Source organism: Euleptes europaea, chromosome 3, assembly GCF_029931775.1.
Source record: "Euleptes europaea isolate rEulEur1 chromosome 3, rEulEur1.hap1, whole genome shotgun sequence".
NCBI lineage: Eukaryota > Metazoa > Chordata > Lepidosauria > Squamata > Sphaerodactylidae > Euleptes > Euleptes europaea.
In genome coordinates this window covers 39,718,382-39,790,470 of record NC_079314.1, presented here as the reverse complement: position 1 = coordinate 39,790,470, position 72,089 = coordinate 39,718,382, and positions in this window count along the sequence as shown.

Below are 72,089 nucleotides of genomic sequence, written 5' to 3'. Positions count from 1 at the left end.
AAGTTAAGTAGAAAGTAGGGCCTTCATTCGATTGTTTTCTTTGTTCTTCCTTGTGTGTATTAATGCTGGCCTTTGGTACTGAAGATCTCTCTCTCTCTCTCTCTCTCTCTCTCTCTCTCTCTCTCTCTCTCTCTCTCTCTCTCTCTCTCTCTCTCTCTCTCTCTCTCTCTCTCTCTCTGTGTGTGTGTGTGTGTGTACGATGCCATGTGACCTCTTAAGTTCTAGTTCATAAATTTCTTTCGACAAGGTATGATGATAGAATTCCATCCAACTGAATTGTTTTCTTTTAAAAGACACTAAATGTTCAGGCAGTTTCTTCCTACGTACCTTTTTTTCTCTTCACCCACTTGCATATTTTTGTTTTGCATGCATGCCAATTTAGGGAAAAGATCAGCCCGTTCAATAATAAATTTTCTTCGGACCCAAGGGGCACACTATATTCCAGCCGCCCTTAAACTTTTTCAGGCAAAAACTCTAGCACAAATGTTATATGGAACACAACTTGACTCTCCACCCTCATGTCTTATTCCCATGGAACGAGTGCAGTCCAAGTTTCTTAGAGCTGCCCTGCAATTGCCAAGATGTGTATCAAATGCTATGATCCGTTTAGAAACTGGCATGATGAAGGTGGAGGCAAGGGTTGTCTTGTCCTCGCTTTATCTCTGGCTGAAAATTAATTTCAACCCCAAGGGTCTTCTCCCACTGATTCTTTGTGATACCTTTAGGTCAAAGTGGATAATAGCCATTGAAGACAAACTAAATAACCTGGGTTTTACCCCCTAGCACTACTTCAGTTAGGGTGGGATCAAGCTAAGTCAACTATAAACCAAAGAATTAAAGATATTGAGCGACAAGTAGATCTAGCAAGAGTGCCCCTATTTATGGCTCCCCCACACTCCAAATTTATCCTTGCACCGGCAGCCTATCTCCGTTACTTAGAGATAAACAAATATAGGAGGGCTTTTACCTTGGCTAGGTGCGCAGCCTTACCCTCTGCTATGTTAGAGGGGAAATTCAAGAAGATACCCAGGGCAGAGAGGCTATGCCCCTGCAAATCCAGGGATTTAGGAACCACTGAACATGTTCTCCTGAACTGTAACTATTACACTATACCCCGTTCTAAGTTTATTGAGCCCCTCATCCTGAGAATGGGACTTGACAGGGAAAGAGAAAAGATAGAAAAGCTCCTACAAGGAGATAATCCCTCAATCACCTCTCAGCAAAAATTTGTACAGCTGCAATGAAAATTCGTTGCCACAGAGTAGTCTCTTAGTCCAAATGGCAGATGTAACTCGGATGTTATTTATTTTATTTTTTTAAGTGACTTAAGACTCAGACTGTAAACCTTTGTCGGTAAGACCATTTTAGTCCATGTATCTTGTTTTATCTGGCCAAGGGCCGCAAATAAACTATCTGATCTTGTTTTGTATGCAGAAGGAGAGCCAGTGTGGTGTAGTGGTTAAGAGCAGTGGTTTGGAGTGATGGACTCTAATCTGAAGAACCGGGTTTGATTCCCCACTCCTCCACATGAGCAGTGGACTCTAATCTGGTGAACCGGGTTTGTTTCCTCGTTCCTGTACATGAAGCCAGCTGTGTGACCTTGGGCTAGTCACAGTTCTCTTAGAGCTCTCTCAGCCCCACCTACCTCACAGGGTGTCTGTTTTGGGGAGAGGAAGGGAAGGTGATTGTAAGCCAGTTTGAGTCTTCCTTAAGCAGTAGAGAAAATCAGCATATAAAAACCAACTCTTCTTCTTCTTCTTCTTCTTCTCTTCCTCCTCCTCCTCCAATCCCTGGCATCTCCAGTTAAAAGGACCAGACAGCAGGTGATATGAAAGACCTTTGCTTGAGATACACAGCTACTGCCAGTCTGAATAGATAATACTGACCATGCTGGACTGGTCTGATTTATGAAAGTTTCATGCTTGTCTACTATGTGTCCACTGCTCTTCCCTTGCCTGTGGCCTTCTATGCCCCCTTCTTTTCTATGCTGTTCCCTCTCTTCCTGTGGATTGTTTTGCCTGTAAGACCTGGTCTATTAGTTCCCTTTAAAGAGCTACCTATTCTAGCAGGCTAAAAAACACCTAAGACCAGAGGGCTGACTTTTTGCTTCACACATCAGAATACTATAGCACATAGCAGTGTAACAATATCACCAGAATTCAGTCTATAGTAATTATTTTAAACTTTATGCATTATTTCTGAGCCTTGGGCCTGTAGCAAGACTGTGCTGTTTTAGAAAGGACATTAATGCCTTACATTAATTCCATAAGCTGCCTTGAGACACAGTGAAGAATGGAAAAGGCAAGGTATAAATATTAAGGATTTTTTCCACAGAATTGCAGAAGGAACAATCAACATAAAATAATGTTCTAATGGGTGAAGCAAATTATTTCTTTGTAGGAAAGGAAAAATTTGCTTTTCCATTTTTACCCATTAAAGCTGACCCCTTCACAGCTAGGTTTGTGGTCATATTATTTGCCATACAATCTCATGTTTTACTTTTCTGGTTTGGGGCTTTATATTTTTTTATTAAAAAAATCTTGACAATTTATTTTTTAAATAAAACCAGCATGGCCTGAGATGGTGCATATTAAAATGTGATTTGACTCCCTCCAGATTCAGGTGCTTATAAAAACAAATGCGAAGAACAGCCGCCATTCCAAGCCTTCCTGTGCTATGTGAAAAACTTTTAAAATTATGGAAAGACTTCCAACTTTATAAGCAATTTGAAATGGAAAGCGATTGCAGCAGAAGGCATGTTCTCTCTATATGTGTATTTTTCCATCATGGGGCATTCAAAAATAAGATCCATGTGGTCTTATTTACGAGGCTTGATGTATATTTCAATGGAGGTCAGTCTGCTTCTATTTTTTTAAATTCAAAAAGCTGCTTTCATTTAAATTTCCAGCCAATAAAAAAAAAAAAAATCTGCACCTTAAGTGCAGCCTGGTTGCTCAATTTGTCCTAGTTCTTTACATTACATTATTATAGTTTTTTATATTTATTGTTCTTTCCATTTAGGAGTACACATAATACTCCTTTCTCCGTTATCAGAACTGGGAGAATTGCATAAAAAAAGCCACATGCTCTTCAGCTGAAAGGGTTTTTGAAACTGCCTAGAAAAAGTAGGCACAGGGCTTCCATTCATTTCAATGGATTAGCATATCAAAGCTGCAATTTTTTTTTTTTTTGGAAATTTCAGGCTTAAATGAAAGTGTTGAGTTCTGTTCCTTCCTTCAAAAACCAAGTCTGTCTGGTTTTAGTAAAATCTGTCCCACCTTTACCTTTACCTTTTCCATCCCAATCAAGAACTCATCAGGAATTGGTTCTGAATAAGGCTGCCAACCTCCAGGTAGGGCCTAGAGATCTCACAGAACTACCACTGATCTCCAGGTCCACTCCCAAACCTCCAGGAATTTCCAAAACTGGAGTTGGCAGCCCTAGTTGTGAACTGGTGAAAGATAGGGTTGCCAGGTCCCTCTTCACCACCAGTGGGAGATTTCTGGGGCGGAGCCTGAGGAGGGCGGGGTTTGGGGAGGGGAAGGACTTCAATGCCATAGAGTCCAATTTCCAAAGCAGCCATTTTCTCCAGGTGAACTGATCTCTATCAGCTGGAGATCAGCTGTAATAGCAGGAGATCTCCAGCTAGTACCTGATGGTTGGCATATTATAGTCCACCACTCCAAACCACCGCTTTTAACCACTACACCACATTGGGACTCTCTTGAGCAGGTGTCTATTTGGTGCAAGGCGCTGCTACCAGAAGGGAAGCACAACAAACACACACCACCCCCTGGGTTGTGCACAGAAGAGCTTAACAGAAGCAATGGCTTCTCTGGATCCTGGTACTTAAATAATGATGATAATAATGGGATATTTTCTTATCTCTCTTTGATATTTCTTTGCATTTTAGAAAATCATTTAAAAAAACTTTCCTAACATTAAATGGAGAAGCTTGAAGATGAAAAGAGAAATATTGTCTAAATACTTTCACGCACACCCCGTACTCATAACAAAGTAGATTTATGGTTATTTTCAACCCATCTTAGTATGGGTCACTGATGGCTGCTTTAATCACAATGTTTTCTCTAATATTAAAGTGGATTTTTATATCAGGCACTTTATTGAGCTATTTTGTTACTCAGGCAGAAGGTTAAACTTGCACTGTCCTCTGCACAGGTTTCTACATTTCTTAGACTTGATTTGTATCTGGTGACCATTATAATTGAGCTGATTTTCTAATCTGATTAGGAGAAGTATTGACTCAGGTAGTAGACAACTGTGGCCTAATATGTGGAGATTGTGCCTGAACATGATCAGACTCATGCCTGTATGCTTGTATCCACACATGCTTCAGTCTGTGGTGACAGTACAAAAAGAGTCTTGGCCTCTTGCATTGATTCATGAGGCATACTGGCTATTTGCTTGGCCAAGACTCAGCCAATGTTCCAATGTATAGTGCAATCCTAAACGGAGTTACATCCTAAATCCATTGACATCTGATGTTGGTTATTTAAGGGATGCATCCATTTATGAGACTAGTGAAATTTCTCAACGGGCTTCTGCATACTGCTGCTTTGGTTATCAGTTCTGAACGGAATTTTCCCAAATTTTGTAAATTTTCACACACATGATTTAGGCAATTTTGATGATTGTAATGGGGTGAAGGGCTGAGAATTCCTTGTACAATATCATTAGCTCTCTCTCTCTGCTCACAAAGCCGTAATTCCCTGAGAAAGGGAATAATGGCAAAACCAATTTAAGTATGTAGTGTGGTAGTCTAGATTTGTCAAAGATCCAGGTTGGGATTGTAATGCAACGATACAGTAAAATAAGCTTATAATTTCAAACATTTTAAAAGTTAAGTATCAATGTCATGTTTCTTAATTGCTTTTTTGGCCAGCAGCCTTCTGTTGAAAAACATTATGTAACGCTGGCCATTGTCTGGACACTCTACAGGCAAGCTGTACCAGCTGGTCAATTTCCAGTCTTTTAAAATACAGAAGGTAAAATCCAAAAAAATCCCACAGCCATGCCAAAGAGCTGTCACACACATTACCAGGTTGGGTCCAGTTATTCCCTTCCATTCACATGACACTATGTTTTCTGGGGTGGTATTGGATCTCCAGCCGATAGAGATCAGTTCCCCTGGTAGGGTTGCCAAGTGCCCACTGGTGGTGGGCTGGCGGGCAATCGTGCCCGCGTGCGCCGACACGGCACTTCTGGTTTACAACCGGAAGTGCCGCTTTGCAAGGAGCCTTAGACCACTCAAACTAAGAGGGTCGCTGCAGCCCTTTACCACTCAGAGTTAGAGTGGTCTAAGGCTCCTTGTGAGGCAGCACGTGCACACGCGCGCATACAAGATCTGCACAGAAATTTTCCACCAAAGGTGAGTGGGGACCTGGCAACCCTATCCCCTGGAGAAAATGGCCGCTTTGGCAATTGGATTATATGGCACTGAAGTCCCTCCCTTTGCCAAACCCCGCCCTCCTCAGGCTCCACCCCCAAAATCTCCCACCAGTGGTGAAGAGGGACCTGGCAACCCTATTCTTAGAGGTAGCTACTTGGCCACTGTGTGAGCAAAATGCTGGACTAGATGGCCCTTTGTTCTGCTCTAGCATGGCTTTTCTTATGTTCTAAGAATGAGGCTATGTATATGGAGAGGCAGAAACCTCAATGGGACAGGACAGGACAGGAAGCAAGTCTATCCCTATCTCATTGTGGTCCCTGTCTCCACCCCCTTGACTTTCTTTTACGAAAGTTGTCATTAATTCCTACGGAAAAGCTCAAGTGGGTACTTTGGGATGCCATTGAATTGAGAGTGAAACCTGCCTTCCACCTGCGGACTCTAAGTGGTGTGGCTTTAACTGGGGCCCCACAGAGAGTATATTGCTTTTTTGTCCAAAGCAAAAGAAGAGGCGTGCTGCACCGCCCATGAGATTTGGCAATATGCACACCCTCTCCTTGCATACACTGAATCAGAATGAGTGCATTAAACATAGCAATAATAATGAGAGGGGACAATTATATGGTTTTCAAAGATTTGTATAGTTTTCAAACATTACTTGAACTAATCCTTACAAAATACCCATAGTTAATGGACTGATATTCAAGGTAGTAATTTACTTTGGCAAATGGTATTAAAGTATCACCAGGTGAAATTTCACAGGCCACCTACCCATTTCTCAAAAGCAGAGTTTGCTGGCTAGCCAAAGGTTTATTTTAAGAAAACATGAAGACTAGTTAAAACAAGCCCCGTGCAACCTCAGCGCCTCTTGTATATTTTGAAAGACAAATTTCAATTGGAAATATTTACTTTTTCCATTTCTGCTGCCTTGTGCTGCCTTGCCAGAAACATATTCAAAGACGTACTTATTTTCCCCACAGTTCAGTGTAGGCCTGTGAGAACAGAGTGGCATGAAATACAAACCAAACCCCAGTCACACCAGAAAGCACTGCTTTTATTGCATACAGGATTAGCTACATATTTTGGCTTTCTTTCGTTGTAGCTGTTGATTTATAGGTGACGCAAATGTTGGGTCCGGCTTCAGGACAGCAGTCAGCTGTATTTCCAGAGCCCATTCATAATAACTGAAGTCTTTCCACTGTTTTCTGTAGGTTTCAACGGTGCACCCTGGAATCCAAGAAAGAAAAGATTATTTCTTAAATCCTAAAATCGGTCTCCTTGTAAATTGCATAGGACAGATACAAGCAGTTTTATCGCTCATATATCCATGGTACCCAGTTATGATGCCCCCATTCCTTCTTATTATCTCCCAGCTCCCAGTAATCAGTATTTGGTGCTCAAGGAGAGAGAGAGAGGGTCCACTTTACTTCTTGTTCTTTTGCCAGAGTGTATTATGTGGAGATTATTTTTCTCCTTCTCCAGTCCCCACACGATTTTACCTCACAGAGAAATAGGACACAAGAGGCTTCTTAAAGATAACAAAGGAAACAGGGAAAATGTATTAAATAATATTCACAAGATGGATTTTGAGGCAAGGCTGAATTGGAGGGAAAGCACAATTCAAGAAGAGAGGTTCAAGGATGAATCTCCATACTTCTGGGAAAGAGAGGCTGGATAATCTCTACCTTTCCTGATAGCTAGGTGGCAGAGTCTGAATTGTAACATCAATAAGAAGAATGTATAAACTGAAGTGAAGTTGTGAACTGAAACTAAGAACTGTAATTCTGCACCAAGATCTATGCCATCTCTGAAGTAACACTTATAAAATTAGTTCTGAATCTATGCTCTTTCCTACATACAGTTTTCCCTCCAAATCCTTCCTGTGTTCGTTGTTCAATAAATTTCAGTTTCTTTTTGTTTACCTGAAAAAGCCTCTGGTGACTCATTTCATTCTGAGGTAAAATAGGTAAGGGGTCCCTTACTTATTTAATATAAGTAATATTTAAGTAAGCAATATTTAAACCTCGCAAATACACAGTCTGGCAAATGATCAAGCAGTCCCTCTCTCCCTCAGCACCAACAGGGGAGACAGGAGAGGGATCATCACACCATTGTTTCCCCATCTTGTTGTCTTCCCCTCCCTTGCCTACTGTGCTCAACAGAAGAAGTTGAAAAAGGAAGATCTCTGTCTTGGGAATCAACTGATAAAGAGCCCAGGGTATCAATGATCACTAAATAAGTAGACAAAAAAGGCCATGGTTGCCTCATTTCCTCTGGCATTGGATGATTTTAAGGATGCGATTATTGTTCAGATTGCATTGACCATCCTGTAAGTTAACACTCAGTTAGGGGTGACCTGCAGCAAGCCACTGAAATGTTTGTATTATGTTCAAAACAGTCTCTTTTCTCCTAATTGTACTGTTCATGTGGAATATTTTCTCTCTCCCTCTTTCCATTTTTGCTAATATAAGAGACACCAACTCTTGGTTTGGCTTTTAGTCATTTTACCCCTTCATTCTAACACAGTTGCTATCTAGTGATGTGATGGAGTCTGGAAGCCAATGTCTTCATCGTCTTTGCATTAGGGCAAAGATTTTTTTGCTGCCAGTTTAAAATGCTGTATTGGTCTAAGTGAGCCACTGAACAAAACATTCATTGTGTTTGGCTGTGAGCTGCTCAGGGCTTCCTTGTCAGTCTAAAGCATGCTGTGGAACAACTTTCTGACCTTGCACTATTCCCAGATATAAGCTGGATGCTGCCAACAGGCATGTTTGAATTCTTCATTCCTTGATAGCCAGTTCCCAACATGGTATGCATATATATCTGCAAAACGCTGTGATTGACAGTACACTTCTTGGCAAGAGAATCTGACATTTTCAAAAGCTGCACAGGATGGGTTTCTAAAAAATAATAATAATTCAAGGCTGTTCTCTAAGCCAGTGGCAGCCACTTTGGACTGCCCATGTCAATTTAAATAAGCTGTGTGTGCGCGCATGTGTCATCAAATCACAGCTGACTTATGGCCACCCTGTAGGCTTTTCAAGGCAAGAGATGTTCAGAGGTGGTTTGCCATTGCCTGCCTCTGGGTCACTAACCTGGTATTCATTGGAGGTTGCCCATCCAAATACTAACCAGAGCTGACCCTGCTTAGCTTCTGAGATCTGATGAGATCAGGCTAGCCTGGGGTTGCCCAGGTCAGGGACTAACTAAGCTACATAGCATGTATTCCTGATGAGGCTATCAAAGCGAGACTAAAGCATTTGGATGCCGTTTCCTCAGGCACAATCCCATGATCATAGAATCATAGAGTTGGAAGAGACCACCAGGGCCATCAAGTCCAACCCCCTGCACAACGCAGGAAACTCACAACCACCTCCCCCCTCCACACCCCTAGTGACCAGAAGATGGCCAAGATGCCCTCCCTCTCATCATCTGCCTAAGGTCACAGAATCAGCATTGCTGACAGATGGCCATCTAACCTCTTCTTAAAAACCTCCAGGGAAGGAGAGCTTACCACCTCCCGAGGAAGCCTGTTCCACTGAGGAACTGTTAGAAAATTCTTCCTAATGTCTAGACGGAAACTCTTTTGATTTAATTTCAACCCATTGGTTCTGGTCCGACCTTCTTGAGCAACAGAAAACAACTCGGCACCCTCCTCTATATGACAGTCCTTCAAGTACTTGAACATGGTTATCATATCCCCTCTCAGTCTTCTCCTCTTCAGGCTAAACATACCCAGCTCCTTCAACCTTTCCTCATAGGACTTGGTCTCCAGACCCCTCACCATCTTTGTTGCCCTTCTCTGGACACGTTCCAGCTTGTCTACATCTTTCTTAAATTGTGGTGCCCAAAACTGAACACAGTACTCTAGTTGAGGTCTAACCAGAGCGGAGTAAAGCGATACCATCACTTCGCGTGATCTGGACACTATACTTCTGTTGATGCAGCCCAAGACTGCATTTGCCTTTTTAGTTACAGCATCACACTGCTGACTCATGCTCAGTGTTTGGTCTACTAAGACCCGAAGATCCTTTTCACACACACTACTGCTCAAACAAGTCTCCCCCATCCTATAATTATGCATTTGATTTTTCCTACCTAAATGTAGAACTTTATATTTGTCTTTGTTGAATTGCATTTTATTAATTCTAGCCCATTTCTCCAGCCTGTCAAGATCATCCTGCATCTTGGCTCTGTCTTCTACCGTCTTTGATACCCCTCCCAATTTAGTATCATCTACAAATTTAATAAACATCCCCTCTATTCCTTCATCCAAATCATTTATAAAGATGTTGAACGACACAGGGCCCAGCACAGATCCCTGAGGAACTCCACTAGTCACTTCTCTCCAAGTGGACGAGGAACCATTAACTAGCACTCTTTGGGTACGATCTGTCAACCAGTTGCAGATCCATCTAACAATAATAGGATCTAACCCACATTTTCCCAATTTGTCAACTAGAATACTATGTGGAACCTTATCAAAAGCCTTACTGAAATCTAGATAAACTATGTCTACAGCATTCCCCTGATCCAGCAAGGTAGTAACTTTCTCAAAAAAGGAGATAAGACTAGTCTGACATGACTTATTCTTGAGAAACCCATGCTGGCTTTTAGTGATCAGATCCATCCTTTCTAAATGCTCAAGGACAGACTGTTTGATGATTTGTTCGAACACTTTTCCTGGTATAGAAGTCAAGCTGATGGGTTGGTAGTTACCTGGATCCTCCTTTTTCCCCTTCTTGAAGATGGGGACAACATTTGCCTGCCTCCAATCTTCTGGCACCTCACCTGTTTGCCAAGACTTTTCAAAAATAATGGACAGAGGTTCCGAAATTACATCTGCAAGTTCTTTGAGTACCCTTGGGTGCAATTTGTCTGGCCCAGAGGATTTTGTTTCATTTAAAGAAACCAGGTGTTTGTGCACTACCCCAATGCCAATTCTAGGCTGCAAATCCCTTCCCTCATCACATGTTCTGTTTATGCCATGTTGAGCACCACTTCCCTCACAAGAAAAAACTGTGGAAAAGTAGGAATTGAGGAGTTCTGCCCTCTCTTCATCTCCTGTTACAATTTCACTTCCGGTCCACGCAATGGGCTTATCTTGTCCTTGTTCTTACTCTTACTCTGTACATAGGAAAAGAACCCTTTTTTGTTGCGTTTAGCATCTCTCGCTAGCCTAAGTTTAAACTGAGCTTTACCTTTCCTAACACTCTCCCTACAAGCAGTAATTATTTGCTTATATTCCTCTTTGGTTATAAGGCCCTCCTTCCACTTCCTAAATGAGTCTTTTTTATTTCTCAACTCTTTAAAAAGCTGTTTATGGAGCCACCCTGATCTCCTGCTTGAACTACTGATAGGAATAGTAACTGCTCAATGGCATTACAATGCGTTTGTGTAGCACTGATTCATTTCTCTGAGATTTGTGTGAGATGATGACAGTATAACCCATGGATCAGTCTCCACCACCTCTGCTGCCTTTTAAAGTACCTTACTACTGTGGTATGGAATAGCTGCTTCACATTGCTTCATAACTGCCTCACTGTTAATGTATAGTTCCTTATCAATAGTTTGTAGTACCCCACTGATTATTGCTTTCTTTTGCACAGTATGCGATGCAGTTTCAAAGTGCCATAATGGAATCCCCCCCACAAATAAAACCAAGAGCTGGTGGGGTGATGGACTAGGACCTGGGATGACCAGGTTTGAATCCTCACTCTGCCACAGAAGCTTACTGGCTGACCTTAGGCCTATCACAGTCTCTCACCTTAACCTACTCTCACAGTTGTGAGTATTAAGTGGAGGAGGGCAGGAAGCCCACATGAAAAGCTGCATTTGGTCCCAGTTAGAAAAGAAAGTGGGCTTATCAAAGCCTTGTGGGGCTCCTATAGATAGTATGATCCATGATGGACCCTGGTCTGATCCAGAATGGCTTTTCTTATGTTCTTATGAGAGTATGAGGGGGAGGAAGGGAGGGGAGGGGAAGGGAAGGGAGGGGAAGGGAGGGGAAGGAGGGGAAGGGATGAGGAGAGGTCCTTTTTATCCTCAGGCATTTCCAAAGGAGAGATTAACATTCCTTCTTCTACTCTATCACAGGGAGGGGAAACAGGACAGGATAATGCCAGTCTTTTCATACCTCTGGGAAGGAGAGAACACTGGAGACTTGTGATATTCTGTGATTCCTGAGCATTAACTAGACAGTGCTGATCTTTAAGAGTGGATTCCGTTCCCCCACAGTAACAGCCTGCCATCACCACTGCTCAGCCAGCTTCATAACATATTATTTTCTCTTTGGCATTTAAATCCCAACTGACCAGGAGGAAGGAGCTTTTGGCCAGCAACCACCATTGCTCATTCTAGGAACATCTTCTATCCAACTGGGAACACCAACAGATCATCCATGCCCCTTAGCAAGCAATCAGGCTGTGCAAAAGACGTTCTTCACTCAGCTTGACTCAAGTTAGTTCTGTTTCTATTACAGCCTCAGCGACCTCTTGATGGAAATCTTTCTTTACAAAGTTGTATTCCTTTAGGTATTCCATCACATTTTTGCCTATAATAGCCAATGTGGTTTCTAAGACAACCGTACTAGTAAAAAAGTTCTTTTCAAACATGTACTGTTTACATCTGCTTCATGTCTGGGTGCGTTGGTGGTTAATTCACTAGATTTTGCGTGAGCAAGAAACTAATTGTCAAACATGATTAAACATACTAGTTGATATTTACCTTGTGCATTAACATGGGTGGGGGTTGGCAGTCTTCAGGAACTGACACAAAGGGGGTTGTGTAATGTGTTCCTTGGACAACAGCATGAGACATATGTTATCCCAATGGCAACACCAGCATTGCTGTTTGGACTGACATGAGAACTTAAATAAAATTTTAATCGATAAATATTATTTTTAATGAATAACGGAAGATTTTAACCTATTTTCGCTGATGTTTTGGTGTGTTATATCATGTTATGATGCCAGTAAAGGTATTGTATTGTATTGTTGACTGACATATTATACATGAATGACAGCAATGCATTGTTACTCAGCTTTAGGGAAAGGAGCCTAGGACTAAAGGAAGAAGAAAAGTTGGTTTTTATACACAGATTTTCTCTACCTTTTAAGGATAATCAAACTAGCTTACAATCTCCTTCCCTTCCCCTCCCCACAACAGGCACCTTGTGAGGTAGGTGGGGCTGAGATAGCTCTAAGAGAACTGTGACTAGGCCAAGGTCACCCAGCTATCTTCATGTGTAGGAGTGGAGAATCAAACCCTGTTCACCAGATTAGAGTCCGCCACCCACGTGGGGAATCAAACCCCGTTCTCCAGTCCACCACTCTTAACCACTACACCACGCTGGCTCTTCAATTCTATGCGGATTCACTGGTGAGTACGTGGGATCTCTGTGCCTAGTAACATAGGATTAGACTGTAATTAAGCTGGAAGAGCTGATTGGAAAGTACTCCCATGGAAATCAATGGGAAGGTCAAAATGATCCCCCCACATTGATTCATAGGGTTGCCATGAGTCGGAAGTGACGTGATGGTACTTAACGCACACACCTCCTACCAAGGCTATGCAGCATACAATCTCCACTAACTGCATGTGCCATCACAGCACACCAGGGCCATGTCCACACTTACCATTTGCAGCGCCAGCTTCCACGGGCTTTCCTTGCATGTTCCCACTGCAACTCACCCGAAGGATTCCGAGGACATCTCCAGAGAGCAATTTCGCCGCGTTAAGCGCATCCACTTATATGGCGAAGTAAAAAAATAAAATGTCCTCCACACCCAGTGCCTTACAGTGGGAACATGCAATGAGTATTAAATCCACTTCCTGCTGCCAGCCCACTTCCTGATGCCAGCCAATCCCCGCACTCCCCCCGCCTCCCTTAGTAACGCTGACCAATCGCTGTCCTTGCTTGGAGGGCCAACTGGGCATGCGTGGGAGCGTGCCGGTCTGGGGATTATCAAATGCAGCGGAGAAAGGAGGCGCGGTGGGAACAGGAATTTAAAGGCGTTTTGGATACTTACGTATTGGACGCGTGTAACTTGCGAGGTAAGTGGCTAGTGCGTTCATGGGCCAGTAGCAGCATAAAGCCTTGTCAGCAGGATGCCATTCACTTAAGATTCTACTGCACATGGCTTAGAACTATGACACTCTGGCCTCATCTTGTGCACCCTTGAAATACACAAGTGAGGATTTCAGTGGTGGGAACCTGAAGAAAGGGCACTTTGTGCACAATGGAAGCAATGTGCACAGAGTTAGTGTGGTGTAGCGGTAAGACTGTTGGACTTTGAACTGGGACCTACGTTCAAATCCCCACTGTGCTGCATGGCCTTTGGCCAGCCACAGGCTCTTAGCATGCCCTACCTAACAATGTTGGGAGTAGGATTACCAGGTCCCTCTACGCCACCGGCAGGAGGTTTTTGGGGTGGAGCCTGAGGAGAGCAGGTTTTGGGAAGGGGAGGGACTTCAACACCATACAGTCCAATTGCCAAACTGGCCATTTTCTCCAGGTGAACTGATCTCTGTTGGCTGGAGATCCATTGTAATAGCAGGAGATCTCCAGCTAGTACCTGGCGGCTGGCAACCCTAGTTGTGAGGATTAAATGGAGGAGAAGAGAATAACATAATGATGTCACTTCCATCTTTTTGCTGAAAGTGATGACATGTGCTCCTCCAGTTCCGGGCTGTGATTGATGACCTTGTCCCCAGCACTGATCTTCCTCTGCAATGGATAGCCAGGGGAAGGTTTGTGTGTTCTAGAGTGTACTTTCACTTCTCAGTGGGTGAGGGTGGGGTCCTACTGCAGACAGAACGTTCAGCCTAGAATATGCTAAAAGATCTCTGGCAATGAACTCTTTTCCCTTCCTTTGCCCAAGCATTTTAAAAGTGCCATGGGTCACATCTCAGGTTTTTTCCTGTTTTGTGGAAGAGCTTTTCTGCTAGCTTTTCAAAGCTCTAAAAACTGAGCTGCTCAGGGGGACCTTTGTAGTCTTAGTAGTCTTGATGAGTCATTGATTTGTTTCTGATTTTTAGTTTTGTTTGATTATTGCATTTTTTATTTTTCCTGTATGCTGTTTCGGGTCCTGTTGCGGGGGGAAAAAAGATCAGAAATGTTTTAAATAAATAAAATGCAGAGGGGCAGCATGGAAAATGCCTTTGGGATTTTTTGGCAGACAAGTTCATGTGGAAAGCATTACCCAAAGGTAGAAAGTTTGCATATCAACCTGATCCTTTTAACTGGAGATGCCAGGGATTGAGTCTGGGACTTTCTGCATGCCAAGCAGATGCCTTGTCACTGAGCCATGGGTCCTCCCCTATTCATGCTATGAAACTATTCAAATGTACTGCTGAGCAAAAATTGCACAAGATTTTATGTAATCCCATGTTAATGACCCCAGAGCCGGAACCAGAAACAGCCTGGTGGGGCGCATATGCCTTAGTTATTGGCCGGCACATAAAGCCTCTGGAACATCCATGAATTTCCTTTCCAGACTTGCTTGATTGACCAGAGGTCTACTTCTGCTTGCTCCTTTTTGGGCTCCATCATCCACCTTTCTCAGGCTCCAGCTCATGATCTCAGGGAATCTGAGCTAAATTTGGGAGCAGCTTCCCCTAGTCCTGGCCTTATGTTCATATGAAGAGTCCAAAGGGTTGCATTCAAAGAACTGCAAGCAGAGTTCCTTTCTTCTTCAGTAGCACTCTCCTTCCCCAAGCATCAGCAAAAGCACTGCTCTTGGTGGCCAGTGGACCACCTGAGAAACAAGTGGGCTGCAGTGTGGAGATCTGTAGCTCATGTGGAAAATCTTGTGGTATAGTGGTTAACAGCTGTGGTTTGGAGCAGTGGACTCTGATCTGAAGAACTGGGTTTGATTCCCAGAATCCCCACTCCTCCACATGAGCAGTGGAGGCTAATCTGGTGAACTGGATTTGTTTCCCCACTCCTACACAAGAAGCCATCTGGGTGACCTTAGCTAGTCACACTCTCTCAGCCCCACCTACCTCACAGGGTGTCTGTTGTGGGGAGGGGAACGGAAGGTTATTGTAAGCCAGTTTGAGTCTCCCTTAAGTGGTAGAGAAAGTCAGCATATAAAAACCAACTCTTCTCCTTCTTCTTCAAGTGTGGAAACATAAGAACATAACAGTCACTGTGATGGATCCGACAATGTTCCATATAGCCTGTCATCCTGTTTCAGACAGTGGTCAAACAGATGTGCCCTGGAAGGTCTACAAGCAAGGAATAGAGGCAAAAACCTGTCTCAGTGGTTGCCTTTGAACATGGAGTTTCCATTTGATCCTCATAGGTAATATCCATTGCTGGGCATAACTATCACCAGTTTGTATTTTTTTGTTTAAGGAAAGGTTAAAGCAAAATGTTACTTAACAGAAAACAGGACAGAATTCAGGCCTGACAGAAAACAGATTGCAACTCATTAATGAATATATAGTCTTTAGACAAAACCCATGAAGATACAGGCTAATATCCAGATCAATCCACAAATTCAGACTAAATGTTAACTTTGTAATGTTATTTATAGTCAAGCTTTTTCATTGAGATTTAAGGCAGTTTCACCTGCTGAGCAGATGTGAAATAGCAACTGCAAGGCAAAGAACCTCCACCATCACAAGGAAACAAAACTCCGCCTCCTACAGCTGCAGCTACAGTTCAGGTGCAAAACTTTTGACAGCCATTTGAGATGGTTGAAAGATGAACAGATAGGACTTGGGCTCAAAGGTAATCACAGCTGTCAAACAAGGTATGTTCGACTATTGAATGTGTTGCCATGAAAATTCACGATCTCTCTTGTTCTGATCACTGTTTTGAATTGATGCAACAACACTGACATTCCTGCACCAGGTCCTGAGCACCACTCAGTGACAAGTCTGGGGCTGCCTCTAATTGGCTTCATGACTAACTGCTCCCAGAGAAAGGGTACCTTTGGATTCAATCCAAATTGCCCAAAACACTGGTGGTGGATGTTCAGAAAGTGCAGTAAAGAATGCATCCATTTTTTTTCCAGGGGAAAGAGGAAATTGGTTTCCATAGGTGCCACTGTCAAGTTGTGCTACTTGTGTGTGTTATGATTTGGGAAGACTCACATTTCCAGTGCATTCAAGCCATCAAAGCAGAGGAAGATTTGCACATGTTGCACACAGGAGTCTCACTATAATTTTTGTACGTTGGGAGCCAACCCAGTTTGGCCTCCCAATATCACCTATGGTTGTGGCTAATTAGTATGGGACATGCAGGTTCAATCCCAAGAAGCTCCTGGTAGTAGGTACTGGGGAAGGCCCTTTTCTGCCTGAGATACTGGAGAGCAGCTGGAAGTCACAACAGACGGACCTAGTTTACTGAAGGTTTCAACCTATCTGCCAGTTTAAAATTATCTAGTGGGAAGGAGAAGGAGGAGGAGGAGGAGAAGGGAAAGGGAAAGCACAGTTGCAGTGAAATAGATGTTGAAGCATATGCAATATTAGAACAAGGTATATTAAAATAAATTCAGCATATGAAATATGGTCATCTGGACTGGCCAGGTAATGCAGCTGGTGGAAAAGCTCTTTAGGTTCTGGTTCAACAAGTTGTTTACATCTGTTTAGAATTTAACAAAGTACATCTCAGAACACATAACATAAGGGCATCCTTCCACCATACATGCTGGTTATCTATTCCTAAGTTTTTAAAAGAAGGACAAATTAGGTCCATTCAAGAAATGGCTGGTATTTTCAGCAATGCTCTCTCTCTTTCTTTCTGAATGCATAGTGTTTTGAACAAAGGTGTAGAATAGCTACTGGTAACTGATCACAGCTTGACTTCTTTTTTCAGCATTGTAGTATATACTTCTGTGTGCCTTATTGAAAGTCTGATTGATTCTGATTCACTGAGACCACAGGCTGGATAACGGTGGTCTTCTGCTCTAAGAGCAGAAGCCAAGTTGGTGTCATTGGCTGTAACTCTTAATGATGGACATGAATATTTTACACTATTAGGAAAAATAGAGAACCGGCATTGTTTTCCCCCTAAATGTTCAAGGTGTTAATAGACAATTAAAGTACGAGCTGTGCCATAGAATTTTTATAACTCTGATCTGTTTACATTTAGCACAGTAGCACCCTACCCTTAGTGTATTAATTGAAAGTCCAATGTGCAACTTAACACTGACTTCTCCTAGCGCCTGTTGAGTCTGCAAGACAATGTAAGCAGTAAGGAGAGAAAAGACCTCAAAATAGCTGAAATTGCTCCCCTGTCCTTTTTGTGCGTGTTGTTTTTCTTGTTCTTATTTTACATCCAGCCTGATGATGACTTCTGGAAAGCTTGCACACTATTTTGGGTCATTTTGATTGGTCTAAAAAAAAAAAAAAGGTATCACCTGGCTTTTGTTTTAGGGGTTTTCTTTAGATAAGTCTGGCTTCTTGGAACCCTTATTAGCCATATTTGATATAGGGTTGAGGTAACCAATTAACTTGGTTGCTCAAATGCATTTTAACTACATAAATATGCATGATAACTTATGTACAGAAATACAAATGGAGCATTCACTCTGATTAAAGGAACCTCATGTTCATTCTGCTTTTCTCCCCTTCTGCACTGTAATACCAAGTGCAGGAGCAAGTGTGGCTTCTTTAGTTGCCAGTTGCATCTCTTGCAGAAACATTAACATCACTATAATTTATGAGCAGGGGACTTGTTAGCTTATTTAAAAGTTAAGGTAAAGGTCCCCTGTGCAAGCAGCGGGTCATTCCTGACCCATGGGGTGATGTCACATCCCGACGTTTACTAGGCAGACTTTGTTTATGGGGTGGTTTGCCAGTGCCTTCTTCAGTCATCTTCCCTTTACCCCCAGCAAGCTGGGTACTCATTTTACCAACCTCGGAAGGATGGAAGGCTGAGTCAACCTGAAACCAACTTCTGTCGGGATCGAACTCAGGTTGTGAGCAGAGCTTGGATTGCAGTACTGCAGCTTACCACTCTGCACCACGGGGCTTTTTGTTAGCTTGTTACCTACATGCAAAATGTACAAAAGAGGACATCTCCTACCTTGCCATTTGTTTTAAAGGTCTGTTGACCATACAATAAAGGTTCTTTTTCTACCTTGTCCCTTGAGCTTATCATAAGGGAAGTCATAAATGAGTAGCTAATAATCTGAAAAATGCCACTAAATATTAACAGCATACAGTGATATTGGGGGTGACTCCATACCCCCCTTCTCCTTGGCACTCTCTGGCACCAAATCTGGTGTCCCTCAGGCCTTGTGAGTCCATGGAGAGATACTCAAAATGGCCACAGACCAGCTTGCTGATGGATAGTGGCTGGCCCTTTAAGGTTGGCCAGGTCTCTGCAGAGGTTCTGGGTAGAGGGCCTTTAAAATGCTGAAGGGAGGAAGCCAAAAAGGATGTGCCAGTTCTGATTCACAGCACAGAAGGGAACATAAGAAAGGCCATGCTGGATCAGACCAAGGTCCATCAAGTCCAGCAGTCTGTTCACACAGTGGCCAACCAGGTGCCTCTAGGAAGCCCAGAAACAACTGCAGCAGCATTGTCCTGCCTGTGTTCCAAAGCACCTAATGTAATAGGCATGCTCCTCTGATACTGGAGCGAGTAGAACAGGAGGAGGGAAGGGGGAGGGGAATAGGCTGCTGGTTAAAACCCACCCCCTCTATCTAAGGCCAATGAAAAGTGCATCATAAAAGGTCAACATTCTATTATTCTAACCTCGCTGCATGACAGCCATAGCTTGGGATCAGACAAGTCATAATAGTATTTAGCACTCAAGGAATGAGGAAGAACCTGAGATCCTTTCAGCTAGAGATGCCTAAGCTCTTCAAGATGTGGGTTCTGGTTCAGCAGAACAAGTCTGCATCCACTGCTGTTGTTAATGATAGATGGCTCAGAAGACAAGGCACAAAGAGGCCCCATGAGTAATAGTTTTATTGCTGTTTGAATTAGAAAAGCAGGACAAATGGTTGCCCATCAAACTCAAGTGTTGACAAAAAAAGTATAGTGTATACTTGGGACTTGATGTATATATCATCTACCTCAGAGTTAAGCCCCCTTTCCAGTCTTACCTTCATCACCCTAAATTTAGTTGGCTAATAAATACACCTAGTTTTCTCCCATAAAACACTACCAGATTACTAGTATGTTGATTCCCTTTCTCTGTAGATGATAATCTTGCTCCAAACATATCTTTCAAAATCCATGATACTATAATGCAATATTCTAGCAAGTACTTTTCAGCAGAGAGCTTTCTGACATGTGGGCTGTGACATTTCCTGAGTGCCAAGATTATAAATTTTTTAAGAGACTTGTGGGAAGTCTCACATTTGTTGTTCTTTGGCACCCAGCACAACCACCTTGGAACATTTATGCTATTGGAAAGACAGTTCTGCTATACCACAAGCTTATTCCAACCCATGCAGAAGCCAAACTGAATGGCAGTTGGCTGACAGTAGTAGAACCTTCATTAAACGGAGGCTGAAATGCACGAAGACATGTGTGTGCCTGCAAAGATGCCTGGCTCAGAGCAATGTTCCTTCATAAAAAAGGAAGACCCAGTAGGAACTCCAAAACCACATTTTGACATCATCAAGCATTGGTGTGCACATTGGTCTTGTGCAGATAGCAAGGCTGGATGTGATGATGGCTGCCAACTTGGAAAGCTTTAAGAGGGGAGTGGACAAGTTCATGGAGGAGAGGGCTATTCATGGCTATTAGTAAAAATGGATGCTAGTCATGATGCATATCTATTCTCTCCAGGATCAGAGGAGTATGCCTGTTATGTTAGGTACATTGGAACACAGGCAAGATAATGCTGCTGCAGTTGTCTTGTTTGTGTGCCTCCTAGAAGCCCCTGGTTGGCCACTGTGTGAGCAGACTGCTGGACTTGATGGACCTTGGTCTGATCCAGCATGGCCTTTCTTATATTCTTAAGACATAACACATGGAAACTTCAGAATCATCAGTGCACTGAAGTTTGAAAGGGGTCTATAGATTTATGACTTTCATCTTACCCTTTTGAAAACAATTTCAAAACTCTAGGCTGGGGGGGAATCCAACTGCCCAACCCTGAGGGATGTAACCACTATTTATGCCCCCAGATTCATGATTTGATTGTAACAGAGGGAATCCCAAAAATGTGTTTAAAGGCTGGAACAAGCAAAATAGAAACCTGTGTGGATATGTCTCAAAAAAACAACAACACCTCATAATATCTTTTTATTAGAACCAACCAAATTGGCACAAAACACTGTGCAAACTTACAAGCTCACCAGGACTTCTCATCAGGCTGGATGAGACACAATTTAAAAATATAAATGGGGGGAAGAGCCAATGATTTAGGTCATGATGTGGCAGCCTGATCTTGTCAACATCATCGATGAAAAACAGGCAGGAGTGTAGCACAATGGTGGTACTGGTGTTATAACACAACACATTCTCTGGGAAGCAGCAGCTTGTAATGGAGTCCACTTTTTGTCCACTCACTGAAAATACAAAAGCCTGCAAAGATCTATCCAAATTGCTCTCAAATGCCAAACAAGACACACAGTTCCCTTGAAGGTTGTGAGCCAAAGGAAGCACCTGGTAGTCTTTATTGAGATACTGAGATAAATGTAAGGTGATGTACAAGTTGTAGTCAATTAAAGCTAGGGTATCACTAGGGTAGGAGCCCCATGGCGCAGAGTGGTAAGCTGCAGTACTGCAGTCCAAGCTCTGCTCATGATCTGAGTTCAATCCTGATGGAAGTTGGTTTCAGGTAGCCGGCTCAAGGTTGACTCAGCCTTCCATCCTTCCAAGGTCAGTAAAATGAGTACCCAGCTTGCTGGGGGTAAAAGGAAGATGACTGGAGAAGGCACTTGCAAACCACCCCGTAAACAATGTCTGCCTAGTAAACGTTGGGATGTGACATCACCCCATGGGTCAGGAATGACCCGGTGCTTGCACAGGGAACCTTTACTTTTTATCACTAGGGTAACTCTGAAGTTTGACTTTGTGTTGTGTACAGTCAAGCCAAGTTGCCCTGCTCAGCAATGAAAGAAGGCAATGGCATCCTGGGATTGTCCTAGGGATGAAGACAGTTCTCTAATGCTGAGCAACTGTTTTTCATAAAACCAGTCTGAGAAGACTGGGGGATTCCAGTGCTGAGATTATGTAAATGAATGCCAGTGGTATCAAGTGGAACAGAGGCTGCAGAATGTCATTGGTAATATTACAAACTTACCTGCCACTGTAACATGTATGGAAAAAAATAAGATTCATTCCTTTGTGAAATCATTGTCTTTGTTATTATAAGTACTCCAGCATGACATGGTGTCAACGAGAAACAATTACAAATACTATTGAAGATGATCAGGAGAGACTTGGTTTGATTCTTAGCCTCTGAAGGAAGGCAGAGAAAACTGGCCATCATGGAACAGTGGGGGCCAAAACCAAACTCTGGTCACAAAAAAAGTGAAGAATGTTAGGAAAAAGGCAATAGAATGAACAAGCTATTGTAGACATTATAAAAGCCATCTGTTTCCTCTCCAACCTCATATAGAAGCAGACCGCATTCGAAGTCTGGCTAATCCATGCTGTGGTTTACTTGGAAAATCTGTGGAAAATATACCAAAATTGTATTCACTAGTCCAAGCCAAATTATGATGTATCTTGGGGTGATAAATGTTATTTAAATAAACACCTTATTGGGTTTTATATATATATATATATATATATTTGGCTCTCCCAAATATACCTGGGATTTTTCAGGGTCCCAAAAAATTGGGTCCTGAAAAATTCTGGAAATATTTGGGATTAATTGGGAGCATCAGGAGCCAGCATTTGCATACTCCCAGGATGATTTTTACTTTTTCTTTCTTTATCCCCCCTCATGTTTCTGTGTCTCCTAGGGGTTGATATTAAGAACATAAGAATGTCAGAGTAACAAGTTGCCCATAATAATCTGACAGAGACAGCTGACAGGTAGCTGTCAGATCAGAGGCATCTAGGATGATGCAAGAGGCAGCAATAGCCTTGCAGGTTCTAGGGTGAACTGCAACTAACTGGTTTGAAGCAGTAAGGATGATGTAATACTGTGGCCAGGTCTGCAGGTGGCCTTATTGGTTTCAGGTGGAGTTTTGTATATAAGCCTATGTAACTGTAACTCTGTTGTTGGGAAGTTTGGTGGAAAGAAGTGTATGTGACGGTTTGTCTTTTATCTGTGCACTGTAAATTAAACAACACTGTTTTCTATAAAGCAAGGAGTTCTGGTGGTGTGTCCTGGATAACTGCTAATCTGCCTGCTTCCACGTCAAAGAAAAGCCATGCTGGATCAGATCAAGGCCCATCAAATCCAGCAGTCTGTTCACACAGTGGCCAACCAGGTTCCCATAGGAAGCCCACAAATAAGACGACTGCAGCATCATTCTTCCTGTGTTTCACAGCACCTAATGTAATAGGCATGCTGCTTTGATACTGGAGAGAATAGGTGTGCATCATAACTAGTAGCCATGGATAGCCCTATCCTCCTGTCCTGGTATTGGCTTGCTAGGCTGCTTCAGGTAAAATTCTGTCACTTTCAAGGGTGTTCCTTGTATTTTAAAAGTTTGTCCTTTGCTGGAGTTGGTTTGTGTTGAGTTCACTTTTTTTGTGGATTCTCGCATTTTACTTTGAGAGTCTCATGTTTTACTTAGGTTGAGATGCGCACATTTTACATGGTTTCAGATTCTTGAGTGTTTACATAGTTTCAGGTTGTCTGTGCTATATATATTCAGATTCTCAGGTTTTACATTGGTTCAGCATGTCAATAGAGCTTGCTAAACTACAGAGTCTACATTTTACCATTTGCGGTAGTCTTCTGACAGGCAGTTGCAGTGGAAGGAAATGTGTGCCAAGAGAATACAAAATGCAGGAATGGTTTGCTAGTTTTGTTTTCTAATGTTAATTCACCAATATAAACATGCTGTGGCAGTTACAGTCTACATGCTTGTATCATTCTGCTGGTTGCTTTAAGTCATGTTTACTACACTCTTTGGGCCTGTTTGAGTAGAAGGATTGGCAGGCATGTTTTTTTGTTTGTTTTTTAAGTACAATGCCACGTTGGGGTACAATCTCACCCCATTGAAATCAACATCAAAACTCCCACTGATTTGAATAACTAGATTCCACTCACAATTTATACCTGTAAATTTATTGGATTAAATGTTGTGTCTACAGAGGAAGGCCCAAGGTTCTCTCTCTTCTCCCTCTTTCTCTGCCATATGACATCATACCTAAATGAACAGATCACACACAGACTTCCCAGGACTATTATGGCAGCCTTACAACTTCTGTTTTATAGTCTTTGTGGGTTTTAGAGGTGGCACGTCACCATCTTTACCTCATTTTACAGAGTGATTTCCTCATAGACTTGTATGGGAGAGACTGAATTCCTCAAGCATCTCTAACAGATACTCTAAACTTTCCATGGAAACAAATTGAGAAATGTGGCTGCCAGTCTTATTAAACCACTATTTAATCATCTCAAAATATGATAATTGTTTGGCCTCAGGAAGAAACTTGATATTCACTTAAATTGTCACTTCAGGTGAAATCTAGTGGCAGCCCTTCCACTAAGGAAGGACATTGTATGAAGTCAATAGGCTATTTTGAACTGATCCACTCATGGAGCACTCTGGACTGTAGAACTTCACTATACAGGGAGGGGGTGTAGAAAAATTATATTTCACTCTAAGTATTAGCATCAAAGTTTGCAACTGTGCAAGGTAATTGCTTTGCATTTGCACTCAGTGAATGATTGGAGGCTAAGCTTAAACTCCCTTTATGGGTCAGCAAAAGTTTGCAGAACATGTTCTAAATTTCAGTCTGCAAAGGAAGCAGGATTGACATTCATGTGTTGATAAAGTTAGCCAGAAGAACAAAAGATCTGTTGACTGTCCTCCTCAAATGAGCTATAGCCCATGTCTTAAATTAATCCTAAATCTTTGATTTCCTCATTTCCTCATTCCAGAGGTCAACCAGGGCACCAGTATGCACACACCAACCATATCAACAGGAAAATCCCCCTCCCTCTCTCCCTCGCTTTCCTTCTCACTTACCTGCTGGCTGGCCAGGCCGGCGCAGAACTCTGCCACCTCTGCATGGGTCTCAAAGGCGGCAGGCAGTGCAGAGCTGAACACTGTGCTTGGCTTATGGTTCTGCATGTTCTGACAGAATTGTGGGAGCCTTCCTGAACTCCTTGGGCAGGTTCTTCTTTCCCCTCAACCCTGAGTCATCACAACCTGCAGCCACTCATCCGCAGAAGGTCTCCCAACTCAGATGCTCCTGTTTTCAGTTAGGATGGAATCCTGATGTTTCTCAGTTAAGCACAGTACAGGAGAGCAGAGGAGGAAAAGACCTGGTTTTAATACCTCACTTTTCTCTACTGTAAGGAGTTTCAAAGTGGCTTACAATTGCCTTTCCTTACCCCCTCACAACAGGTACCTTGTGAGGAAGGTGGGGCTGAGAGAGCTCCAAGAGAACTGTGACTAGCCCAAGGTCACCCAGCAGGCTTCATGTGAAGGGGTGTGGAATCAAATCTGGCTCTCTAGATTAGAGCCCACCGCTCTTAACCACTACACTAGTCTGGCTTTCTGAATGCCTTGACAAAAAGAGGCTCCCCCTCCCTCTTCCCCTCTTCTGTTTGGCTCCTAGAAAATCTTCCTGGCTCCCAACGTTAGATATTATCTAAGCAGCTCAGAGAAGATGATGTAGTTCTGCTGCTAAAATCAAGTAGGCCTGGGAAGCCTGCAGAACCTGCTTGGATCTACTTAGAAGAAAAGCTGGGGTGTGCATGGTACTGAGAGGCAAGGCAGCTTTCTATCCATGGGTTGTGCTTTGTGCATTACTGGCAGCAATGTCTGCTTCCATAAATATAGATGCCACCAAAAATCCCTAACCATTCCAGAGTTTTGCAGATGCTTAATTACAAGGAAAGTAAATGTAAAGCTAGTCTTGGCTTCTTTATTTTTGTGGTTACTGCTAGCCAGATAATGGCACTCACTTCAGTCAAAGGATAGCTGCTGGTTAAACTTGGACAGTGTTCTTGAGCACACTGGAATGTGAGGTCAAATGATTTCCCCAATTTCCATCTTGACATGAAGTTTCCTGGGCAACTGTGTTTATGCTAGTGTTAACAAAGGCCTTGGTACAGTTAGCCTCTCTGGTATCCTTTATACATACTCTGGAATTTGATTTTTGAGTGATTCTTCTTTAGGATTGCAAAGAAAAACGCATTTGTGTTTACAAACCTGAGTCATTACTTTCTATCATTTACTCCAAGTGGTCTACTTTTGTGAGCAGGGTAACACATCTGTTAAAAGAGCTCAGTTCCAGGAATTTTTGAAACTCAGATGTGGCTGAAATCTGTGGGTTTTTTTTAAATAAGAACATAAGAAAGGCCCTACTGGATCAGACCAAGGCCCATCAAGTCCAGCAGTCTGTTCACACAGTGGCCAACCAGGTGCCTCTAGGAAGCCCACAAACAAGACAACTGCAGCAGCATTATCCTGTCTGTGTTCCAAAGCACCTAATATAATAGGTATGCTCCTGGAGAGAATAGGTATGCATCATGACTAGTATCCATTTTTTCTAGCAGCCATGAATACCCATGAATACCCTCTGCTCTATTTCAAAATTGCTCTATTCGTGCAGGTCAATTACTTTGAAGTAGTGAAGAAAAGAGCTAAAATATTCAGTTGGACCAAACTTTTGTTATGTTGTCTGTTATGTGTGTGTGTGGGGGGGGGGGCAGATTTCCCCTTCAAATTATGTGAAAGAGAAATATCATACAGTGAGCAAGTACACATTCACATATCAAGCTGATAGGTGGTTTTTGAGCTCCTTTAATCCCCACCCTTTATGTGGCTTCCCAGTGGCTGGCCTGACTTGGAGCAACTTCAGTCAGGGTGTGATGAAGTCCAGGCAAATCTTAGAGCTCAGCTTTCTTCTTCTGCAGTGCTCACCAAGAAGTGTCCTCCTCCAGCAGCCTGGTTAATGCAAGGTCTTTTTTTATTAAAGTCACATGAGGCACCTGCAGACTGAGTATTGAAAAGTACCTTTTTCAGTGCCCCACACAGTGCTCTGTTTTCATCTTCACAGGCGTTCAGTGTGAAATGACAAATCTTTTCTTCCTTCGCTTGGCAGAGGAGCTGACTAGCAGCAGCAACACCTGAGTGGGGGGGGGATTGTGTGGCTGCCAAGCAGTAGAGCAGGGAGCATGAACACGACCGCCCAGACTGAACAAGATAGCCCCCGCTGCTACATACTGAAAATACCCAGAGCCAAATTTGTGAAGCATGGATCTTATACTGGCATTCTTTTTCACGTACAAAGATTTGCTAGTGAAGTTCAGATGCAGCAAGTTCTGAAAGAAGAAAGTTTAGTTTGGGAAACAGTAAACAACAGCACACCAAACGCAGTTGGCATACCAACAACTGCTTTGAAGGGAAGTGTTCTGTTTTTTAAAAACCTTCCTGATTCTTAAAAAATTTCTTTAGGACTTCATTATATCCTTCAGTTTTACCCCAAAGAGGCAGCTGTCAGTAGTTAACATTCCACTTCAATTTATGAAATGCATTTTGTTCCTCCTCACCTATCCTGGTGTGGCCATCTGATGCTCACCACACAAACCTGATGTAGCCTAGGAGGGTTGCTTTTAAAATTAAAACAGGTGGTTCTCTTGAGGACATGCTTCAGGCTCCATGACCAAGCCATAGTAGAGAGAAGGGCACGCACATGCATGCTTTCAGCGCTGGAGGGCAGCACATATGGCCAGCCCTATTTCTTCATGTCACGTTAGTTATTTTCTCTCCACAAATACAAGTTTCCTAGTCTTACAGTGCCATCCAAGTTTGTTGAAGTCAATTGGCTTAGCGTAACTCTGTTTAGCATGACACTGTTAATAGTTTTCAAAGAAACATCCCAACAACAACCCAGCATGTCACACATAGTGAGTGGTTGAAGAGGGCTGCTTCACAGAGCCAAAACTGCTTGAAATGCCTGCTTGTTAGCAAATCTCTGAGGCAATCAAAACATAGACTCAACAAAATATGGCCATTTTCCAACACAACAAATTCAACTGTCATTTGTATGTTTTGCAGCACCTCATATTCACATAGAGTTGCCAGACCCCCACCAGGACGGGTTATCCCCTGGTTTGGGCCCCCTCCCCTGCCTCCATTAGGTCAGCCAGTGGGGATCTTACTAGGTGCAAAATGAGGACTAGGCCTCAACACTCTTGGTGCATTGACATCACTTCCAGAAGTGACGTCATCACATTGCCAATGACATGGGAGATGCTGGTATTTGGGCAAAACTCAATGGTAAAGCAGCTTCTACCATAGAGTTTTTGCCCATTGACAACATGATGATGGTCACTTCCAAAAGTGATGTCAATGCACCAATCACATCAAGGCCTTAGCCTCAATTTGTAGCTGTTAAGAACCCACATTATGAGAAGACAAGAGTCACTGGAAAAGACATTAATGCTAGGAAAAGTTGAAGGCACCAGGAAAAGAGGAAGACCCAACAAGAGATGGATTAACTCTATAAAGGAAGCCACACACTCAATTTGCAAGATCTGAACAAGGGTGTTAAGGATAGGACATTTTGGAGAACACTCATTCATAGGGTCTCCATGAGTCAGAAGTGACTTGATGGTACTTAACACACACACACACAAGAACCCACGCACTCCATCCCCCAGCAGTTGCCTGGCAACTCTATTTTCATTTCTATACAGTGACACCTGTACCTCTGGCTGGATGTACAAATGCAGCAGAATGAGCTGGTGAAATGCTGAGGCAGTAGAATGCTGGAAAGGGGATATTACTCTTGAATGCTTTATTTACTACCTGTACATGGGAAGCTAGCATGTCTGAAAGAAAGTGCTTTTCTAGTTTCCTTCTTGCAGATTACTTTAGTTTAATTAGTGAGCTAATATGGGAAAATATTCATAACCTAGTTTGTGGAAGTATAGTACATTGCATTGCCTCAATATTCTGCTGCCTCAGATGCTCATTCAGGATGGCCACATAGATACTGATCACTTTCTCCATCAAGCTGCCTTTTATAAGCATTTTTTTCCATGAGAGAAAGGGCATGTGGCACAATAGATAATGTTGTAACAGCTTACTTATATTGAAATGCATGTGTGTGTAATCTTATGTAACATTTCCTTGCAAAGCTAAATGAATTATCCAGGTGTTTGACACCATGAGGTAAACCATTTGGGTTTTTTTGTTCTCTTTCAGTCATCAGACCCTGGGGCAATGTATACTGGAGAAAAATTTCAGGTTTCCTCTGAACAGAACTGGGTGTTCATGAGAACAATTCAGGGCAAATACCCCGTGCCTTTTGCAAGCCAACTGAAGTTGTCTGGGCTGTTAGGAACGTCATACAGAATTCAAACATTCTCCAGAGCCAAAACAAATAAGGCTTTTTGGCCCACTGGGTGACACAAATCAGTCAGTTAAAATGTACATGACATAGAAATGACCGATAATGATGCTCACATTCATGGGCTATAAAATCAGGAAAAGCCATTTGGAAAAGAGGTGAGCCTATGTTCAAAATATGCATTTTCAAATCCTAGTTTATGATAAAAGAAATAAATTTACTATCCTCCCCACATGATTTGACCCTTAACCTTTCTAATATCATCAGAAAAGTAGTATCTAGATTTTCCACAGGTTTTTTCTTGATTTGGTAGCTTGGATTGTGAGGATGGTCTTGTTTCTCCTTGTGTGAATACAACATTACAGGCTTTTGCTGGCCTTGGTTAGCTTTGAGGTGTCACTAGGTGCCAATCTCCAGGTACTAGCTGGAGATCCCTTGCTAATGCTACTGATCTCCAGCCGATAAGAGATCAGTTCACCTGGAGAAAATGGGTGCTTTGGCAGTTGGACTCTCTGGCATTGAAGTCTCTCCCCTCCCCAAACCCCGCCCTCCTCAGGTTCTGCCCCAAAAACCTCCTGCCAGTGGTGAAGAGGGACCTGGCAGCTGTGTTGCTCTTTTTAATCACTGAAAGCTTGGGGTGTTTATAACTTTGTACAGCTGTTAGTTATTTTCTTCTTTCTGATTTTATGCTTTTATCTTTGTTTTGATGTGGTTCTAAGCTGCTTCAGGTAGCCTTGTTCTGGAGGGGCAGCAAAGATGTATCCTAAATAAATAGATAATTAAAATATGGTTTTGCTAGTAAATCTCAAGATGAACAGATAAGGTACTTTCTTTAGTCAAAGGAAATTTTGCAGACAAATAATGTTTGTGCTGTTCTGATTCCAAATGAAAATGTATCTCCCAGCTTTCCACCAAAGGCAAATCCAGGAAGGAAATCCAAATTCAGATGGTCTTTGATGCTAACATTACATCTGTCTACCCTTGCTTGGTAACATAGATTTTTAGCTGTCTTTTTAAAAAATCTGTTAATATGCATTTCCCTATGCAACGTGTAGGAGCCCCGTGGTACAAAGTGGTAAGCTGCAGCAATGCAGTCCAAAGCTTTGCTCACAACCTGAGTTCTATCCCGAATGAAGTTGGTTTCAGGTAGCCGGCTCAAGGTTGACTCAGCCTTCCAGCCTTCCGAGGTCAGTAAAATGAATACCCAGCTTGCTGGGGGTAAGGGAAGATGACTGGGGAAGGCACTGGCAAATCACTCCATAAACAAAGTCTGCCTAGAAAATGTCGGGATATGACATCATCCCATCATGGGTCAAGAATGTCCCAGTGCTTGCACAGGGGACCTTTATCTTTATGTAAAGTGTGCCCTGATCTGGATAGCCAGGCTAGCCTGATCTCGTCAGATCTCAGAAGCTAAACAGGGTCAGCCCTGGCTTGTATTTGGACGGGAGACCTCCAAGTAATACCAAGGTTGAGATGTGGAGGCAGGCAATGACAGACCACCTCTGAATGTCTCTTGCTGTGAAAACCCCGCGGGGTCACTATAAGTCAGCTGTAACTTGATGGTAAAAACAAAAAACCCTGTAAAGTGTGAGAGAACATGATAATTTTGCCACTTAGCATTCACTGATTTCATCTCAGGAGTCTAGTTATATTGGGGGTGGGGAGAGACTTCATAATGTCAAGTGCCCTATGCATTTAGGCATCTCTCTCCCTCAGCATCTTGCTCTCCCCCACATGGATGCTCCCATCATGAAACTGTATTTTACTCAACTTTTCTCCATACAGCTGCTCTCATCCATGGCATTAGTCCTTGAGTTGTCATCACCAGCTCAAAACTCACATCTGACTCCCTCATTGATGCCTATAAGGAATGAGAAGAGTCAACCACAGATGTGGACATGCTCTGGGACATGTGCTTGAAGAGGAGCTGTAGTGCCCATCTGCCATTTAAGTGTCCTTAAGATTCAGAGGTGCTCCATGACATTTTCCTCATCCAGAAGTAATTGTTAGTGTTAAGTTTATCAGACAATATAGATTTCTTTGGTGGGGAAAAGGAAGCTAAAGGCTGATTGTCTGGGGATAGGGCTACCAGATCTGCACCAGTGAATACTGAGAGATTTGGGGGAGGGGAGTTTCAGGGGAATGTGACATCAACCTCAGGTGATGTTCTAGAAATTTCTACAATCTCAATGGTCTAGATTGCGGTGATACTTCCAGGTGAAGGGCTGATGGACATAACATCACTTCTAGGTGATGCTCTAGGAATCCCTCTGATCTATATGATCTGTACCAAAGGGAATGAGGGAAATTCCCAGAGTGTGGTTAACAATGCAAACCCCACCCCCATTTTTCTTCAGTTCCTCAAATTACATTGTCAAAGGCAGGGGACTGAGAAGAAGGGCAGGAGATGGCCTGCTGCCATGGGGCAAATGGTCAACCTAAATAGGGATGACCCAGAAGCAGAGACATGACTGCCTGTCTCCAACATCAGAGCAACTGAGAACCTTGAATATGGGGCTATTCAAAGGATTCTTGAACTACTATATTGGTGCAAAATGTAAATGGAGTGTTTGTGTCAAATAATAATTTTGTTGCAACAGGATACACGACTGATAGTGTTTTAGTTCCCCCTTGCTTGAAAGGAAGGAAGGTGTGTGTTGGCAGTCCTGGTCCTACAGGGGGAGGGGAGATGATACTGGTGCCAGGAAGACTATGATTCAGCTGTTGCTTGACTTGAGGCCAAGGGTGTGGTTAGGAGGAGTCAAGTCAGAGGTAGTGAAAGGCAAGACAAGCTTCAGTTTTGAGGAAAAGTGGCTCCGTGTCTCTGTAGCTTGGGGAGTGTGCACGGGAACATGCCAGGACTAAGGCAGAATGTAAGCATTCTTACTTCATACCAAACCACAATTAAGTAACTGTGGTCAATAAACAAGCTTCATAACATTGTTACAGATCCTTGCTTGATGGACTCTAACTAATCAGTTAGTGTTTTGGACACTGATACTAATCATAGTTAGTTTAATCCAGCCATGTTTTTTCTATGAAGTCTGATTGAAGCCATTATTATACACAATGGGTTCCATGTTGGAGTTAAAAATAAGTCTGTTGTTTAAATCTCTCAATAGTATCCTTGGAGGAGCTTCTTCCTGTTAGATACCAAATTACTTGATAGATCTTGGTAATGCCAAGAAAAAAAAGGAGGTCTCTTTTTTGATTCACTCCCCAGCACATTACCAAGCCGTTTTCTACTCCTCTGATCTGTGAATGAAGCAATTCTAGTGGCTGATTGATTAAAGAGGGTGTTTATACAAAGCACTATGGTACAGGGGATTATTGCTTTCCCACCCCCTGCCAGTAAAGAATCTGACACATTTCTTCTTTGCTAATACTTCTTTCTTTTGCCTGTGGCTAAGGTTTAGTGTGCCTCCAAGTATCTGCTCTTGCATGCAGAGCTTTTGAATCATGCTCTGTTTTCATATCAGCAGTTTCTTGTTGAGATTCAGGACTGCAGCTAGAAGGCCAAATATTTATCTGGTGAGCTGCAAGTTAAAATGTCTTACATAATATTAAGAAACAAACATCATTCAGTGATGAATGCCAGTGCTATCTTCTGTGCTTTCAGTAATGAGCCTTTAATGTCCAAACTATGATTTTGTCGATCGACTGTACTCTATAGGTCATGACTTTACATATTTTGTTAGTAGACTTATGCAAAGCTGTAAGGATGCCTGGAGCTCAGTAATTCAAGAATGCATCATGTTTACATAAAAAGTCAAGTCAAATAAAATGTAATCTGTGTCTCCAAAAACCTACAGAAGAAGAATTTAGAAACTGGAGCCAGTGGAGTGCTATATAAAATGGCATTGTTCAATATTCATTTTCTTGTCTCTAGCAAAGGGTTACATAGTTACTCGCACTGTTGTGGTGGATGCATCCCCCTGAGTTAGCTCTGTTCCTACGATTATTAACCTCCATCTGGGACCTGGAGTTCCGCTGGAGTTACCACTGATCTCCAGGCTACAGAGCTACTTCCCCTGGAGAAAATGGCTGCTATGGAGGGTAGGCTCTATGGCATCACATCCCTGGTGAGCTCCCTCCCCTGCCCAAACTCTGTCCTCTCCAAGCACCAACCCCAAATGTCTAGGAATTTCCCAAGCTGGAATTGGCAACTGGGACCATGGCTCAGTGGGAGGGGGAGGCTGTGGCTCACTAGAGCATGTGCTTGGCATGCAGAAGGTCTCAGGTACAATCCCTGGCATCTCCAGTTGATCTGGCAGTAGGTGATATGAAAGACCTCCATGAGACCCTGGAGAGCCACTGCCAATCTGAGTAGACAATACTGATTCAGGGTCTGATTCAGTATAAAGCAGCTTCATGCGCATGTGTGAGAATGAATGTGAACCTTACTTGTGTGATGCACTGATTCCCTCTTTAAATTTAGATTGAATCTTCCATCTGCATGGACCTTTCTCCAGCTTGAACCAAATGGGGTCGAGTCTCTTCTTCTCGGATCCTGGTGCCTTGAAACACTTGAATGCACAGCATCGCCATTGGATCAAGTTGATTAATTGTCTACCTTTTAACTGATTAACCAACTATAGTTAAAAACATTTGTGTGCTGCCAAAACCTCACTCTTTGTTCCTTTTTGAGATAATTATGTAGAAGACAACATTCAGTTTAATAATCCTACTCAATGTTGGAACCAAAATAACCTTCAAAAGTAAGCATTTGCCAATGCCTTGCATTTCCACCAATCAAAATTTCTCATCACAGATTTAAATTCCACCCTCCACAATTAACAAACAACTCTCTCTCTCTCTCATTCTTTCTCTCATTCTCTCTCTCTCTCCCTTTCTCCAGAGCACTTTAAAATGCTTCCCTGAAGCATTGTTCTTTTCTAGTTTTTATAATATAATTTATGGGATGGGGTTTCAAAAAAAATCTACAATCAGTAGATTTCTGGGCTTGTTTTGCATGTCACATACTTTTTGTTCACAGAAAGAAAACTGTAAATGATACTGTGGACATTAATTATTAACACACAGGTGACCATGTCCTTCTAAGAACCAGTTCTAAAGCCACTTCTGTATGTATTTTGCCAAAAGAAGTGCAACTTGTAGTTGTCCTTGGGGCTATGCAACTCAAGTTGTACTTGATTAATCTGACAAATTAACTGTCTTTGGTCACCTCATTCAGTATAAAATACATTACTACACTGTTATGACATTAAATCCTTTAGTGCGAACATATTGAGTATTTGTTTGCAGAATGGTTTACATTTTAGCCAACCATAAATAATTGCTTTTGTTTTACTAGAACACTGTGATTTTCATTTATTAGATGAGGTAATTTTACCATCTTAAATGAAAGCAAAATATGGGTAGCTGGAATGAAACATTTAAATATATAAAATCCTGTGGTCTCTACAAGCTCTTTTTCAATGATCTGCATGACCAACCAAAAGCTAATTGAAAGGTTTCAAACTACAGGATTCATTCACAATTTTCGTCGTGAGGAGCAAAATGCATCTTACCAGCTTATGATAATACTATAGACGGTCTGCTTTAAAAACTACGTGAGAGAAGCTGAACTAAATGTCATGGAAGAGGTATAGCTGCCCTTCCCTCCCAATGGGGCTATCTGGTAAGACAAAAATTATGCCTTCCTAGAATTATGCCCTGACCTGGAAGGCCCACACTAGCCTGATCTCACCAACTCTTGTTGTTGTTGTTGCTTTGGTGTGAAAGTCCAACACAACTAGCCAGTGGACCAGTCAAAGTATTTTGTCACCACAAAAAAGGTAGTTTTACCAACCTTCTCCTGAGCCAGCTTAGGTATAACATGAGTTCATGGGGGGAAATCAGCAGTTTCTCGGGATATTATTTGATTTTTTTTTTTAAAAAAAATCTCTAACATTAAAAAGGTAAAAGTCCCCTGTGCAAGCACCGGGTCATTCCTGACCCATGGGGTGACGTCACATCCCGACATTTCCAAGGCAGACTTTGTTTGCGGGGTGGTTTGCCAGTGCCTTCCCCAGTCATCTTCCCTTTACCCCCAGCAAGCTGGGTACTCATTTCACCGACCTCGGAAGGATGGAAGGCTTAGTCAACCTTGAGCCGGCTACCTGAAACCAACTTCCGTTGGGATCGAACTCAGGTCGTGAGCAGAGCTTTTGACTGCAGTACTGCAGCTTAACACTCTAACATTAAATATACATTAATTAATTGCAAGCAGAGGTGCTCCATCACCCTCCTTTTCAATGTGTTCTGCTCACAGGTATAGAGTAGCCATCATTGGTGTTGAATATTCAGCACCCTGTTCAGTTGCATCCAAACCACTCAAATGGTTTTGACGGCAGGCTTGGTTCGCTACTGCTTTGCTTCAGCTGCCTCCCGCCCCCTACCACCATGTCTGTTGCCAATGCCTTCAATTGCAAAAAGAAAAAAAAACCCTGACAAGGTGAGTTGAGCCTTTCTATTTTATTTGTCTCTGTGGCACCTTATGACAGAGTCACCTGGTGTCCATTAATGGCTGCCAAGCTGTCTGAAGAGGGGTCAGTTTGTGCATATGGTGGACTGCCGATTCTTCCACCCTCCATATCACCAAATAACACACACACACAAACATTTTCCTTAAGACTTTTACATTTCTAAAAGAAATAAGTCTCAGGACTTGTTGCAGTACAATATTCCTGCCAATAGTAAATGAACACTAACATATTAATATTAAAATTAATTATAATACATAGTTACATACTATTATATGTAACTATGTATTATGTGTATTATAAACCCCAAACAGAAAATAAATAGAAAATAAAACAACCATGGTAGCTATGTCTACACATAAGCATGTATAAAAGGTTTACAGGTATCTAAAAACATGTCCATACGTGATAGTCGTCTCCAGCATGACAAACATATTCTTCAGACTCAGAAGTCTCATCCCTGCTTGGAGTAAGCAAAAGAAGTGCAGAGGCCAGAAGTGTGTGTGAGGGGGACAGCGGTTTGGGGGGCAGCTGTTTGTGTGCCCAAGAGTAGGAAGCCCCAAATCCTTGCGCTCACCCTGAGGGGATGACAGGGTTTCAACTCATGTGCTTCGAGCTCTTTTAAGAATTTACCCAGCACCACCAAAATCCCTGCTTTATCTCCAAATAGGAGAAACATTCACGACTGATCTAAGACAAATGTGACTAAAGTAAGCTTTATAATCATGTCTAGATTCATATTGGCATTAGCGAGTGTAGAATCACTTTTGTGTTGCTACTTTAGATTTCTGCTTTGTATGTTTTTAAAAGCCGTTTACATTTCTACCATAATTGTTGCTAAATAATAAATTCCCTTTACTCTTGGAACACAATTCCTCCACCTACACTTTACTTGGCTATGGTTGTTTCCCCATTAATATTGGGGTCCTAAGACGACTCTTTAAAAACAATGTTGAATAGGCTTTTTGGGAACTCATCAAGGTGCTTAGGTTTTAGGTGTGTGTGCCTAACAACTGCTATGTGGCAGTGTATTGGTCTTCTTCTGTTCTTGAGCGAGGCAGGAGAAACAGCCTACCTGGGAATGCAAAGATTTGGGCTAAAAGGATCTGCCTGATCTCAGAGGCTGGAGGCTCCATCATTCTGTTGGCTTCCCATGTCAAATTTTCCTCCAGTTTAGGATCTTGTATGTGCTCTGATGCACAAAGCCAACTGATGTGCAAGCTTCTGTGACAGGTCTTTTCAAGCCACTGAGAGGACCCAACAAGCCGCTTATGGTTTTGAGGAACCAGGTTTGTTTTAAAGTGTAAACCTCCCTCTCAGTTACCAAAAGTTCTTCAGGTAGTAAAGTGTAAAGGCTTTGGGTTAGGGCTGTGCATATTGGTAAACCTGAACCAAAAATAAACCCAAAACCCAAAAAAGGCATTTTGGCTTTATTCGGGTTTACTTCAGGCCGAATACTAAAACAGAGAATCAAGCCTAAGCCTTTCTCAAGGCTTTTCTCTATGGGAATTTTTTCGAGGAGCTCTGCGGGGGGCGGGGGTTTGAGGTAGAGTTACCAAATTCAGGGCACCTGCAAGGCACTCCCCTTCCATAAACCCCAACGTTTGGTAAAGTTTGGGACGGGGGTATAATTTGTGATCTTTGATTCTTTCATACTTTAGTTTAACATGTTAATTAGATTACGTTTAAAGAAAGTTTTTAACTAGAACACTGTGTGTTTATTGACTGGGATGCACAAGGCTTTCATATAGTACATGGAATAAATAAATAAACTTCTGATCATCCCGTAAAGTCAGAGGCCTGGACCCTGGAAAGTGGTGAAGCCTAGAGGGAGAGTTTACCCACCACTCAGCACTTTGACTTAGTGTTTAGTGTGTTGCTAAAAGGCAGCCAAGAAACCCCAACCATGGAGTGGTTCTTTGGTGATGCCTCTTTCCAAGCAGGTCTCTGAGACTGGCACAGTATGTTTTCCTGCCAAGCCTGTTTGCCATTTGTAGCATCCCTGACAGTGGGCAGCTCTTCTCTCTTTTACTCTGGCATAGATTGGGTTGGGGCTGTTTTTAGGGATTGATGTTTTAAAGATTTTAATTGGTTATTGTAACTTTAATATGTTGTAAGCTGCCTCAGTTACAGTGTTTTAAATAAATAAAATAAATGCATCCATACAACAGTGGAGCAAGGCAAGATAAAAGGAAGCAAAGTTACATTCTAGCTCTTCTAATGTAACTAGATCTGAATGCAGAACCTTTGGGTGCTAATTAACCTTTGGCCATAGTTAGCAATGTGTACCAGCATTTGAATGGAATCAGGGGCTGAACATTCAAAGGGGAAGAGTTCATTTAATATTATCAAGGGGAAATGTAGACAGCTCCTTTGTCTCTGGAGAGGCCTTTGTGGACTCGGTGTCAGAAGCACAGCAGGAAATTGTCACTTGGTGCTCTGGGCTTGCTCAAATTTGAGCTGTGCGGAAAGCCTTTCATTATAGAAAGCAGAGGGACAATTTCGGTATCAATTCAATCGTGCCCAATGAAATTGTCAGTCTATATAAGAGATTGCAACACAGATGGAATGTTCATTTCATACTTCCGTTGCCCGACACCAACACTTTAAGCATGCACAAATACTAGCGCAAGAGATATTTTAATTACAGTGAGAAATGAGAGTTTTGTATGATTTCTTTTCAGTGTTGTTGGGAGTTATTATGTTGCCATGGGATGCATTCTCAGTGCCTAATAGGAGTGTGATATTTTTTTTTAGAAAGAAATAATAAAGTGCTCCCTATCCATCTGCCTGACAGAGATTTCTGTGTACTGCAATGAATTGTATATTTTTAAGCTATTGGAAAATAATATCGAGTAAGTTAGGCAACAAAAAGGTTTTCATTGAGACTCTTGAATTTGTATACAAAATGACATTTTTCAGACATAAGATAGCTGTCCTTGAGCGCCAAATTTGCAAAAAAACATATTGGTGAGTAAGAGATGAGTGGAGTTCCCCCGATCTGTTTTGTTCTGCTTTAATGGATTGGTTCTGTTCCACATTCCACTCTGCAGGCCTTTGATCTTACGTAAGAATTTCTAATTAATTTTGAAATTGGCACGTGCCCATGTCAATTCATTGTGCATTATTTTTTTCTCTGCACGCAATTCATACTCACGATCAGTCATGCATATTGAAACCATGTTTTTAATTTATTTTTCAGTGTGAAATTTTTGTACTGATAAGAAGGGCCTGGCTGCAGAGAAAATACACCATCTCACACATCTCAGGAAGCCCAACCAGAAAAGGATTGCAATGATGTTTATTTGTATCTGAAGTATTTGAGTGTCTATATTAACTCATACACATGACAGAGAGGGAAAAGAAAAAATACACAAAGAATGGGAAAGCTGCAACAAGAGCAAACCACTCAAGAGCAGCAATATTTATGACATTCTGAAGTCCAATTCCAAATAACAACTGATCACTAGTACACTGGGGCCACTTGATAACTAGAAACACAAAGTCTGGGACCACAAAATCCAGCCCCCTGATTTAGAAAGAGAGATTCAAAGGCAGGAGCAGAGTTCTACATGCGTATGCAAGACCAATAACCTTTTCCTTTAGATGTGCATTTGCATTGTGAGGTACATTCAGGCACCAGAGCACTGACTGAATGGGTCTTCCCCACATCCTCGTCCTGGAGCGTGAACTGTTGCATGCACAAGGAGCTGGAATGATGCCAGAGTTTTGCAGGGTTAATTTTATGGATCTTGGAAGTTAATAAATGCATCCTTAATGAAGGAAGATAGTGCAGCATGTTGAAGCCATCCTTGGGTCTTTTGGACCCAAGAGAATTGGACTACTCTCTATTCTCACCAGCGGGTGAACTTACCATTTTTGAGCTAGATGCTTGAGCAAGTGATGCCCAGATACTTCCAGGCATTTTAAGATGAGTTTCTAGACCAATTTCATTCCAGCCTTGGGTCTCGTTTTGGAACCAAATCTACCTAGTTGTCCTGAGGAATGACATGTGCCTGGAGTGAGGCAAGAGAAGTTTGACCCTCATAATTCCTCTGGATCTCTCAGCAGCTTTTGATACCCCTGGTATCTATCTGGCTGATATGGGGATTGTGGGCACAACATTCCAGAGAAGGTTCTGGGGGACTTTGGGTCAAGACCATGATATTTATGCTATGGAATTATAGAGGGGCTGATCTTGCCCCCTCATGCTTTTTAACATCTACATGAAACCATTAGGAGAAGTCATCTGGAGATGTCCTCACTATGCTGTTAGCATTAAACTCTTTTTCCCTTTTTCACCTACATCAGGTAATGCAGTGAACCAGTACCTGGTAATGTGTTGGATGATGACCAATGAAATGAAGATCCAGGACTGAGATATCCGGCTGCTCTGGACATGGTTGCAGACTTTCCTCCAAAGGAGATTCTCAGCTTGGGAGTGCTGTCAGATCAGATCCTTCAAAGGAGGAATAGATCTCTGCTGTGTTTAAGCAGCTTCAGCTAGATCACCAGCTGTGACCCTTCCTGGAGAGACATGATTTAGCCATCAATATGCAAGCACTGATCATATTGCAGATTAGGTTGTTATAATGTTCTTTGTGGGGCTGCCTTTGACGATGGTTAGAAAGCTGCAGTTGGTGCAGAACGATGCACTAAGATTGTTCACTGGTTCCAACGGTAGAGATCCTGTCTCACCAATATTAGAACAACTTTGTTGGCTTCCTGTTTGCTTCTGAAGCAACTGAAAATACTAGCTATTAATTTTTGTGGTGTATTTATTGTATATATTACAATGGAGCAGTCGCTCTAATATCTGTGAGTTGGTTTAGTCTCATGGAATGGATTCTCTCAGTTCTGAGAATTGTAGTCTGCCTGAGCTGCCTAAAACCAGTTGCCTGAAACTTCTTGCTAATAAATGGATGCTCTTTTGAACACACCCATCTCTGCTGTGTGGACCTAAGAACAGTAACTTGAGTGAATACCCTGTGCCTGAGTTGCAAGCAGAAGAGAGCATCTCAACTTTAAAGCACTAGAGTGGCTTGGGTCCAGGATCTCTAAAGGACCATCTGCTTCCTAACTGCCCTTTGAGAGTATCACTGGAGGTCATGTTTCTCCTCCATAGATTTTTACAAGTCAGGTGGTTAGCTTATAAGAACTGGGCCTTGTCCACTGTGAAATCTCAGCTTTGGAGAACTCTCCCCGGGAATGCTCACCTAGCACGGGTTTGTTACATTTCCAGTACCAGACAAAGAATTTATTCCCCCAAGGCTTTTAAGATAATTGGTTTCATTTAGTTTTCCTTCTGCCTTCTTTTATTTTCTGCTATTTTCCAGTTTTAATGCTTTTCTTGCAGAGGGATTTATTTTGTTGTTGTTTTATGTTATCAATGCTGTGTGGTTGTTATATGAATTGTTTTTAAAATGTTGTGTGATACAAATGGGATGTAAGTGATTAAAATTCAAGTACAAAGTGAATTGCAATAATTGTGAAACACAAATAATTTGTGCTCCTTCCACCCATGACCAAATGAAGTGGGAATTACTCTTTACCACACATTTTATTGAGTGGAATTTAAGAGCATGGCATGCCTTGAGCATTGATGTCCCTAGGTCTTTGGAATGGAGCTTTAATTAAGTCCAATTAAGTGCTCAAGCTCCATTTTGAACAGGGCCAAATTAGGGTCAACATGGTTCAAGTTAGCTTTTAATTATGTCATTTGTAACTCTATCAGTCCACCAGTCAGCTGGCCAACTTTGTAGAATCATCAGTAATTATAATTGTCACAATGTCTTTTCTTCTTATGATATGATATAGGATTTCCACATGCATTCTTGTGGATCTCAGTTCCAAATGCATGACTTAGTAATGATGTAATCTCTTCTCCAATATATTACAAAGAACCTGGTGCATTGAGTGCTTATTTTTTCCTCTTCCTTAATGGCCCCTCTTTGATGTGTTCCTTGTGATTAGGGTCCTAAGACAGTGATCAGATGGTAATTTCATCAAGGAATCTCATGCTTCAGTTTAGTCCCACAAGTTTGTTCTTACATGTGTCTTTGTATCTTCCTTGACTGAATACTGATCTAAAAGTAAGTGATCTCAGATTTTAATGGTTTGTCTTTCAGTTGATGGATGATGATGATTAATGTTCTCCTTTCTCTTCGGGGCTTGACATTGACAAATTATTGGTGAGTTTTAGCATTACCCTTTGACTTCTTTGTGGATGGTACAAATATTTGTCCTCTTTCAAAGTGAGGGGGAAGGCATTTGCAATGGCATTCACCTTGCTTTGAGCTCTGCGACTCTAACAATATTAGGATTTATTATTGCCCTCCCTAATGTTCCACTAGGATTTTTTTAAACCCATGGATCCATAGAAAATGAGAGGCCAGTTTAAAGGTAACTGACATCTAAAATATTGGGCAGGAAAGGCCAATTTATTCTGCCTGGTGTTGGAGCTTGTGATCAGGCACCCATCTATTCTAGACATACCATAAGTCCATGTGAATATGGTCTTACTCCTCCCATGGAACACACATTCACTGCTCTCAAAATCCCAGTATGAAATTCCTCTCACCCATCTCTTGGATACAGAGCTGCAGGCTCCTACTTCGACACTGGCTGAAATAAAATGTCCAAAGAATCATCCCCAGACCCATAGTGCAGTCCTAAACAGAACTGTACTCTTCCAAACTCATTGAAGTCAATGGACTTAGAAGGGGATAGCTCTGCTTAGGTAGCATTGCCAAATTACCTGAACACACCAGTTAGAGCAATGACTCACATTGTAGATAAGAAGGACATCAGCCATAGACATATTCCACTGATATGTAAAAATAAAATGATGCCTAGGGCAATATATTAGGAATTACAGAATTTATCAGCTATGAATCATCAGCTATGAAACTAATATACAAAAATAATTCACAGATCTGAAAATTTCTATTTCATCCCACCCTATCATTACCTGAAAGTGGTGCAGGATAAAATTAAGAGCATCCATTAGTACTAAGAACATAATGTTACTTTAAGCCCAATGACATCCTTCCTGTATACCTCATGCCACAGGAGTCAGTTTTACGAAAGCCTCCCTGGAGACAGCCTTCTCTATCTCTGTCATGCCTCTTCCTCTCTGTCTAAGCCCAAAATGCTATAATTAAAGGCTCACATTCCTAGCACTGGTTTTAGTTTGTTGACAATAAATTGTAAGTGGTCCAGCTCTAGAGTTCTGTGCAGCCTATATTTAAAAAGCCAACGGAAGGAAGCAACCCTACTGATAAGGGAGAAGTCATCCACAGCCGCTATTCTTATGGTCAGAGAAGAATGTGAACTATTGTCCCTTTCAAATTAAATGAAAACTGTCTGTACTTTCCTTAGCACGAGTGGGGGAGGGGGGAGAAGAATCATACTGCTGTCCTCACAGCAAAGCAGATGTTTGCTGCTCACAAGCTGTGTGGACTCATCAGTCTACTGGGAAGTAATCTTTGATATAATAGTCAATTATGACTAGGAAAGAATGGATTGTAGAGGAGGACCCTTAAGATATAAACAATAAGGGTACTTTTCTTTGTTGACCCTTCTGTTAATTTCACGAGACATCTTCTAAATATTTCCTCTAAGGAGCACAAGATGGCCTATTTGTTGTATCTACACACCAGTGCAAAACTGGACTCTCAGGTTGACTTCTCCCATTGTCTGAGCCTAACAATTGCCTTGGTGGAGAGAATCAAGGGCCAAAGTTCTGTTTTGCATGGCGGGCACCCAAGATGGCTTAGCATACTTGCAAGCAGGGCCTGTTGTGCATCGCCAGGATCTAGAATTCACAGGTACAGCTTTCAAGATGGAAATTCTAAAGGGGACCACACAACTAGAGCTAGTTTGAAGGAATTCTTTAAACAGCAAAGGTTCGTTGCAATTTTCTGGGCTCGATCCAGTTCTGAGATCTTCTGGATACATCCAAACAATGGGCTTTTCCTTAATCCTATCCTGGTGGGACTCAAGCCAGTAACTCCTGTTTCTTGCAGCAGTGTTTTTCCCCAATGAGCTCTTAGAGAGGAGAAAGGGAAGCCTTCTGGAAAAGTTCTGTTGGGTCTTTTCTTGTTGCTTGCCTCTGCTTCTCTTGCCTTTCAAAAAAAAATAAACACACACCTTCCATCTCCTTTTAGATGTATTGGTCCTCCTTGTCAGGGAGGGTCATGGGCTTTACTTGGAGAGGTTCCTCTCCTAGGAGAGCTGTGGAAGGGGCTGGAGGAAATGCTGTTTTCCTTCCCTTCCACCTATCAAAAGGGTTCATGTTTTTAACAGGCGATTCCAACACCCCAGTTTGCAGAGATTCCTGGAGCATGGTGGGTATAGGGCTTTTATGGGGCATACCATACATCTCCAGCTGTGGTTGCCATTGTTTCTTTCTATCCTGTTATACGGATGAGGTGTGGCACAGTGATGCTATAGAGGTTTGTCGGCATCACCATGCTTTGGTTGGCTCTTTCCATATACATGGCTTGCATAGGGGCATTGTTGCTATGCCTCTCTGTTGTTCAAGGAGCTCAGTGTGGCATACATGGTTCTCCCCTCTGCTTTGTCTTCACAGGAACCCTATCAGGTAGGTTAAGCTGAGCAAGAGTACCTCTCCAAAGGTTATCTAAGTAGCTTCTTCAATGAGTTGGGGATTTGAACCCAGATCTTCAAAATCCTAACTGACAGGAACCCCTACATCTCACTGTCTTTCCTTATGTTTGTGCCAATGAGGGCCCTTTTGAGAGGTAGATTTTGTAGCAAGGGAAGAACGGGTTTTAGTCCCCTTTAAAAACCAGCTTGGAGGCTAAAATGTGATATCTAGTCATAATTTTTATGGTCTCACGCGTATATTTTGTGTAAAATGTATTTTTTAAAATGTCCTGAATGTCTCAGTCAGTTGGCCTCAGTCAGCTGGCAGTTTACTATTCTCCCCAGGAAACAGAATGTTTAAAGCTATGATGTGAACCCCTAGGAGCCATTTGGGGAAAAGAAAAAGCACACTATTTATGAGGAAATTTTTTTTTTTACTTATCTAAATGTTTGCTCAATATAATATAAGAACATTCATTCTTCAAAATAAAATGCTTCAACTGTTTGGCCATGACTTTCTTCTTAGCATTCTTATGACAAAATGAAAGTATTTCAGTATGATGTGTTATTTCAGCTAGCATTGTTATGGGGATGGACATTTCTTTTTCCAAAATTCACTTTTTTAGATATAGTGATGGATTCATCACATTCTCTTTACTCTTTTTTAAAAGAGGTATTGCTCTTTTTTGAGGGGGGAGGGGAGGGGAGAAATCAATGCTCCTTTCTGTAATTTCAGCAGTCTGACTTGCTCACCTCAGCATGGTGCTCTAGCAAGAGGATAAGAAGATTGGAAAGGCAGTGCTTGCCTCTGAGAATCTACAGAGTGAAATTCTGAAACTATTGCAGAACCGTCCTTCCTACTTCTCCTATCTTTGAATTTGTCTTTGATCAAAATTGATTAGACATAAACTCCACATTCCAAAAAGAGGAAAAGGAACAGATTGCTGGATTTCAGGGAGAAACTCCAGGAAACAAGTAATAAAAGTAAATGCGTACTTAAGTGTTGCACATGGTTTGCCAGAGCTGCTGATACAAGCCACTTTCTCAAAATCTCTTTCAGCTTGCTCCCCACCCCAGCTCTGGGGGTCATAACACAGAACCAGCACCTGGGCAGAGACCTTTGCACATAAGCATGCATAGATAACTAGCATGCCAGGGGACAGTCTAAGCTTGATCGCTTTCCCCTGACATATAGTTTTCTATGTGCAGAAAGGTTTATTTGTTTTATAGTATTTACTTTGGCCATTTATGCATGGAAGGTTTTGCCTTGGATTTGCAACTCTCTAGATGCATATTTTCCCCATCCGAATTCTCAAAACTCAAAAATAAACCCCCATGCAGAGTTTTGAGAATCTGGATGGGGGAAATGTGCATCTAGAGAGGGGCAAATCTAAGGCAAAACCTCCCCTGCATAAATGGTCTTAATTTATACGCCACTTTTCTCCCCACTGGGGACCCAAAGTGTCTTACATCTTTCTCTAGTTCTCCATTTTATCCTCGTCACAAACCTGTGATGTAGGTTAGGCTGACTGAACTTGAAAGAGTGTTCCTTTTGAATCTGGGAGTGGTCCAGAAGCAGCTTTACCATATCCACAAGAACTCAGTCAGAGTCCTGTAGCACCTTAAAGCCTAATAAAACTATTGTATCTTTCTAGTTATACATTTTCCCCTGACCTGGATGGTCCAGGATAGCCTGATCTTGTCAGATCTCAACAGCTAAGTAGGGTTGGTCCTGGCTAGTATTTGGATGGGAGACCTCAAAGGAATACCAGGGTTGCTGTGCAGAGGAAGGTCTTGCCTTGAAAACCCTACTAGGTCACCGTAAGTGACATGACGGCACTTTACACACCCGGTTACACATTTTTATTTCTTTTGTAAAAAATCTAACATTGATATCATCTTTATTATATCTTACATAATATACAATTCAATACTATGTAGCTACTTTCAGTCTAAGACCACTGAAATCAATGAAATAATTAGAAAGGATTAAATTGGCATAGGATTACACACAGAGTCTAGCAAATTATATTTTATACAGTATAAAAGGGGCATACTAAGAGACACAATCCATCAAGAGTGAAGCACTTTAAAAACTCCATTGTCCTGAAAAGGAAACAGCATATGCTTAATTCTCCCATGGAAATCACTTGGAGAATTACCATGAGTTCTACTGCGTCCTTCTTCCTGGCAGGGTAGCTTTCTACATGCAGAGAATGATTTTATATGTGAGCTTCTAACTGGATGACTGCAGTCCACATACAGCTTTTCCACACTTTCCCGCAATTTACACACGTCCAGTACGAAAGCATCCAAGACGAGTTTAAATTTTTGTTCCCACCGCGCCGCCTTTCTCCGCTGCATTTGATAAGCCCAGACCGGCACTCTCTCCACTCATGCCCAGTCGGTGCTCCAAGCAAGGGCTGCGATTGGTCCTGCATTAGTAAGGGAAGCGGGGGGAGTGCGGGGGTTGGCTGGCAGCAGGAAGTGGATGGAGGAACACGCATTGCATGTTCCCACTTAAAGGCACCGGGTGTGGAGGTTGCTTTATTTTTTTAATTTGCCGTAATTAAGCGGATGCGCTTAACGCGGCGAAATTGCGCTCTGGAGACGTCCTCGGAATCCTTCGGGTGAGTTGAAGTGGGAACATGCAGGAAAAGCCCGCAGAATTCGGAGCTGCAAACGTGCAATGCAGACATGGCCCATGTGTTTGTTCAAGGGCTTTATTTCAGCCCCCCCCCTCCATATTTTCATAATGAAGAGATCTTTTGGGGGGGATTAGGGTAAATGGTTTAGAGCAGCTACAAGCTTCCTTTGTCTCTCTTGGTTACATTACAGAATGCAATTGCAGAGGGCAAAGTACTTGGTGATTCCTGGTGCATGAAAGATCCATCATACAAGACAGATCTGATGTCTCACTCTGCTCTCCTTCCGGATTCCCTTTTTCCTCTGCCTTCAAACAAGGTAGATAAATGAGTTTTCCAGATAATTTTAGCAGTTTTGAGAATACCGATCCAAAGAAGGAAAGCACTTGAGGAAAACATAAATGTTGAGGCTTTAATGCTATACAGACAAAGTCAAACAGACCTCTGTAATAAAGACAGGGTAACAGTAGTCCGTTATAATATGACAACCCTTTCCAGCAATGCAGGAATAAAAGAGATTTAGTAGAGGCAGGCTTTGTAAAAAAGGAGATGAGAACTCTGCTGACCATTGACCCCTGTTGCTTCAGGCCAGATTTGATGTTTGGTGTCTGAGAAATGGCTGGATTTATATCATGTTATCCCTTATTGTTGTTGCCAGTTCTCATATCCCCCCCATAACTAGTATTAACCTTAACAATTTTATTTTTGCTAAACTGTAACATCCAATATCCTGGAGAATCACTGTCCATGGTTGTCTGTTTTTCCTTTCCTTCCTTTTATCCCTTAGAAGCTCCTTGATCAATTGATCTTGAGCAGCATATATCTAGTGTTGGAGGGATGTAAGGACTGAAACAAATCTTGCCACTGACAATGTAGCTTTGGGGTCCCTATTGCTTAGTAAAAAAGGCATTATGTCAGTCACAGAGGCATTGGATTTGTATGTTAAAAGGGGGAAAATATAGTGCAATCGAAGCTCCTCGTAAAAGCGGCATTCCAAAAGGGCATGAGCTAATGAGTCAATAGAGCCAGAAGAGCAAGGGCAGATCCTGTCTGAGTATGGTCTATTCAGAATTCTGCCCTGCATTACCATAGAAGGGTTAGCATTCAATCTAGCCAAGGAAAAAGCTCTACAAAGACGAGGAGTTGTCAGATAATATGTATAGGCAGGCAGACCACGTGGAGGGGGTATTCCGAAGAACTGGGATGAACAGACGTGACGAGCACGAAAAGTAGTGCTGTTATAATCGAGCTCTTTAATGCGCTTTTTAATTTTGGTAAAAACTTCAGTTTTCCCAAGATCTAATAACATATCCTGCGAGAAGCCCAACAACGACAGTTTTTCATCTAAGATTTTTTGCCATGAGGATTTAAAAGGGTCATGCTTCAGAGAAGCTAGGAATCCCTCAGTGCTAAAACACAGTTTAAGGTGTTAAGGCGGCAAACCACGCCCTAGCTTCAAGTGGTATTTGGCCAAACTCGGAACGAAGAGTAACGCCAGCAACACACCGAGGGGCATTTAGGAGTTTTTGTAAGAACTGAAGCAGTGGACAATCTATAGATTCATTGATGACTGTTATCCAGATGGCAACACCAAAGAGGATAATTGGGGTAATTTTCAGATTAAAAACCTGAATAGCCCCTGGAATATATTTGCCACCTTTGGAGTGAAAAGAGTTGACAATAGCACCAACCCCAGGTTTAATTTTGTTGGACGCTGCTTTTTGCTGGGCATTCCAATTTAGGTTATGGGAAAAAAGAATGCCAAGGTAAACAAACTCCTTGACTTGATCAACCTCCAAGCCATCTAATACCCAGTGAAAAAGAGGCATTTTTCTCCTCTTAGTAAGATCATAATCTTAGATTTATGATGGTTTATTTTAAGACCTTCCCTAGAGCAGTACTCAGAAAAAGTTTGCAAAGATCTTTTCAAACCAATTCTTGTGCGGGACAGGAGAACTGCATCGTCAGCATAGAGTAGAATTGGGGTGGGATGACTTGCAAGCTTTGGGGGGTGGCAAAACTCTGAGAAATTGGTTGCCATATCATTCAGGTATAGATTAAACAAGAGAGGAGCAAGAAGGCAACCTTGTCTAACTCCCTTGACCAGTTCAAAGGGCTCAGTTAGTTCTCCTTGGTTGCCACAGCGAACCTGAGCTGTGAGGTCAGTATGAAATTGCTGAATAAGCCATAGTAACCTCCTATCCATAGTAGAATTTGATAGTTTCAACCATAGCCTCTCCCTCGGGATGGTATCAAAAGCTCCCTTAAGATCCATAAAACCCGCATAAAGGGTGCCATTTCAGGGGAAGGAATATTTCTCGGCTAGATGGGAGAGCACTAAACAGTGATCTGTGACAGACCAACCCCTTCTAAAGCCAATCTGTTCCCAGCCAAGGATGTCATTACTCTCAACCCAGTCCAACAGCCTCTTTAATAAGTAGGAGGAATACAATTTGCCTAAGCAAGACAAAAGGCTGATTGGACAATAACAGCTCAACATGGTGACAAACAGATTGGTTTCCAAACTGCTTCATCTTTTATGACAAGGAATTATATAATTTCCAGAGCTTCGTGTGGATACAGTGTGAAGGATGAAATGGCTTTGCAGATTTTCTTTGTGGTCCAGCATGAATTAACTGGGTTTGAATTGAAATTTCCACTGCTTAAATATTGGATACTGGTTATGATCTCTTACTCATGACACCTTAAATCACAAGATATCAAAAGCTTTGCAGCATGCTAAAATATGTCAAAAGCTTTGCAGCAAATCCCTAAAATATAAAAGGTGAGAGTCCCATGAGACTTGTGAGGGGGATCCCATCTCTCCCCCCTCCCATCATGGCTCCAGGCCCCACCACCCACTTTAAGCTCTGCTGTGATACCATCTGCCATGGTGGAGGACACCAGGGCCAGAGCCAGAAGAGCATGATCAAGAGCAGACCAAGTTCAAAGCTGAGGGTCAGAAGCACATAAATGCAGTGCAAAAGAATAATCAAAGTCCAGTCCAAGATCTACAAAGGTTTTCCAGCAAGTAACTCAGAATGACAACACACATTGTTCCCACATCAGCCTGGCTGCTAAGATTTGTTTAAATAAGCCTAAGAGGACCCAGCTGTTGCTGGTTTCTCTGACTCAGCAGTCCTTGCTGGAGGGAGCTCATCATCCTCATTACTGTCAGCTGTCAGGGTTCTCAGTAGTGCTTGTAATCTGGCACTTCTCCTGCACTGGAGGAGGAGGGTTTTGCCATTTTGGCATCACTGCTACAGTGGTGGTGGTGGACTGCTGCTGGACCCAGGTGAGTCCTCTGCCTGTGGTGATTGGAGGTCTGGAGCAGTCATCTGCTTGCGCCTGCTCTGCCAGCTGTGGTTTCTCCCTATCACTGGCAGCAGTTTCCAGATCTTCTATTCCTGAGGAAGCCTCAGGAGACTGATCCCTGGCAGGAGCTTTAGCAAGCCGACCCATGACATCTGGTCTTCTAGCTGCTTCCAGGCACCATCACTATTGCCGCCGGGACCCGAGCAGCATCTAGGGTCCTCTGTCAGAGCAGCCAGGTCCGGTGTCTCTGCCATGGCCAGGCACAGAGCCACTCCCAGCTTCCACTGCCATGGCAGCTGGGTCTGGAGTGGATTCATGTGGTGGCCACCGCCAATTCAACTGGTAAATGCTTTGTCTGTCCATGCACAGATGCTTTAAAAAACATTGGGGAATTTCAACCCCCATTTTTTTTAACTTTTCAGATTTTTCTGAAACCTTGGGAGTTCCCCCAAGTTTGTGAAAAAAATCTGTTTTGTGTCAGTGTGGTCATGATCCTCGGATTTAAATATCCACTGATGGGGGTCACCTGTCACTATTAGATATATAGAGATACAGGACGATATCATTATAAAATAAATCACTTTTCAGATGACTTAGTGCTGTTTTTATAAGAACCAGTGCTGTCCAGTGCTGTTTTTATCAGAAACAGAAAAGTCAGCTGAAATTCTAGAAATTCTTATAAGTGACTTTAGTGCAAATGCAACTTATGAACGAAATCTTGGGAAGACCAAAACAATGCTTTCTAATAAAAAAAATAGATTCTCTCCCCAGCATTGGATTAGGAAAATAAAAGCTAACAACAAACAGATTACTTATTTAGGAATTAGGTAAACTAAGCATAATACAGATCTTTTGAATAATAATTTTAATGTAACAATTTCAGAAATAAAAAAACCTTGCTCTTTGGAAAACTTTTAGCTTATCAACCTTACAGCAAATTAATGCAGTTAAAATGAAGGTAATAGTGAAACATAACTATATACTACTTAATTTACCTTTAATTATCCCAGACAAAAAACACAATGGAATGGCAATCTATGGTAAATGAATTTATATGGACCCCCCAAAATCTTGGGTCAGTCCTGGTGGCTCTGTCAAATGGATAATGGTTTGTTTCAAGCCAGTCTAGATTTGCTTGCCTATCAGACCTTGTTGGGTGTGATACTGGCATTAGGACCTCACTGAGAGACCACCCACAGTTTAGGAATGGTGAGGCCTTATTCTTCACGGGGGCCCTGGAGCCCAACCACATGCTAAATGTGAAAGGGAAGCTTGAGTCAGACCTACGTGTTCTTTGGATGCTGACATATGGCCCTGATTATGCACAACTGATGTAAGGTGATATTCAAATACATCTTTCTGAAAATCATTTGAACAATGTACCCACAACTAATTTGCAGCTATCAATGGCAGGGAATATACCAGGCTGAAGTTGGTTCGCAGTTCCTTATTCATATTTCCTAGGGCTTTATTTGCAAATGCAACCACAATTAATGAAGGTAATTTAAAAGCTCTGCTCAAGCTCTGCACTCTGAAATAAGGTTTGGACCATCAGATGTCATATACCCCCACTTTCAGGAGACTCTGCCCTCCAAGTGGACCTATGCTTAGGGTTGCCAACCTCCAGGTACTAGCTGGAGATCTCCTGCTATTACAACTGATCTACAGCTGATAGAGATCAGTTCACCTGGAGAAAATGGCCGCTTTGGCAATTGGACTCTATGGCATTGTAGTCCCTCCCCAAACCCCGCCCTCCTCAGGCTCTGCCCCAAAAACCTCCCTCCTGTGGTTAAGAGGCACCTGGCAACCCTACCTATGCTGCTTCCTTGACCAGAGTTAGGGTTGCCAACCTCCAGGTGATGGCTGGAGATCTCCTACTATTACAACTAATCTCCAGCCGATAGAGATCAGTTCACTTGGAGAAAATGACCACTTTAGTAATTGGACTCTATGGCACTGAAATCCCTCCCCTCTCCAAACCCCACCCTCCTCAGGCTCTGCCCCCAAAATCTCCAGGTATTTTTCAACCTGGAGCTGGCAACCCTATCCAGACTCCAGTTCTGGTTCTAACTGCTCCAAAGTTCATCTGGAGAAAATGGCCACTCTGAAAAGTAGACTCTATGGCATTATACCCCATAAATGTCCCTCCCCTTCCCAAGCCCCATCCTCCTCAGGCTCCACCCCCAAATCTACAAGTATTTCTCAAACTAGAGCTGGCAACCCTACTCTGAAACTATCTGTATGTGGCATGTGTATTTCCAAGCTTTGGCATGTGCAAAGATTTACAAACCTGGGATTCTGTCTGCACATAGCAAAGCTGGACAACTTGGGCATTGTCCTGTTCACACAAAATGGTAATTGTACAGCCCAAGAGGATTGTGGGTAGCATGCTGTTCCGGTACATGACAAAGAAACACCAAAACATAGCAAGTGAAAAGGGATATTCAGATCTGCTTCTGTTTTTTTATCTTTTGGCTTATGTCTATCATCTATTAGGGGAAAAACTGTTATGGTTTTATTGACCACTAAACTGTTTATTATCATTGTTTTGTTATATTTTGAGTTTACTGGAAGCACCTTTGGAATGTTTTTTGAAAGGTGGGAGATGACCAATCATAGATTCATATCAAAGAATCATAGAGTTGGAAGGGGCCATATAGGCTCGCTAGTCCAACCCCCATCAAGTCCAACAATTAATAAACAAATGATCTATGCACCTTGCATTGGGAGAGGCAAAGAACTGTTTGCAGAAACTCTGAAAGAGGCTCTGCTCTGTATTGTACCTCAGTAGGATGGAATGTTTGATATAGAACTTCATAAATGGAAGCAAACCTTTATAAACCCTGTGTAGAATATATTGAAATTCTCATTGAGATTTGGCTACTCAGACCAGAGCTAGTCTTTGAAAATATGGGTGTTAGATTAGCCAAGGCATGACATGGAAGCTCATGGGAAAACTGGAAAAGAACACATCTATTTCTTTGGGAGTTTTCAGAGCCTGAGGAAATGTGTAGTATTTTGTTATATGGAAGAAAAAAACCTCACAAAAGATGCTTCTTTCTTTCTTTCTTTCTTTCTTTCTTTCTTTCTTTCTTTCTTTCTTTCTTTCTTTCTTTCTTTCTTTCTTTCTTTCTTTCTTTCTTTCTTTCTTTCTTTCTTTCTTTCTTTCTTTCAGAGAATGTGCTGTTTCAGCTGTACTATGCATTTGTCATGCCCATGTATTTTCCTAAACATTATAAGGGTTGAGCAATTCTAAAACAAAATGCATACCAACCATTCCTAAGGCAGTGACTCATGCAAAAAAAAAATTCCATGAGCCCAAAGAAATACTTCCAAGGCTGGATGCTCAGGTGGTAGCAACACATGGGAATGTCGGCCAGGAGGAGCTAACCTGGAATGGCTTGTAGCCAGCAAGAAGAAGTGAGAATGGCTTCTCCTAGTTACACCACTCCATTGACCTGAAAGCCTTTCTGAGGAAGGAAGGAGGGCAGACGCAGCTTGGAATGGCAGTCTCATAGGGCCGTGGATTGCTGTAGGACTCAGGGCCAAATTGAATGTTATAGCAGCTGGAACAAACTGCTACAATACAAAGCAAGCCAATTTGCCATTCCTCCTGACAGTTCTTAATTCTGGTTTTGGAATCCCACTGGGAGAAAAATGGGTAGAAAGCATTGTGTGGAATGGAGAGACACATATATGAAGAAAAGGTTTGGTATACTGCTCTTGCTCTTGAAAGAAAAAAAAAACCCACAGCATGGCCTATTCTGTAATACTGTCATTCTGCCACCATCCAGTCAAATTTGGCCCTTGAAAGTAGGGCTGTCAACCTTCAGATGGGGCCTGTTGATTTATTGGAATTGCAACTGATCTCCATACTACAGAGATCAATCCCAGTAGAGCAAACGTCTGCTTTGGAGGGTGGGCTCTATGGCATTACACTCTGAGGTCCCCCCTCCTCCCCAAACCTCCAAATCTCCAGGAATTTCCTAACCTGGAGTTGGCAACCCTAGACTGCATGCCAAATCCATAAACCCTCCTGTTCAGAAGTGCCACCAACTTTACCATCCATACTACAGCTAAAATAAAAGTTGAGACGTCCTGGGTAGGTCTAGGATTATTTCTTTGCTGGAACAGCTGTTTAAAAATGAGTCCAAGTGGCTGTTTCCCAAAGTAAGCTGCCTGTCATAAATAGGCCCATAGCTCACATGATTCCTATCCATAGCTGCAAACCCCTACTAATTAAATTTTGTTGCTAGAGAGACAATTAAGCACCCAGAGTGCATTTTCCACTGCAGCATCCAGGTCTTTTCTGTGTCTCATTGTTATCCTCCAACTGGCATACTCATCAATAATCATTGCCAGCAAAAATTCCAAGGGCTCTTTCATGGCAAAAAGACAAAAAACAGTCCATATAAAACTCTGACTCAGGATAACTACACAATTTCCAAGGGGTTTCCAACATTCAATTTCATTTGTATCAGATCCCTCCTTTGTTTCTATGAAGAAATGCATTTTTCTTTGGAGGTGTGAATGGAGCAAAACCTTCACTTTGCATTTTAAAAGTTTTTTTCTGGCTTGGCTGAGATCAGGCAGGAGGGGGGAAGTCAATTCAGTTGTTTTCCAGCCTCACCTCAGCCACACTTTTAGAAATGTTAATAGGTCTCTAGCTAGAGGAAATGGGGTGATCCAGCTCCCCCCACCTCCAGCTAGACAGGTGATAACTAGTGGGAAACAGAGATCTGGAGGAATTTAGTGCTAGAAAGTCTTCAAGAACCATCTCCTGGAGATGTCAGGAAAAACTTTGTTGACCTGGCCTGACCTGGCAAAAATGTCCCTTCTGGCAAAAAGTGGAAATGAGGTCATGATGGGATGCTCTAGGATTTGCCAAAAACTCTATGCTTTAACTATAGAGTTTTGATAAATCTTAGAGCAGGGGTCCCCAATCTTTTTGAGCCTGTGAACACATCTGGAATTCTGACACGGCATGGTGGGCACAAGAATAAAATGGCTGCCACAAGATGGCTGCTGCAGGAGGTGGAGCCAGCCACAAAAAGATTGCCACAGCTTAACTTCAGTAACACAGTGCAAATACTTGTGCTGTGGAGGCAGCTGCTGCCAAAGCAACACTTTAAAAAAATCTGCATAGCCAATCAAATCTCCAGAAATCAATCAGATTCCTTTCTGGGCAAAAGCCCTACCTGGCCCTACCCACTTGCTAAAAACAGTTGGCAGGTGCTAGAAAAGGTGTCAGCGGGTACCATGGCACCCACGGGCACCATATTGGGGATCCCTGTACTAGAGCATCAACCCCCCACTGCCGTTATGTCACTTTCAGTTTTTGCAAGAAATGACACTAGCACAGCAGTACCAGCTCCCCATATCCACCTGGGGATGCAAGGCGGTGATCTGGTATCCCTAGGAAGACAGAGGTGGGAAATAATGTATTTTTTACTTCGTGAGAAGGATAAAGGTGGGACAGGTGAGAAGCAGAGAGGGAAATTAAAGAGGATGTGACTGGATAGTGATTGGACAAACAGAGATGGAAGTTTAGGGAGAAATTAACTGAAGGGTGTCTGGGGATAAAATTTACATGTAATGAGAGAAAATGCCTCCGGTGTCTGGGGCAAAGAGACTTTTCTTGCTGGATCAGGGCTAAGGATCATCTACTCCATCCTATATTATAAGCAGCTAGCCAGGTGCCCACTGGTGATTTCAGGTGATAGCCTTCCCCTGTTGCTTGCTCACTTGGTATTCGAAGGTATACTGCCTCTGAACGTGAAGGTTCCATTTAGCCATCATTGTTGATAGGACAGGCTTCCATGGGCAAAATAAGGTGGAGAAAGAAGGAGGGGATGCAAATGGATAGAGCCAAGGGGAAGTATGAGTGGGAGTTTTTGGAGATACCAGCTGCTACTGGCTTCTGAGGTTTCCTGTGAAGCTTTCCCAAGAAGTGTTGGTGGCTGCAATATAATGGCAATTCAGATTAAAGGTATTGCCACCAAAGCTGTAAATGGCCTGGCTGAGATCCAAATAACTGTTTCAAGGCCAGGGGCCCCGGGGTTATTTCTGAGCTTTTCTTTGAACAGCAAAATGTGTGCAACATTACAGACTGCTTTGTTTCAAGAAGAGTTTCCTGTGCGGGAGTGGAGGGCTTCTGTTGAAGAAACGTGAGTCCATCAGGCATGTGGAAGCAGTTGTGCTGTGTTTTGGATCCTGGCCCTTTGCTCTGGCACACCCACTTCTGCACCTCATTACGATCAGAGAAAGGCTGAGGGCCCTCGATTCAGAATGCCATCTGTGCACCAGGTTTGGCTAGTCACAGTTCAGAGAGAAGCTACCAAATAAGAGCTGCAATTATTGGCACTCAAACTCTAGTCATGCATCACTACATTTGTATGATAGCCAGTAGCCCTGACTGGAAATACATATCCCCATATATTGGAAGAAAAATGTGTGTGTGCGGGGGACGGACGAACGTAAAAGCCTTTTCTCCCTATCTGCTATGGTTGCAAAAACAGCCACAGTGCACCTGGGAAGCACAAAACTCCCATTATGTATTGCAAAGTTCTCAAACACAAGCTATTTGTAATATGCAGATGGAATAGGATCTTCCAGTGGGGGTGGGGGAATCCTCCACCCCCAGCTCCCATTTCCCGCTGCCATTCAGAGAAAAATTAACGAATGACACCGGGATTGACAAATGACACTGTGGAATGTAAATATTTTATGCACTTACCATGCAATCCCGAAGGGGGGGGGGGCAGAGCCGCACAGGAACCAAAGTGACCCCTACGCCAGCATCCATGCCACTTGTGCCATGCAAACTGGCATGGAGGCAGGTACAGGGCAACTTATGCCAGCCATGGGGTGCCACGCAGCAGCGCAAGCCTCCTGAGCCCGTGCTGCCTTTCTGGTGGTGTATTACCACTGCGAGTACTCATGCTAGCCTCCTGGGGAGCATTACTGAGGTGTTCCCTGGGGAGGAGCTGCCTTTAGGCAGCTTCCTGACCCCTTTAGGGATGGAAAGGAGCCATTTTGCAGGCATAGAGATATGGCTGCAAAAAAAGTTCCATGGTTGTTTTCTGCAAAAATACTTTTTCCTTTATATTTCAGCTTGCTGCTCCGCCTGTCTCTCCCCCTCCCCTTTTCAGGAATGTGCTGTTTAAAAATGTGGCTAATGTACACAACATTGCAGAGACTGCAGTCTTCTTAGAAGTCAAGTGAAGTGTGCGTGTGCACGATACTGGGCAAGGACCTTGGACAGCCGCGAGCGCCCAGACGCCTCAGAGGTCAGGATGGAACAGGGCCTGCAGGTTAATGGGGCTCTTCTGCCACACCTGCAATTTGTAAAATTTTAAAAAGAGAAGAAAAAAATGTGACTCATCATCTTATACATTTCACTCTTGCAGTGGTTAGCAGCTGTGTGTGCAGCCCCTGTTTTCCTTCTGTAAAGACACATTGTATAATAATACATCCTAGCCTGCCGAACCTACCTTTCCGATCTAACACAAATTCTGTTTGTTTTATTGGTCCCTTTCTACTAAAATTTGCCATCTAAGTTTCCTGGAGAAAAGAGCTTGTTTTACAGTCCCCCCCCCCATTTGTAACATGCATAGATTTTCATTGTTTCCAACTGTGTTTGACCTACTTAAAGCCATACGCTCGTTATTAACCTTGATAAAATCATAGACAAGTTGATTAACACAAGTTTTAAGGCCTGCCTTCATTCTTACATTGCAGAAGAAGATGCCGTGATATTTTCCATTTGGACTCCTAATCCTTCCAACCCATTCTCTACCTCCTATTCCCGTTTGTCTGAGAATTAGTCATGGCTCAGTTGCCTTATTTTGAAACAACTGTAAAATTTATTGCTTTTCTAAATAGGCATGAAAAGATGGTAAAAACAAAGATGGTAGGGAGACACGGTAAAAACAAAAAAAACTCATTTTAAAGCTTGAGTTTGTTTACAATGCACAAGAAACCACGCTCTTCTAGAGCAATCTTCCTTGAGCAATTAGTTTCTGGAATGTAGAATTTTATGGCCATAAATATTGTTACTATCATTAGCATTTACTTAAACCTAAGAGATTGTAAACCATTACACCATTGGTAATAAAATATTGCACAATAACAAGCTCCATGTGCTGAGCAGTTCTATGTATAGAGTTGGCAAGCTTAGCTATATAAAAGAGAGCCCCATCATCCTGGGAATGTGGTGTTTGAAGGTGCATCAGGATGGTGCACATTCCTCCGATCTCCAGCCTTGGTTCAGATTCAAGTTATCAGGTTTTTAGTTCTTTTTTTTAACAGAGAACAGCTAAGGACTGAATACAATTCATGTTGCCCTATAGTGTATACTGCTATAGAGTATAATGCCCTCTAATAATACTGTGGACGGCCAAAAAATATATATCAGTGGGTTATAGATCAAATCAAGCCTGAACTGACCCTAGAAGGTAAAATGACTAAACTGAGGCTATCGTATTTTGGTCACATTATGAGAAGACAAGTCACTGGACAAGACAATCATGCTAGGAAAGGTTGAGGGTAGCAGGAAAAGAGGAAGACCCAACAAGAGATAGATTTACTCCATCAAGGAAGCCACAGCCCTCAATTTGCAAGATCTGAGCAAGGCTGTCAAAGGTAGGACATTTTGGAGGACATTTATTCATAGGGTCGCCATGAGTCTGAAGCGACTTGACATCACTTCACACACACACACACACACACACACACACACTGCCCTCTGCAGCTGATCTCTGTAGTTTGGGGAGGGAATGGGGTAAGAGGTGGTGCCATGATTTGTAGTGTGTGGGGTAAGGGGAGATAGGACAGTGGGAGAAATACAGGCCAGGTAAGGGGAAGGGATTGCAGACAACTGTGTGCAGTTGCCCCTTCTAGCTCTTCTTCCAGCCAAAGTGATGTTGGAAACCATCTCAACAACCCACCAGGCTATAAAATCCTGCTGCCAAGTGCCAGGTCAGTCACAGGAAAAACAGCAACCATCCAGGATTTAATACTGGATGACAGGGCTCACTTGGCATATATCACTGAGATTTGGTTAGAGGAGAGGGGGCTAACCTCTCCCAATTGTGCCCCCTGGGGTACTTTGTGATACATCAAGTTAGGTCTGGCGGGTGGGGAGATGGTGTTGCTGTAGTCTACAAGGATTCTGTCCCCCTAGCATGGTTCCCTATCCAGGGCACTTCCAGTTTGGAGGCTGTAGAAAAGAGCAAGAGTCCAGTAGCACCTTAAAGACTAACAAAATTTCTGGCAGGGCATGAGCTTTCATGAGCCACAGCTCGCTTCTTCAGATACAGCTAGAATGTGAGTCCATCTATCCTTAAGTAGAGAAGAGTGAATTTTAGACACAATGGCAATGTAAATGTAAAACGTTTTGAAGCTGTGTACGTAATGTTGGGATTGAGAGACATAATTGGGATTCTGTTAGTGTCCCCCCCCCACTGCCTAACAGCCTCCCTACCTGAGCTGAAAGAGGTGGGTGGTATTGAGGACCCATAGGCTGGTTGTCCTGGTTGCCCACTCTCAAGTTTAAAAGCCCAGGTATCCACTTGGTTTACTGAGGGACTGCGGGTGATGAAAAGACAAGCGAGACAGCTAGAGTGACCGTGGAGGAAGACTTAGGATGAATCTGATAAGACACGGGCAAAAGCATATTTTAAAACATGCTTTGTGGCAGTGATGGTGACAAAGAAACAACAGTTTTCCACCGCCATTGCATCTGCACAGTCAGGGCTGGATTTAGGTTTGATGAGGCCCTAAGCTATTGAAGGTAATGGGGCCCTTTATAAGTCCACCTGTCCTTTGTTAAGAACAAATTGTCGCTGTTTTTTTGTGTTGAATATATGCTATATGGTAATTTATGGACCTAATAGGTATCTAAAGCCATCTGCACACAACAAAATATGTATTTTATCAAAGTAATTGTTGAACTGAAATACAATTAAGAAGTATATTAATAGTGAAATAATTAAGCTCTAACTTAAAATGATTTTTTATTCATAACAAACTTAATAATGCAAACACTGTTGCTGTATGTAGGTTTTATTTTATTCATTTTTTATCTTATATTTTGGAAATGTACATCCAATTTTGACACAGGGCTGAAATTGTCCTTCAGTCAAGGTCTAAATGCTAGAGTCTTTATTTGGCAACCAATAAATGCATGACCCCTCCTAGCTTGGGGGACCTCCATCTGCCTGACCGCAAGGTTCCCAGGCTCTTCTGAAGGGCAGCCTATGAAATCCTGACCTCTGCCTGGTGGGCGGGAGTCATCGCTCTGGCTTATAGTTATTTCTGGGTTTTTCCCCAGATGATTCCATTAGGAGAAAGAGGTACACAGAATGGTTTTTTTTTTTTTTTTTTTTGCTATGGGGGCACATCTGTTTGACCCACATCTGCTCTTTGTGCTATGAGGGGCTATAGGGAAACACATAAACTCAGGACATTGGGTAGGCTTGTTTAGAGCCATACAGACGTTCTATGGGTGCCTGTGAATGGAAGAAAAACCATTCTGATCAATGGTTCTTGATTTTACATGCCCCTGAAGGCCATAAAACAGTCTGTAATAGAATACTTCCAAGAGGAACTGGGGAAACCCTGATATGTTGATCATCTTTGTTGAGAGTCATTCTGGTTCCTTAGTATTGCAAAATGAGAACTATACCCCAGGTTAAGAAATTTTTTATTCCCTGTTCTGTACTTAATATCTCAGTCACAGATGTTTTTCTAAATGTCACAGGCAGCATAAATATTCAGTAACCTGTATATTTTCCGAGTATTCAAAATGGTATTCATTTTCTCATCAGGATACAACTGGCTGATCCCTGACTTTCCGGTGTTATTTTCCCCGTGAATCAGAAGTAAAGGCTTCTCTGACTTATTCAGAATGGTGTGGGGGGAAATCTGTACATCTGCAACCAGGCACCTGTTGCTTGTGAAACTCATTCAGTTGTGAAAATTATTCACTGAGAACTGATTCCAGCGCATGGATCCACTGAGGGCATTTTAACCGAGGAATGCCTTCAGGCAGAGAAAAGAAAGAAAAAGCAGTTTTGGAGCAGGTTGCTGAGAGATTTCTGAGATTTGGAGCAGGTCACTGAGAGAACCAGCTTTTAGAATCCTGTAGTGAATTGATATTCCTATATGAATTAACTCTGCCTCCCTGCATAACCTTCATTTCCACCTAGCTCTGTCTTTTAAAAATTGAACTCTTCCAGGCCCCTGGAGGAAAGATGGGGATGAAATCACTTTGTCAGGGCTAAGCCAAGAGGCACAAGTTGGAAAAGATCATCATCCAACATAGTCATGATCCTTACCCTGCTGCATGGCCCCTATTCCACCCACCAATGCGCCTTGTAACTCTTCCTCCTTCTCAGCCTAAACACAGGTGGTTGTACAGAAGGTATCTTCATCCACCCTTCATTTAAAGCAGCAGATCAGGTGGTGGGGTTCCTTTGTCCATTTCACATCGCTTTTCCCCACAGGAAATGAAACACACAGCAAGGATGTCTATCGGGAAGTTCTTGGTGTTTAGCAGAAAAAGGAACCAGTGCCCAAGGCACGTGTCATTTTGACTTTTTCACCTTGGGTTCATTATTTAAGGAAAGGAAAGATTCACAAATGGATATTCAGAGATATGTTACAAAAACTTGGGTACACATCTGGATTGAAAAGAGCTTGTTTGTTATCGGAACTCAAGTTTGTAATACATTTTGGCTATATTTTCTCTAGCCTTGTCTGCTTTCAATTTTTGTATGTATTCAAAATGATGTATATAAATGATGGAAAGAACCCAATAAAACTTTCACTGGGATAAAAGTTTAATTAAAAATTGCACATCTGTCAATCTGTTGGCCCTGTGAGAACTCACTATTTGTGCATTGTAAACCAAAGGTAAGGAACCACAGGCTCCTTTTGAGACCATTTATCACTACAGAGTTTATTTGAAATGTCGCTAATACAGGCTTTAAAACTTAGTAAAATAAACAAACTCTGGGGGTTTTTTTGTTTTGTTTTTTTGGCATGACTGCAAATTAACGGGCCTGAAACAATGTAAGTCTTGGTGAGATTTTTGTGAAAACATACAGGATCACATGGGTGGAAACTGACCAGAGGTGTATGTCTGTTTCCTCCATCTTTTTTGTCTGTTAAGAATCCCCCAACATCCCAGTACTGATGCTTCTCCCAGCACTGGTATGTCCCAGCCAGGAAACTGAAGAATGCATCATCAGAGCTGTGGCTTAGTGGTAGAGCATCTGTTTGGCATGCAAAAGGTCCCAGGTTCAATCCCTGGTATCTCCAGTTTAAAGCATCAGGTGGTATGAGATGTGGAAGACCTCTGACAGAGAACTTGGAGAGCTTCTGCCAGTCTGAGTAGACAATGTTGACCAATGGTCCGATTCAGTATACGCAGCTTCATGTATCCTGAGGCAAAATGGAAGGCTACCAAACTCATGATAAGCATGCTATTTTGGGAGAGGGGCTGTGCTTCAGTGGGAGAGCATCTACTGTGCATGCAGAAGGTCCCAGTTTCAACCCCCAGTATCTCCAGCTAAAAGAATCAGGTGGCAGGTGTTGCAAAAGACCTGTACCTGAGACCCTGAAGATCTGCTGCCAGTCGGAGTAGTCAATGCTGATCTTGATGGACCAATGATCTGATTCACTGTAAGGCAACTTTGTGTGTTCATGTGTGTGTATTAATTCTTTTGTGAGTCCAAAAACAAAGCACAATCCACATCACAACTTTTATTAGGACTAGCTAGAATGACACTGAAGTACCTTGTTGAAAGGACAGCACACAGAAATGTCCTTACCCCCTTCCTCCTTTCCAGGGTATGCAAGTGCTAGTGCCCAACAGCTGGAATACCTCCAGCAAAGAGCACTCCTGGTAATACAGAATGAGAGCCTTCCTTAAGTCAACAAGCCACCCAGGTGGTAGGGAGAGATGCTGTGCCAAGAAATGCCACTCCTATTGATGCTGGGCAGCAAAACATTGGCAAAGCGTTCTCATTGCCTGTCGGTCATATCTCGGCTGAGTCGCCTCTTCTATTATTGTTCTTCCCCATCGCCTCCAGGGAAATGGAAACTTTAAAACAGCATGGGAGAAATGGATATTAAAAGTAGAGGGCAGCAGCAGCAACATTGTGGTCCTGCTGATAATGATATTCCGAAAGAGAGCCAACCCATCCATTAGGCTGACTTAGGCAATCAGTTAGGATGCTGGTCTCCCCCAGAGCTGGAGGGATACCAAGCTAGCCCTCCATCATCATTGTTGCTTAATCAAATTGTTTCAGGGCTCATCTCCTGTATTTAATAACTGTAACGCTGTACACTAGATAGCATCATTATAGAAGAACACGGGTGCCACTCCCAGGATTCTAGGAAACAGACAGCAACTTAGCCAAGAGTTCTAGTGTGAAGTTAAATTGCGAGTGGGGAGTTGTCTCAAAGAGAAGAAAGGTCACAGCCTGATTTTTAGAATAAAGATATTAATGAAGAGGACTTGATGTGATCGGAGAAAGACTATAAGGTGATAAGGCTATACTATAACAGGGAGCCCTGTGGCACAGAGTGGTAAGCTGCAGTACTGCAATCAAAGCGCTGCTCATCGACCTGAGTTCGATCCCGACGGAAGTCAGTTTCAGGTAGCCAGCTCAAGTTTGACTCAGCCTTCCATCCTTCCCAGGTCAGCAAAAAGAGTACCCAGCTTGCTGGAGGTAAAATGTAGATGACTGGGGAAGGCAATGGCAAACCACCCCGTAAACATTGGGCGAAAATGCATGGTCGCTTTAGCCTCCTTTATTCCCTGTTTCAGCCATGATTCAGCCAGGATCGAACGCACATTTGGTGAAACATATGCGTTCGATCCTGGCTGAATCCTGGCTGAAACAGGGAATAAAGGCGGCTAAAGCGACCATGCGTTTTCGCACATAGTCTGCCTAGTAAACATCGTGATGTGATGTCACCCCATGGGTCAGTAATGACCCGGTGCTTGCCTTTACCTTTTGTTCCAGAAAAAATACCCATTGATTTCAATCAGTTGAGTAAGATTCGAAATATTACTCCATAAAAATATACAGAGAACAGAGTTAAAAACAAAGGATGTGATCCAGCCAAAGTGTAATGTTTTTAAGTCCCACTAATTTCAAGAAGAGAAGATGCTTGATTTGGGGCTGGGTCATGAACCAACTTTCAAGTTTCCTTGGAAACTGTAAGGGTCTTCTAATGTATTGGGCTCCCTGGCTTGCCATACCTAATTGTGAAGGAGCTTAGCCCTTTAAATAAGGGGCGTTATGGTCTGCGCCTTTCACTTTTGGTTGCTGCTTCTTTTCCTTTTGCTGGCAGCTGCAGCTGTTTGGAAGGCCTTTGATTTATGGAACTACCATAAACGTGTTGTTTTGATTCCCGTGGTGCAGTCTCTTTTCAGTGAACTTAACAGGTCTCACTAGATGAGATGTAAACATGAGTTGGGTTGGGGATTCCAAAACCTGACTCTATTTCACATCTGACTGGGAATCACCTTCAGAATAGTGGTTGGGGGGATCACTTGTGGTGGCAGGAGTGGCTCCAGGCTTCCCTCGCATTCACCCTGTGCTACTTGCAACAGCAAAAAAAAAAAAAGACAGTGGGGCTATTTGTCCTGCTTCTGGTTCCACATGGCTGCCAAGGGGAACCCCCAACCCAGCTTGTGTTTTACATATCCTGTAAGGAGACCCTAAGATTCCATTGTAGTCCAGTGCTGGGCAAGGGACTCTGAATGGCTAAAGGTTTTCTTCCAGTTTTCATACTGGTGACAGGGGAAGGGCATTTCTTGCATGAGAGTTCTGTGTGGACCCTGTTGCAAACCAATTGTCTGCATGTGTAAAGTGCCATCAAATTACAGCTGACTTATGGCAACCCCATAAGGTTTTCAGGGCAAGTGATTAAGCAGAGGTGTTTTGCCATTGCCTTCCTCTGCAAAATCTTCCGTGGTGGTCTCCCATCCAAGCACTGACCAACCCAGCTTTGCTTCCAAGTATGGTTACCAAGTCTCTTGGATTGGTGGGTAATTGCCCGCCAATCCATCAGCTGGCTCAGGAGTGGGGATCACATGGCTGCTTCTATGCAATTACGTCACTTCTGGTTTACACCCAGAAGGGCTGCATTGCAATGGACCATTTCATCACTCAACCCCCCAAAACACTCGTGTTTGCCCCCAAAACCTCCTGCGGGAGGGGAGGGGGGACCTGGCAACCCTACTTCCAAACTCTGACAGGATTGGGCTAGATTACACCATTCCTCATCCCCTGAAAACCAATTAGTAGATAGATTTTCATCTGATCCAGGAATGCAGTTCTTATGGCCATGCTTGCTTAGCAGTTGTTACCCACCAGAAGAGGAAGTTTTGCATATTATATTAAATGTTTTATTTGTAATGGCCATCTCTTGTGAGACAAAGTTCACTGCTGAACTCGTCATGATACTGAGGTTTATAAGGACAGCTGCAGGGCTTACATAACCCCTTTCTTCCAGTAAAACAACAATTTCCAGGTCAAAGATTTTAATTACAGATTCATCAAGCATATACGATACTCTTGATGCAAGTCAAGTACAGGCTGCTATACTTGTTTGTAGGAACTTTTTGGATGTTTCCAGAGGACATCAGTAAAAATATTTGGAAGGAACAGCTTCCAAAAGACAGCAGTTTAATGTAGAAGACTTGGGTGATCCCTATAATCAGCATGAGCAAAAAGATAAGAACCTTGTGGCTTGGTGCTTTCAGAGTCTCCAACAAGGAAGCATTATTGATGCCAAATTCCCATGTTGTTGTTGTTGCCATCTTGTCTGAAGTTCACAAGTATGAAGACATCATTTTATATGGTCTGGTTGACTAGAAATATGCAGTCTGTGTTCCTCTCCTTACTTTAGGTAAATGTTTAAGAGAGCCTTTGAAAAGCACACATGAATTCTAGCCAGAATAATTCAACTTTAGACGGAGTTTCTCCTTATGTTTTGGGAGCCATGTAAGCAATTTATAATGTTCTTGTGTAATCTTGTAATCCAAATCTCAATAAAATTGCTGGGCGCACTGCTGCAAAATAATTACAGACAGAATTGCTCCCTGTGGCAGTACAGTGGACCATGAGATGAGGGTTACAACAGCCCATTCCAGTCTCTTCCAACCCCCCAAACATGGAGCCATCTACTGTCCAGGTGGAAAGTTTATGAACTGCTGTTATGGAAGAAGTTTTTAATCAACCACTAATGAAAGATCCTTCTGCAATCCCTTTAGATGAGTGTCCCAAAGGACCATTAAATTCCTAACATGGAACATTGCAGGCTGGCTATCTAAGATAGCAGATGCCTCCTTCAATCTTTTTCTAATGTGGCATGTTATTATTTGCCTACAAGTAATTAGGTGTCAAGAACCACTCCTTGTTGATGGGTTTGTCATAGGGAAGGGCAGGGCAGAATGAAGGGAGGCTTGGCTCTACTTGTGTTTACAAAGCTGCATGCAACAACTGTACATTCTTCTTGTGCCTAATGGTTGAATTTCACACAGAGACCTTAAAAATGTATTGCACTATATCAGTGAGTAGCTGGGAGGCTCACTTCCATGCTCTCTGCTTGGAAGAAACCAATTTTGACACACTTCCAGATCACCAACTAGGAAATATTCTTTTGTGGGCCCCAGTAACAATTTCTGAGGCTAAAAGACTAATAACCCAACTGGAGCCAGGAAAGGCTCCCGGAAGTGACATGATCTTCCCAGAAGTTATTAAATCAGATATTGACTGGTGGACTCCAATGCTGGCTGCACTTTTCACATATATTGACCAGTCAGCCCAGATTCCTTGTGAGTGGGACCTGGCTCAATATACAAAAATGAAGAAAGGAGAAACCCTTCAAACTACGGCCCAATTGGTCTTCTTAGTGTGGTTAGTAAGCTTTATTCTTAGAATTGCTAGATCCCTCTTCACCACCAGTGGGAGGTTTTTGGCATGGAGCCTGAGGAGGGTGGGGTTGGGGGAGGGAGGATCTTCAATGCCATAGAGTCCAATTGCCAAAGTGGCCATTTTCTCCAAGGGAACCTATCTCTATCAGCTGGAGATCAACCCTATTTATTCTAGACATTTATATTGTAAACTCTGGGACTGGGTGGCTAAGAAACTAAACTAATGAAGGAGCAGGCAGGTTTTAGAACAGGTTGCTCAACCATAGACCAGTGCTTGATACTGCATCATTTATCAGAGAAATACAGTTATAAGCCATGTGGGGCATTATATGCTGCATTTGTTGATTTTAAAGCTGCATTTGAAAGTATTCCCAGAAACAGGCTATGAACAAAGCTTGAGAACTCCACAATAGACAGAACACTTCATATATTCATTCACATGCTGCATGAAAATAATTTCCTGATGCGGTTCACAGGGCCTTTTATCTAATAGGCTCCCACTAGCAAATGGAGTGAAAAAGGGATGCATTCTGGTACCATACTTTTTCATTTCTATATGAAGTCTATGGTGCAGTTTTTAACAAATTCAGGTTTCCACCGTCCAAAATTAGCAGAAAGAGCAGCAATTCCCGCCTTATTATACATGGGTGATATAGTAATCCTGTCTCACTCACAAGTAGGCCTTAGGAGAGCACTTAGGGCCTTGCCTGCATACTGCCAAGAGAAGCAGCTTGTGATAAATGATCAAAAAACTAAAATTGTCATCTTCATGAAAAAAAACTCAAAAGACACAGATGGCAGCTTGAGGGACTTCCCACCGGCTGCCAAGAGGGACCTGGCAACCCTAGGTGCAATCTATGTTCTTCCAAACAATATTTGGAGTTCCTCGATGTATTCTAAATGCTCTCCTCATGCTGGAAGCAGGGATGGTTCCACAGGGACTAACTCCCCTTATTCTTGTGGATAACTACTGTTCAAGATGGCTAAGATCTGTCGAAGGAAAATTACAGGAGTATGGCTTCTCTCTGCCAACCTCGTTACATCTAGGCTCCCAGAAAGCCAAAGAAATGATTAAGAAATGGATCTAGGACCTAGCCCTTCAATCCGATAAGACCTGTCTGCAGTGGTATCCAATGCAATGCTGCATACTAATTTTTTTTTTTTTTTTTTGCTGACAGACTATCTCACTGCCTCAGAGATTCCTAAGTACCGAAGAACCTTCACTTTGGCATGTTTCAATGCCTAGCCCTCAGCTTTTCTGGAAGGCACATATCTTCGCATTCCCTATTCTCAACAAGTTTACCCTTGTCAAATGGGAAAAGTTGAGACAGTAGATTTTATTACACTGTCCCTGCTGTAATGATATACATTCACAATGTATTATGCCGATTTTAATAAATTCTTCAGGAAGATCAGAGAAATTCTACACTTTTCTCCTCCTTTCAGACTCCTCTGAAGAAATTGCTTATAATGAAACAAAATTTTGTATAATAGCATGCATAACATGAAAGCAGATGGTTGATTCTTCAAATAACTACCACACACCCCCTCTATTGTGAAATGTGTGAGAGAATATTGAAATGCTGGCAAAAGTCTTTTTTGTTGGTCTTGGTATTGTTGGTCTTGGTATTGTATGTGGTAACTTATTGTTTTTATTAATACTTTATTGAGCCGGACATGGAGAGCCAGCATGGTGTAGTGGTTAAGAGCAGTGGTTTGGAGTGGTGGACTCTGATCTGGAGAATCGGGTTTGATTCCCCACTCCTCCACATGAGTGGTGGAGGCTAATCTGGTGAACTGGATTTGTTTCCCCACTCCAACACATGAAGCCAGCTGGGTGACCTTGGGCTAGTTACAGATCTCTTAGAGCTCTCTCAGCCTCACAGGGAGTCTGTTGTGGGGAGGGGAAGGGAAGGTGATTGCAAGCCAGTTTGATTCTTCCTTAAGTGGTAGAGAAAGTCAGCATATAAAAACCAACCCTTCTTCTTCATATATCAAAAGAAACTGACCTCAACATAGGTAGACTTTTACAGTGAGAAAAAAATACCAACCCAGTTCTGTTTTAAAATGTAGCTCATTTATTCAGCTGCTGCCCCTCCCCATGCAGTTGTTCTTTACCTGCAACCAACCAGGTTGAAATTTTATGGGACTGTGCCCTCACCCAGGCAAACATTGCTGCCTAATTTCAGGCACATAAAAGAAAGCCTCCCCATTTTATAGGTAATTGCACTGCTCCCTGGCAAGGCAGGGAACTCCAGAAAATGGGGAAAAGGCTGGGACTGTTCCAGTAATGAACTTGAGGACTTGGTAAGGAAACAAACCTTAGAAGAACAGGGCTGGTGGCAAGCACTTGAAGTGCAAGTGCACTGCAATGAGCAACTCACACAAAGGCTAGGGTTGCCAACCTCCAAGTACTAGCTGGAGATCTCCTGCTATTACAACTGATCTCCAGCCGACAGACATCAGTTCCCCTGGAGAAAATGGCTGCTTTGGCCATTGGACTCTACGGCATTGAAGTCCCTCCCCTCCAAAACCCCACCCTCCTCAGGCTCCATCCCCAAACCTCCTGCCGGTGGAGAGGGAGGACCTGGCAACCCTAACTGGAGGTCAAACTGCAGTGACACAAATGCCTCATCAGATCTCAGAAGCTAAGCAGGATTGGCCCTGGCTAGTATTTGGATGGGAGGCCTCCAAGAAATACCAGGGGTATGATGCAGAGGCAGGCAATGGCAAACCACCTCTGAATGTCTCTTGCCATTAAAATCCTACGAAGTTGCCATAGGTCAGCTGTGACTTGATGGCAAAAAAACAAAACAGAGCTCCAGCTGCAGAATCCAACCCTGCAGCCTTTGCCGTGGATGTCTCTCATCAAATTGACAACTCCCTTAAGCTTGGGAAAGCTAAGAAGGCTGAATTTATAATTCACTCACATGAATGCAAGCTATTAACACCTTTTTCCTGATGGGAGGGGGGAATCACCTACCTGTTTGGGAGGGGTGTTGCTTGACTTTGCAGAACTTAAAGGAGAAAGGAACAATTAGTTACACATCAATCAGAAGCCAGTATGAATGTAAAGTAAGTGTTAAGTAGAAAGAGAATTGACTTTTCAATTTCATTCAGGGCTAACAGCAGCTGATATCCAGTTTCTAACACCCTTAAGAAAAATACAGACAGTTTTCAGTTCCACCCTTCCTCATGATATTTTCCAGGCCTGAAAACTGATGAGTGCAGCATTTGGAAAAAAAAAAAAAAACACAAAAAAACCCCACAAAAAAACACAAAAAACCCCCCACAGCCAGCTACATTTCGATGACATTTCATTTGCAGAATCTACAGGGCCAATCACCATTCACAATCCCATTTGCCACTGAATGACTGCAGCGATTCTCAAACAAACCTCTCATCCAGAGAAAAGTAAGATGGCCTGGGGATAGCCTCTGAAGTAGGGCTGCCAGCCTTGAGGTGGGGCCTGGAGATCTCCCCAAATTATAACTGATCTTCAGACTATAGATATTAGTTTTCTTGCAGAAAACAACTGCCTTGGAAGGTGAATTCTATGGCATTATACCTTGCTGAGGTCCCTCCCCTCCCCAAACTCCACTCTTCCCAGGCTCCACCCCCAAATCTCCAGAAATTTCCCAAGCTGGAGTTGGCAAACCTTCTCTGTAGGAAACCCAGGTGCTCAGGAGGCCTCAAATGCTGTTGGAGCCACACACACCCAGAACCTTAATGCTAGATCTACAGGACTCAGCAGAGGATGCCAACTAAAAGCAACCCCAACAGAAGGGGCAGATGAACTACTAGCTAAAGGTCTCTGCGTCCCTTATGGCAACATCACTTTTCCACACTTGCACAGGTACATCACAGGTGCCAGTTGCAGAAAGGGGAAATATCTCCTTTTGTAGATGCTGTACCACAAGATCATAAAAATGGTCAAAGATTTTTTAAAAATGGTCACAAGATCAAAAAAAAAATAAGCAAGTTTGCTGGGAAAGAGGCCACTTTTAATATCACTTGAGAAATTTGTGGCCGATGTATTAGAAAGCACTAGATGGTAGAAGTTGGAATGAAATTAACTTTTTTTGTTTTCATATTTTGCCTTGAATGGCTAAAAGTCAACCCATCAAAAACACAATGAACAGTCTCAACTCAACCAAATTAAAAAAAAAATGTTTAAAGGCCCTCAACAGAGCTCTTGAATGTTTTACTGATCCTCCAAAAACAGACAATGAGTAGGGACTATTCATACTTTTAATCAATGTTTTTTACATAAAATATACTCGTATACAAAGTTGCACTAATTTCCACTCAGGACTCTGAAACGTCCTTCCAAAAAGGTGCCAGGACTCAGCAATGGTAGCACAAAAAACCCTTGCTTCTAATAGGAGCCTGTTTGAAAGAATTAGAACAATTATAGAAAATGTTCTGGAATAGGAAGATAATGAATACCCCTCCTTGCTAGAAAAGACTGTGAAAGTAACATCAAATGTACATGGATAAATGTTGGGAAAGGCAGTACTTCAGATAAGTGTTGGTCTCATGTTACGAGGGCTTCATAGATGAAAACCAGTCCCTTAAATCAAGCCCTGAGGCCCTCAGCCTTTCCTCATAGGTCTTGGTCTCTAGGCCGGTGATCATCCTCGTTGCTCTGTCTTGCACCCGCTCTATTCCACATCCTTTTGGAAGTGAGGCCTCCACAACTGCACACAGTACTCCAGGTGTGGCCCTCAGTCTAGAAGCCAACTATCAACACGGCAATAAAAAACTGACTCCTTAATTGAAGGCCTGAGTTAAATGAAATGTTTTGGCCTGGCACCTAGATAGAGTGAGATAAGTGTCAGGTGAACATCAAAGGGAAGGATATTGCCCAGGTAAGGAGCCACCACAGACTGAGCTCTAAGGTTCCAGGAGCATGGATCAGTAGGCATGGGTCAACTATATTTGAAAGTCTACATACTAGATGTAGATGGTTAAAACTTCTTTTGGCAATGACACAGTCCTGCTTGCCTAGTAATATGGAAAGATTCCCTCAAGCTCTTCATCCAGTTCCTCATGGACAAGGAAACCCCATTTAGAGAAGACAATACAATCCCTCCTACGGCATCAGCCTTAGCAACCAACATCACCACTGCCTTGTCTGGATTCACATGGTTTCCTCACAGCCACCAGACCATGGCATGAGCGGCAGGAATCATCCACCTATAGGGTTCTCAACCTGGCTGCAAGTTGTGATCAGCACTAAATGGGTTGCTCTT